This window comes from Lycorma delicatula, chromosome 7 (assembly GCF_047948215.1).
Source record: "Lycorma delicatula isolate Av1 chromosome 7, ASM4794821v1, whole genome shotgun sequence".
In the NCBI taxonomy this organism is placed as follows: Eukaryota; Metazoa; Arthropoda; class Insecta; order Hemiptera; family Fulgoridae; genus Lycorma; species Lycorma delicatula.
The window spans coordinates 140112417-140170074 of record NC_134461.1 but is presented as its reverse complement, the minus strand read 5'-3'; the positions used below and the strand labels follow the sequence as shown (position 1 = coordinate 140170074).

Here is a 57658-nt window from a genome sequence, read left to right as displayed (position 1 = left end):
TGGTGTCGAATCCCTAATCCCAGACAGGCTCAACAATATTCTTACACCCTAAAAATTCATTTCATAATTAAAGAGAAAAAATAACCGGATATTAATTTGTTGGCAGTTTAGATTAATAAATTGTTAAATATAAAATAGATTATGAATATTTGTTTTAATAATGCGTATTAAGATCACAAGTTCGTTCCCGCTCTGTCTGGCCAGCGCCCGTTGTTGAACACAGTTATGTAATATTACTCATTCCAGCCGACAACAAAGGTTCAAGTTTAACAGTCTGACGCGCTTTAATAAATAAATCCCTTACGCGATAGAGCTGAACTGTAGGAAGAATAAATCAATTCCGTATCTAATATTTATATGAATATAAGCGATCTGAGACAGAAGCATTACGCAAGTAATTCTGTGCGGCAACTAACAATCAACTACAGTGTCTTAACGTTATGAATAATTTTTTTTTTTTTTTTTTTAATTATAAGCATATTACGCTGCTGCAAACCCTCTCCAAGCTGAGAAAAAACCTTAGATCTTCAGACTACGAGTAACGTTCTTTTAACTGGGAATACCCAGATAGGCATTAAACATGTGAGCTTAAATCCAAGCCAAGAATCTAACCCAAAACCCTCAGTATATCATTCGGTTGTTCTATTACGGAGGTGACAAAATAGATTACAAAAATCCGACATCCGACAAAATTTAATTCCATGTCACTCAAAGAACTTTCAATATAATTTTTGGATTAAACTGTTTCGTTCATTGAGAGCCAGGTATTAGTTAAAAACGATGAAATATATTTAAAAGATCTAAATAAAATAAAATTAGGCTTTATACGTATAATAAAGTGAACTAATAAATAGATCTACGGGTGTATGTACGCTCTTACACACCCATTCGATTTGGATATTGTAGACAGGCCGAACCGTGAAATTTAGAGATAATACTAATCATTCATTACCTCCTTGCGTACTCGTGGTTTCTATAATCTACATCGTAAAAGATGCGGTTCTGTTATTTTTCTTTTTGAGAAGATGACTGTTCGTCTTCTCAAAAAGAAGCAAATCTTTTGTTCATCTTCTCAAAAAAAAACTGCAGTTCCAGATATCGATCGAATCTGGAACTTTTAGTCTAGCAGGTAAGGTAGCTAGCGCTACCTAAAATGTTACATGTAAAATGTTACATCTAAAAAAGAAAAGATTAATAATACAATTTTTTTTTTAATTCCTGATTGATTTATAAAAAAATATTTAATTTAATATTAGACGACATGTAATGGATGGTCTGATGTTAAAAACAATTGATGTTGAATGACAGTTTGCGAACCAAATTTTAGATATAATATTTTTTCATTATAATGTTGTTGTTAAACTAGCGGATGTCTTTCGATGACGTCGATTCCGTAGTGGGGGGAAGATGAGTCTAACTAAAGAAATTCATCGCTTTGTTTTGTGGTTAGTTATTGGCGGGAATTATCGGTAGATAGCCGACTGAATACGTAATGCTTCCAGTTAACATTGACGTCATCCAATTTACATCTTTTTACTGAGATATATCTTATTACTGATTAAGGTGAGTTGTATTTATTTTTTTAATATTATTGGCCAATTATTATTGGCAGTTGTTTTATTCTGTGTATGTGTTATTCAAATTATTTATTAGATTAAAAATGTTAGAACCCAATTTACTCTCGTCTATTTTTACAAAATAAATTTAATAATAATAAATTTGTTTATTTATCTCTTAATAGCGGCTAAACAGTATCGAAAAAATAAACAAGTTATATGTTTGTAAGAGTATTTCGTGAGTGATATATTAGATGTATTTCGTGTTAAATATATTATGTTTTAAGTCGGGTAACGAGAATGAAGCTAAGAAAATAATTCGCATCTGTATCGTTATAAAGAATATACCGAATAATATATAATAAATATATAATATATAAGAATAATATATAATAATATATTTAAGAATATATTTACTGGAGTCCTGGGTTCGACACCTAAATAGCTTACCGTTTATTCACCGATCTCAATTAATGTCGTTAAATATTCATAAATGAATGTCTCGGGAATAACACAAAAATTTGAAAAAAAAATATTTTTTGATAGGAAAGAAAGTAACAAATAATCGTTTTAATAAATTTGTAAAAATATTTTTAGAAATTTATCGGCGTAGTTTTTATTTAACATATATATATTTAATAATATAAGTAAGAAAGGGGAAAAAAAACATAGGTAGTGAGTTTGTAGAAGGCAACCAATATTTTATAATATGAGTCGACACCCGGTAAGGACTCTGTATAATCGTGTATCATCTTAATAATTATGCGTACATAATATTTAAAGCAGAAATTATTCGTAAACAGTACAACGAGATATATACAACAAATAGTTCATTACAGATTTTTATATTTAACATTTCCCGTGTTTAATTTATATTTTTTAAGCTAAATTAAAAAAAAAAATCACAAAATTGTTGAAAATGTATAGTCGATCATTCTTTTAGAGGAAAACTATTTTTAAGAAAGTTTTAATGACCCTCAGATCGATCGGTTGGTAAATTAACCGACTGATATACCGAAAATCCTGGGTTTGAATTTCAGCATTCCTTATAGGTTACAATTCATCTAATTCATTACGTACAATAATAAACGACGCGAAATAAATAAATTACAAAAAAACTATGTTTGTTTAGCTGATCAAAGGAGCGCTGAAATTTAAAAACAATTGAAGTAACATAATTTAACGGTGTACTCGCATTTTCGAAATAAAATTCTATACGCGTAATTTTTTATTACTACAAACGACGTTGTAACTTTTCTTCTCGTCGGCAAAAACCTTAACGGTCAATTTTTTTTATTACAAAGTTTTTGTAAAAATGCACTTTGAGTGAGAAAATTGAAAAAATACAAACATGTTTAAGTAGCCCACCGCATACAGCGAGAGAGATTGACGGAGGGGGAGAGTGAGAGAGTGACTGGGAGAGAGAGGTGTCGAGTGAGAGACAGAGCGGGTAGTGTGAGAGAGATTTGGTGGGAGTGGGTGCGAAGGCGATGGAGAGAAATTGAGAGAGGGGTTGGTAGGGGGATCAGTGATGGAGAGGAAGCGAGACAGAGGGTCTCTCTCTCACTCTCTCTTACTTCTCTTCTCTTCTAATACTATTCTTAATACGGAGTGGTATTATATAAACACAGCTCTAACATTGTGACTACAACAGGTGCTGCGATGTTGCCAATTAACCTGACTTTTCCTTCCCCCCCTGGCCCTTTGGCCCCCAAGATCGGCATCAGGTAAATCACTGCGTTTGAGTTATTCAACACTTTTATAGAATACATCTTCCAAGCTAACCAGTAAGGAAGATGAATGAAAAAAAAAATTTTTAATATTTTTCGTAAAATTTTTATTATTTATTTTTTTTTAAATTTAATAATAAATCATATTATTATTTTACTATTATTTATATTTATATATTAAAAAAAAAAAAAAAAATTAAATCGTGTTAAATTCTTTGTTTGACAACAAGCTCAATGAACTTATAAGGTCAATGAACTTTGATATTTATCGTTTATGTATTAGTGTTAAAAACTTAAAAATCATACTTGATAACTTTTTTGTTTATTTTAATTTTTTTTTATGTTGTTATAATACAATTAGTAAAATAATCACTGATTTTATACATCCGACTCTTGGTTAACCGGACTTACATATTTTATTTATCCGTAAAATTTACATAAACTATTGCTTGTTTAAGTACTCGAATTATCAGAGATTTTCTTGTTACAAAATTGTGATTCAAATGAAATATAATCTGAGATTAATGTTTGTTAAAACGTCGATTATTCGGACCTCCATATCTCAAACATTTTTCGACTAATTGCGGGGCCTTTTATCCGGAGGTCCCGGGTTCGAATAAAAGGAAATAACTGAAAACCTTAACATTACAGTTTAACGTTGGTTACGTTCCTTTGTTAACTTTGTATACATAGGTTTAAGCGAAAATTTGGTTTCAGTTATTATTTTGTAAAATTAAAAGTTTTCAACTCTGTAAAACATTAATGGTATACTGTCAGTTGTTATTATGAGAGGAGAAACAGTACAGTGTAGGTAATACATTTTAGTTGGCGCGCCAATTTTCATAATTTATTTTGCAGATTTGTTCGGACGTTGTTTGAAGCGACAGAGAAATAACGTGCGTGGCAGAGAACGAAAGCTTATGGAATCTAGCGACATTACAGATGGGCTGTGATATGCAGTTCAATTTGGATCCTCGTGTCTGCGGTCATTGTTGTATAACTATTTCTTATACGTTGTTTATTTTGTTTTGGTGTTTAATGACCTTCATTATTAATCGAGGTAAGTTTCTTTATATTAATATTATTTTAATATAGCTTAAAATAAGTGTTATTATTTTTGTTTTCTTATCACGTACTGCATTTTCTATTTATAACACCGGCTACATAGTATCCCCCAAAAATAAACAAAAGTTACACGCTTGTTTATAAATTTTAGGTTAATCGGCCGATAAATAATTAACCAAATAAAATAGAAAAAAGAATTATTGCACAATCTAACCGTACCGTACTCGTGGGTTAAGCAAAGTACGGTTAATGTGTAAAAACAATTATTTTATTATTTTCGCCAGTAATCAGTGTCACACTTTCTATATCCAAGCCGAGAATCTATCCTCGGATCTTCGATATTAAAGACAAGTACTGCTTTGCCATGGATGCGGTGATAGATTCATTTCTAGTTTTACCAATTTCAATTACCTAGTAATATTTGCAGTTTATAAAATAATATTAAGTTTTTAACCTAGAAAAATAATATCGATCAAGTTCATGCCACTACAACTTTTTAATTAAATTGTACAATTATAAAGATTATTATTTTTTAAGATATTGTAATTAATTTTCATTTTTTTATTCACAAAGATACTAAAAAATCCACTTTAATCAAATCAGACTGTTTTCATGTAACCCGACACAATACTTCAAAAGTAGATAGACAGCGGTACATTTTTTTTAGTTTACTACTATTGGGGCAAATGTCAAGCCTCTTTTTGCCCTTTTCCATGACTTTTTTCATTCATAAAAACTATAATTTTTTAATTTATAAAGAAAAAATCATTAACAAAAGTATAAAGAAAAGTTTATACTGGATTTACTCGTAAAAATAATACGCATTTTTCATGCATTAAAATGTTTAATTTGTAACTCGCTAGTTCGATTTTTTTACAAAACTGTTGATCATTTTATGAAAAAAAATGATTACCATAACTTTTGTTATTAATTTTGTAAAAATGCTTTTAAGAAACAATAAATTATATCGGTAGAAAACTATCTGATATAGACTTAATTGCTATACATTCCACACAAACTGGAGTCTGTGTATAATACATCGTTTCCTGAAGAAAGAATCCATTAATTTCTCGCATTCTTTCTTGCGATTGTGATAAATATAAACCGTCTCTAGTATAGGAGGTACCAATAAGAATTGCTTTCTCGGATAGTAATGATGCTCGGTATATACAGCCTTCGTTGAGGTGAAAGAAGTGAAGGTGTCATTTGTACGACTGAACATCATTTCCGTTTCAGTAGGTTAGCACCTTGTTACGCGACAACATATGTTAGCTAAGTAAAGTATCTAACGGGAAACGGCTTCTTCGTAATTCTTCTTAAAGAATATGCTAGCCGTAACTCGATTACAAACTGTTTTCGGACATGTTTGTACGAACCCTTCTTCTTAATTTCAAGCTCTAAAATCGGTTCCCAAATTATTTCTCTTTCCTCCTAAATCATCTTGTGTGTGTATACATATATATTTAATTACACAAGTTAAAATATAAAGTAAACTCTTATTTTGATAATCGTATTCTCTAAATAAGTATATAATTTCGTACCAAATTCTTACGGTATTTTGGATTTCACTTTTATTCGTTTCTGGAATATTAAATTTCGTATTTTAAAATGCTTGAAATTTATCTGTGATAAATTATAATTTTAAACTTGTATTTACGAGAATAAATGGTAAAAACAAAAATAATAGTAATGAAAACATTGGCAAAAGACACCAGAATTGTAGGTAGTACAGGTAGACAGAAAGTTCTATGTTCAAATTTCGGTCAGAATTGGCTTTTTTATACGCTTTATTAAAATTTGAAATAAAAGTAAGTGACGAACTGAATGTGGGTCTATTGCCCATACAAATAAATAAATAAATATAAAAAATAAAACTGGAAAAATTTTATCTGTTATTATGTAATATTAGAATCTTTTTTTTTTGTAAATTACTTTACAAAACTGATAAATTTAATCGTAATATTTTTTTAAAAAAATATTAAAATTAAGGGAGATTAATAATTATTTTAAATAAAATGTAATAATAGAGATATAAAATGATCGACAAATCTTGATTTAATTTAATTATATGGAACGTCTATATAAGAAATATATTAGGGATATTAACTTTGTTATTCGACCGCAATACACACACACGTACGCACATTTACGGTTGGATTTGAATTGTTGTACCATCGCGTGACCAGTACTGTCCGAGGGTAGCCAATCAGAGTGAAGTTAGCCACCTGCTGCATTTGTTTCATCTCCCCCCTCTCTCCGCAACAACGTCGCAGTAGTCAGACAGACTAGTTGTTTTTACATATGCGTCATCACAATAAAATTAAACAAAAAAATAATTACCTCTGACAGCGTATGAACGATACAATTTTATAAATTATTGTTTTATTTTTTATCATTGACTATCGAAGTATTGTTTTTCTATTAAACCATTTATTATTATAAAAAATTACTTATTACATTTATTTTATTTATATTTAATTTTTTTTTAAACACTTCGCTTTTATTATAATCTGAATTTTTTAAAATCTAGCACAAATTATGTATTACAGTAAATAAATTTGTACCTTCAAAACTAGATTGTATGTTAGTTCAATCTAGTTTTGAAGGTACAAATTTATTTACAAGGGGTTGTTGATGACGCTTTCTATTATTTAATAAAATCTAATGTTACAGCTGGATAAAACTATATGTGTATATGTCTTTATCAGTAATGCAAGAGTTCGCACGCACGCACATCCGCGCGCGCAAATGAAGTAATCCTTTACTACATAATTAAAATTTTTTTAAAAATATTTGTTTTTCTTTCTTTTCTTACAAGCTTTTTTTCATGATATAGTAAGTTAGCGATGTGAAATTTAATATTATTTCTATATTTGATGTAGTCGGGTGCCTGTGTAGGCTGTATGAGGTGGTAACTCCCGAGTACAAGATAACGCATAAAAGTAATATTAAATTTCATATCGCTGACTATACTAATGTATCTGAAAAAAATGCCGATAAAATAAAGAAAAACTCGCTCGACTATTTTTTGTTGTTTATTCTAGGTAGATGTGTACAATTAGGAGTAGTCTGGTTTTTTTAATAATTTTTATCTTGCAGTTAAAAACCAATTACATATTTTAGGGTAATATTGTTTTAGGAATAACTATGTACAGATTATGATTTTAAATACTCATCAAGAAAGCACCGATAAAACTATAGTAAAAGTAACGGAGAAAGTGATTATGATGGATAATGGAAAATGCTATTAAAGATTTGCACAAACTTAAACTTTATAACTAACAAACTGTTAAAATACATCATCAAATAAAAATATCAATATCAATATTATGTCGAATATTTTTCAGGTTTAACTGTACGTCTAATTATCATGTAACACACGCGCGCGCGCAGAAAGATAGAGACACACGCACACACACACACACACACAGTTATTTCTTAAGGATAAATATTCTTTTAAAAAACAAACATTTTATTATATGTATAAAATAATTATTTCAATATAAATATTCTTCCAGAATTATATTTTATTAGCCAATGTTAAGTGTAAATGCTAACAGTGATTTTTTAATTAAAACTGAATAAAATAACACGTAACAAAGACTTCAACCAGGAATACATACCAGCCCACCGGGTTGGTCTAGTGGTGAACGCGTCTTCCCAAATAAGCTGATTTGGAAGTCGAGAGTTCCAGCGTTCAAGTCCTTGTAAAGCCAGTTATTTTTACACGAATTTGAATACTAGATCGTGGTACCGGTGTTCTTTGGGGGTTGGGCTTCAATTAACCACACATCTCAGGAACGGTCGAACTGAGAATGTACAAGACTCTACACTTCATTTACACTCATACATATCATCCTCATTCATCCTCTGAACAATTATCTAAACGGTAGTTACCGGAGGCTAAACAGGAAAAAAAAGGAATACATACCACTAATAATGCTTACATATGCTACATCCTGAATCCTAACATGTGTGTGTGTGCGCGCGCGCGCGCATGTATGTAAAATTTGTCATAAAAAGATATTAATAACATTTTAAAAATTACTTCTGCAGGAATATAGATAGTTATGCCCCAAAAGGGTTTATATCTTATTTTTTATATATTTACGTAAAAAAAAATGTTTTAATTGTAAAATGGGTTTCTTTTAAAACGTAATTGCTCTAAAAACTAGAAAATATTTGTAAAAATTTGCGCTCATAAAATATTACTTAGTTTTATAATTTTAATTTACGTTCGTTCGCATTTTTTACCTTTATTAATCCTCGCAGAACACCTATTCCAATTCTTCAGTAAAATTTTATGAGCCACAATGGATTTCTTTTTACAAATATTGAAAATTACTTTGATTATATTACAGTTACTGAAAAATTATTTCCTACTATTTAGAGAAATTTCTTTAAAAGAATACCATTTTTTTATTTATTTATTTTTACTTTTTGGTCTCCCGCCTTCGCTTGTTCGTTCAAATGCTATCGATTCATTCACATCGGTTTATCATTTTTTCTCATTCTTTCTTACTCTAGTAGCGGGCGCGTAAAAAAATAAAATAAAAACTCAACTTTCGCCCGCTAAAAATCAACTTGTCAAATCTCGCCCGTTTTACCTTTTCGCTTTCATTCCCTCGCTTTTCATGCTATTTCTCCAACCGTATTTTACGGTGTGTTGCAGTTTTTTTGTTGTTTTGTACTCTAGTTTTATCTTTTTGTTCCCATGAGAATCTACACTACACGAAGAAAAATGATTTTGTTATAATAACAGTAACATTTTGTTATACTTACAACAAATCGGTTTGTCATCGTAACAAAATCAGATAACTTACAGTAAAAAATCAGTAACGACAGTTGATAGTAACAAATCCATTTTGTAATCGTAACAAAATCGTTTCGCTGCCACAACACACCCTTAGTTACCGAAACATATGATTTGTTAGCCGTAAGTAAACAAATAAATATGTTTTTACAAACGTCCGACATGTTTGTTTTAGAACGATATTAAATATGGTATATTATATTATCATTCACGCCAAACGTGTGTGCAAAATTTCATCTTGATTGGATAACGGGAAGTTTGTCAGATTTCAGTTACTAAATGTCATCTAAATAGGATTTCGAGCATAAGAAAGCTATTAAAAAAAATAACTGTAATTGAGCGTTATTTTTACGCTCTTTCGTACGGGTAAAAATGTACTTTGCACGATTCATAGCGTTATCCGACAAACACCACAAGAAAATGACCAATTTTCTTTCTTTTTCTTTGCGAAAAAGTTTTCGATACATTATGTTGAAATATCATAATCTAAAAGCTGAAATTGCATACAGAATTACAGCTCTTCTCTCTGGAATATGCATATATACGTTGTTTCTACATGAGCATAAAGCAACCGACTTTATTTGAAAACTGAAGGTGTTTGAATGTAAAGACCTCCGGATCTACTGTTAGGCATTCTTCAGAGGATGAGATGAATGATTTGTAGCGTGTGTGAAAATGCCATGCCTGATCGGGATTCGAAAGGGCAAGTCTAAAGGAATGTACATCGAACACGAACACCATCGCTCCTTTAAGGTATATTTACCGATAATCCAAATAGTATCGCAAAAGATAGAGAGAGACCTTTTTTTGTAGAAAATTTAATTTCAAAAACTGTAAATGCTGTCAGAATTCGATTGATCAACGGTTTGGCCGTGGTAAATTTAAGTATAGGAAAGGAACATAATCCGGTGGTTACCGCAAGCAATTTAAACGACTACCGTCATGAAACAGTGGAATATTTCGTTACGGTAATAGTCGTAAATTCTTTTCGGTTATAAAACCTATTTTAGTACAAAATTTCACCTCGATCGGACGAGTAGATTTTGCGTGAAAGAATAACAGCCTCATAAAAATTACTATATATTTACACAGATTGTATCACAAAGTTCTCCCGGGCCCTTTCATAACGTTTTCTACTCGTGAAAATAATCTACTCGTTTAAATTTCATTTAAACATTCGTCCTAAAATACTTCGTTTGGGATTTACGGCTAATGAAAGAGACGTGAAAAAGTTTTCTTTGTTTGATTCAACTTGCTCTATACCGTTTTGTTTAGAATTAAATCCTCTACAAGTTTTGTTTAAAAGTTATTTAACAAAGTTATTGTACATCTAACATTAAAAACAGGGGTTTTACCCCGATTTATTGAATTTCGCACTAGATTTCTACTACTACTGCAGATACGGTTCTGGGATATATTTTATTCGATTTTTCCGGTCAAAAACAAAACGATTCACTAATTTTGTCCCTTAATTAACGCTTTAAAAATTTCAGTGACATTATTTCACCGGGATAGCTGAAATCCGACGTAACTCGCAAACGAAGCATTTTAGGACAAATTTTTATTATGAATTTTTTCCATTATCTTCGCGGGTAGAATAGGTTGTGAAAGTCCCGGAAGAAATTCGTGATACACTCTGTATATATAATAAATAATTGTATATGTAATAGATAATACATTACCGGGAAGATAAAATTTTAATTGAAATTCAATGAGATTCGATTGAATCAGTTCTTTTTTCTACAACTGATGAATGATTCACCGTACAAGTTTACAAAGGAATGTAAAAATGGAAATTTGTAGCATAAGCAAAATGTTACACCTCACCGGTATTCGAATCCGGGACCTCCAGATGAAACGCCGAGACGCTACCACACTGCCACGGTAATCGGAAGAGTGGTATGCTTAATATAATTTATTAAATCAGTATATTTTTTTAAAACTGAGTTCGATTTCTAAACAGTTTTTTAATTAAATTTTTTTAATATTAATCTATTTTCTTTTTTAAATAAACCCTTATTTAGTTTCTTAACTTTTGATAATAAATAAAAATATTTATGTATAAAATTAAATTTTAACCGGTTATTTTAACATTTATTTTATTATTTTAGTTGTTTTAAATAGATGTTTAATGTATATGTGAGGGTGCGCGTACGTGTTACGTAATTGATAATATAAACTGTAAACAGTAACATTAATCTATATTGTACAAGTTAAGATGTGGATACACCGAAGATCACCGATTGTACGCGGAGATGGACGAACATGTATACCTCCTAACTCACTCGATCCAGTCGCTTAGTGTTACGGGCGATAAACGAAATTAAAATTTACGTTTCATTAATGTGTGTTGTTTTATTTAAACAAAATTAACGTCTTTATTTTAACATCATGGTATGTGCTTTTTAATATAGACTCAATAATGTACATATACTTAATATAGAATGTAGTGTATTACCATTTGTATTATATTTTAAAAAATAGTATTGAATAACCTGTTTCAACCCTGCTTGTAGTGTGTGTGTGTGTGTGTGTGTGTGTCCTAATCCTTTATTGCTTTTATATTAATTCTTCATAATCATCAAATTATTATTGATTTTTGTTTGATTGTTTGCATTTTTGTGCGAGTTTGCGTGCGCACATCTATGTATGTGTATGTATTTCATTTATTCTTCTAACTGATTGTTAAAATAATGGATTTTGACTTTTTTTGTCATAAATCAAGCCTATCTTAACACACTAGTTATGATATATTTTTCAGTCTACCGGATGTGAATTATAAAACATAAAAATGATTTTTTTCTTATCTCACTTTGGAGGTACTGAACCGACTTAAAAAAAACTTCATTGTTTAAAATTTCGGGTTTTCTATATAACGTAGACGTACGTAAATAAATGATTTACCATAATTAAATAATAAAATAAAAATGAAAAAGTTTTCCTGAACATTACCAATATAACTATGAATATAATTTAACCAAACTTAACCTACGCTCGCTTCGCTCGCTAACTTTGACTAGCGAGCGAAGGTTAAGTTTGGTTATACTTTTAAATTTATTTATTATATATATATATATTTATTTGTTTATCTCATAACCGAACACGAATATTGCCCTTTTTGTTATCTTCAACTGCTCATTCACGTTATCTACGAACGTTCGGGCAAATCGTGTCTCTTCTTTCGTCTTCGTGTTGACCTCCAATATAACGTATTGCAATCTGGAAAAAATTGAGGTTGAGGGAATAATTGCTCAGAATTACCAAATGATATATAATATAACTAATGTAATTTCACAACTTACATAGAAAAAATTTCCCCGTTAGACCGAGTTACTTTTTACACTTTAAATATTATTCATTTATTTAATTCTACCCCCACCTGTGACGTCACAACATAGCAGTAAATTAGAGCAATTTTTGTGGTGGGCATGCGATTTTAAAAAAGTTTTTTTGCAAATATTATTATTTTTTAATCGTTAACAAATGCGCCTAAGTAAAATATGTCCTTAATTAGGCGAAATCTCGAGACTGAGGTTGACCTTGCTTCACAGCCTCATCCCTTTGAACTTTTAAGTTGAAAATTTAATGGCATGTGCCTCATAAGAAGTAATCAGACCAAGTTTGGTCTAAATCGGTCCAGTAGTTCTGGAGATATAAGGTGATTTATATGCCAACACCGAACACATGTTTATACGAACATTAACAACAGGACAATTTCCATTCGGTTTTTTGGGTTCCTTAGGCGTCAAAACGTCAAGATCCGGTGAAAACCGCATATGCCGAAATCGGACCGATTTCAATACTTTCTAGAGCTGTAGCGCTATCTAGACGGGAAAGTTAAAGGTAATTTAGTAACTCTTCTTTGCGTTTGTACTGTTAGACATTGTGTGACGTATAATAAATCAACTATTCTCATTAAAAAGGTGCGCTTATAAAATTATTTATAGGAAAATTGCTCTATTTATGAAAAAGATGCAAAATTTAAATTTAACTGTCTCTGGTTCCTGTATATTTTATGTCCACATTTAATAATAAATTTGGCAATTATATAAGTTACGGTCTCGCCTCTGATTTTGATGAAATTTGAAATATAACTTGTGTAAAAGAAAGTTATTCGTTACTATTAAAATTATTCGTGGGAAACGCCTTCCATCGAGTTACGTTACGTCCCTTGCAAGTTACGCAGCATCCTTACCGAAATTTCGAAATATTACAAGCGTAAATAAACTTTATTTTGGGACTAAATAAATTAGTTTCAATGAAATTAAATTCACTTAAAGTTAAATTAATTTAGGTTTAGTTTACGATGTGGGTTTTGGTAAATGTACAATATACATTATTTGCGGAGTAAAACGCTTGGTTTAAATGAAATTTAATCGAGTATAGTTAGGTTTAGAACAAGGTTAATGTTAGGTTTAGAGTAAGTCGATTGAAATTTTCCGTAATTTATTTGATTAATTCACACTTCAAGATTTCTGTTCGACTCAACTTTAAGCAAATCTAACCTTATTCTTAACTAAATTTATATGAAACAAAATTTTAGTTTACAATTAATTTATGTTACCGTGAAAGCTCGATATCTGACAAATATGGATTTTCTCCGGTATATATCGGCACACACCAAATACATCGGTGAAATATCAAAATATTTACTTATTCAGACCTTCCCCAGAATATGTGACAACACAGATAAGTTCTGGGGTAGAGGATCAAAACGATAACTAAAAATTAAAAAAAAAAATCACTCAATACCAATGTTTACGGTAAATAGATTACAAGAAATGGTCGTAAAAAAGGAAGTTACATTTTCGACATATGTAACCTACTATGCTACTATACACTGTTTGCTAATCTCGTCTAATTAACATTATATTTACAAATTAAATATGTTATTCTCCCACACTGGAAGCTATTAATCAAATTCACCGCATTTATAAACAATCTAATCAAATTTTCAGAATTTTATAAATTGAAAGGTCCAGTCACTATCAGTGTACCCTGAAGGCGGTGAGTCAAATTCCTCCAGTGTTGGAAAATAACATGTATAATTTGTATATTCAATTTCAAATTCAAATTTATTCCAATAATACTTTTACAAATATATACACGAAGTTCCATTCTCTGGAATACCTAAAGCGATAAAAAAGCTACATTTTTTTTTTATTCTCCGGGACCACCTTTAGGTATTGCTTCAGAGAATGAGATGAATGACAATTTATGTATAGCGTGTGGAAAATACCATGTCTGACCGGGATTCGAACCCGGATCCTCCAGATGAAAGGTCGAGACGCTACCACTCACGCCACAGAGGACCGCATAAAAGCTCCATTGCCGCAGGTAATTCTATCCTACTAAACGGCATTTGTATGTGTGTATGTTTGTATCCTCTTAGCTTAGCACGGGAATGTACTGTTCACTAGCTGAAACTCCTGATTCGTTAGTACATGGATAGTGGTGATTAGATGTTTTTTTTTGTCTTCAGTCATTTGACTGGTTTGATGCAGCTCTCCAAGATTCCCTATCTAGTGCTAGTCGTTTCATTTCAGTATACCCTCTACATCCTACATCCCTAACAACTTGTTTTACATATTCCAAACGTGGCCTGCCTACACAATTTTTCCCTTCTACCTGTCCTTCCAATATTAAAGCGACTATTCCAGGATGCCTTAGTATGTGGCCTATAAGTCTGTCTCTTCTTTTAACTATATTTTTCCACATGCTTCTTTCTTCATCTATTTGCCGCAATACCTCTTCATTTGTCACTTTATCCACCCGTCTGATTTTTAACATTCTCCTATAGCACCACATTTCAAAAGCTTCTAATCTTTTCTTCTGAGATACTCCGATCGTCCAAGTTTCACTTCCATATAAAGCGACACTCCAAACATACACTTTCAAAAATCTTTTCCTGACATTTAAATTAATTTTTGATGTAAACAAATTATATTTCTTACTGAAGGCTCGTTTAGCTTGTGCTATTCGGCATTTTATATCGCTCCTGCTTCGTCTATGTTAGTAATTGTACTTCCCAAATAACAAAATTCTTCTACCTCCATAATATTTTTTCCTCCTATTTTCACATTCAGTGGTCCACCTTTGTTATTTCTACTACATTTCATTACTTTTGTTTTGTTCTTGTTTAATTTCATGCGATAGTTCTTGCGTAGGACTTCATCTATGCCGTTCATTGTTTCTTCTAAATCCTTTTTACTCTCGGCTAGAATTACTATATCATCAGCAAATCGTAGCATCTTTATCTTTTCACCTTGTACTGTTACTCCAAATCTAAACTGTTCTTTAACATCATTAACTGCTAGTTCCATGCAAAGATTAAAAAGTAACGGAGATAGGGAACATCCTTGTCGGACTCCCTTTCTTATTACGGCTTCTTTCTTATGTTCTTCAATTGTTATTGTTGCTGTTTGGTTCCTGTACATGTTAGCAATTGTTCTTCTATCTCTGTATTTGAACCCTAATTTTTTTAAATGCTGAACATTTTATTCCAGTCTACGATATCGAATGCTTTTTCTAGGTCTATAAACGCCAAGTATGTCGGTTTGTTTTTCTTTAATCTTCCTTCTACTATTAATCTGAGGCCTAAAATTGCTTCCCTTGTCCCTATACTTTTCCTGAAACCAAATTGGTCTTCTCCTAACACTTCTTCCACTCTCCTCTCAATTCTTCTGTATAAAATTCTAGTTAAGATTTTTGATGCATGACTAGTTAAACTAATTGTTCTGTATTCTTCACATTTATCTGCCCCTGCTTTCTTTGGTATCATGACTATAACACTTTTTTTGAAGTCTGACGGAAATTCCCCTTTTTCATAAATATTACACACCAGTTTGTATAATCTATCAATCGCTTCCTCACGTGCACTGCGCAGTAATTCTACGGGTATTCCGTCTATTCCAGGAGCCTTTCTGCCATTACATTACGAATTATTAATTTATTATTTCGGCTTCTTGTTTTAACATAAAAGTACAACATATTTATATATATATCTAGTATCCCCATATGGTTTCGTTCCCACTATATGGTTACTTGCGTTTCCCGACGCAGTCAATTTTTCTAATTTTATGTATGTTTTTTAATCAGTTTATCGGAAGGGGTGTACTAATATTTGCATCGAACATACAATAATAGTAACAAGGGCTGTATTGGTTCAGCCGCCATGTTGTACAACGTCGCATTCCTTACAAGATCAGAATAAAAAAATGCCGATAACAGTTGTTAGATATTTATCTGAAGGGTATTTGCAAGCCCAGAAATTTCTACTGAATATCTGTTTTTTTGTTATATATATTATAGCACTGTTTAAAATTCGTTATTGTATGCATTATCAATGTAAAATACAATAAGATTATTCATGAAGCGCGATTTACCTCGTTTTATTGTTAACACGATTTTTCCTTCATCGCAAATTTGATTGCTTATAACTCGACAACGAAGGAATTAACAGAAAACGGGTTTCACCATTGTTTTTGTTATAAAATTTTAAATCGAAATCATCCGTCATATGCGTCCACCTTCCTGTTTAAAAAAAATAAGTTTGATTCAACATAGCGGATAAAATTTAAAAACCAGCAATAATGCTGATTTTTTTTAAAATGTGGAACTCCATTTCTTCCCGTTTCCAATTACTTCTCAGATACGCGGCAAAAAGCTGTTCCCGTACTTAAATATTACCCGGTGTGTATAAAAGAACATGTCCTGAATGACTGACTGATTCATCAACGTCCAGCAATGTCAGTAACAAATGAAGATATCAACTTGATTTTTGATGTATGTAAATTTCATTTAAATATTTAAATTTTTTTTGAAAGTCAGCCTTGAAAGTTATAAGAAAAGTAAAAAAAAAATTTTGATCAATTCTTGCAAATTTTCCCCATTTCCGACTATATTAAATGAAATACCTAATCACAAGATTGGGGCTTGCAAATACTCCATTTATATATCGCAAATTTTTAAGGGGTGCGACGGCTTACAGTATATTCGAGAATATTAATAAAATTGTTTGGGTTATTATTACGATTATGTTCCAAAATATGTCTGGTAAAATTTGATCGTTGTTAGTTGGTGTATTCTTTATGACTGCTATGATACAATAGAAGTAAACAATTTTTTTAATTATAATCCTTGATTAGATTTTAACCTTAAATATGAACTAAATATAATTCATACGAACATAAGAAGCATAAGAAAAAATTTTGATGAATTTGTTTTTTTACTTAAGTAATAGTAAAGTTAAGTTTCAGATTATTATATTGATCGAACTTGGATCGGTGATGACATTGAATTTAATTTCAGTTTAGGTTATAACGTATATTATTCAAAATAATAAACTCACAAAGAGTGACTGGTATATGTTTATTTGTAGATAAAAATATTAAACACGAAATAGTGTAAGTAGAGTTAGAAAATGCAACACATCGGGTCGGTCTAGTAGTGAAAGCGTCTTCCCAAATCAGCTGATTTGGAAGCTGAGAGTTCCAGGTTCAAGTCCTAGTAAAGTGACTTATTTTCATACGGATTTGAATTCGAGATCGTGGATACCGGTGTTCTTTGGCGGTCGGGTTTCAATTAACCGCACATCTCAGGAACGGTCGAACTGAGACTGTACAAGACTACACTTCATTTACACTCGTACATATCATCCTCTGAATCCCTGAACGGTAATTCCCGGAGGATAAACAGGAAAAAGAAAGAAAGAAAAGAGTTAGAAAATGCGAATTCAGTTGGTATTGATTTTAGAATTAATAACGGGAACCATAAAGACGGATGATAACGTAGTTTTAATAGGGGGATACGAATTTGAATATTCTTGATAATAATAAGCTGATAAATGAATTTCTTAGTATTATGCAACTATATGGATTTAAATCATGTGTAAACAAATTTATTTTTTATTTTTTTTGTCTTCAGTCATTTGACTGGTTTGATGCAGCTCTCCAAGATTCCCTATCTAGTGCTAGTCGTTTCATTTCAGTATACCCTCTACATCCTACATCCCCAACAATTTGTTTTACATACTCCAAACGTGGCCTGCCTACACAATTTTTCTCTTCTACCTGTCCATCCAATATTAAAGCGACTATTCCAGGATGCCTTAGTATGTGGCCTATAAGTCTGTCTCTTCTTTTAGCTATATTTTTCCAAATGCTACTTTCTTCACCTATTTGCCGCAATACCTCTTCATTTGTCACTTTATCTACCCATCTGATTTTTAACATTCTCCTATAGCACCACATTTCAAAAGCTTCTAATCTTTTTTTCTCAGATACTCCGATTGTCCAAGTTTCACTTCCATATAAAGCGACACTCCAAACATACACTTTCAAAAATCTTTTCCTAACATTTAAATTCATTTTTGATGTAAACAAATTATATTTCTTACTGAAGGCTCGTTTAGCTTGTGCTATTCGGCATTTTATATCGCTCCTGCTTCGTCCATCTTTAGTAATTTTACTTCCCAAATAACAAAATTCTTCTACCTCCATAATCTTTTCTCCTCCTATTTTTACATTCAGTGGTCCATCTTTGTTATTTCTACTACATTTCATTACTTTTGTTTTGTTCTTGTTTATTTTCATGCGATAGTTTTTGCGTAGGACTTCATCTATACCGTTCATTGTTTCTTCTAAATCCTTTTTACTCTCGGCTAGAATTACTATATCATCAGCAAATCGTAGCATCTTTATCTTTTCACCTTGTACTGTTACTCCAAATCTAAATTGTTCTTTAACATCATTAACTGCTAGTTCCATGTAAAGATTAAAAAGTAACGGCGATAGGGAACATCCTTGTCGGACTCCCTTTCTTATTAGGGCTTCTTTCTTATGTTCTTCAATTGTTATTGTTGCTGTTTGGTTCCTGTACATGTTAGCAATTGTTCTTCTATCTCTGTATTTGAACCCTAATTTTTTTTAAATGCTTAACATTTTATTCCAGTCTACGTTATCGAATGCCTTTTCTAGGTCTATAAACGCCAAGTATGTTGGTTTGTTTTTCTTTAATCTTCCTTGTACTATTAATCTGAGGCCTAAAATTGCTTCCCTTGTCCCTATACTTTTCCTGAAACCAAATTGGTCTTCTCCTAACACTTCTTCCACTCTCCTCTCAATTCTTCTGTATAAAATTCTAGTTAAGATTTTTGATGCATGACTAGTTAAACTAATTGTTCTGTATTCTTCACATTTATCGGCCCCTGCTTTCTTTGGTATCATAACTATAACACTTTTTTTGAAGTCTGATGGAAATTCCCCATTTTCATAAATATTACACACCAGTTTGTATAATCTATCAATCGCTTCCTCACCTGCACTACGCAGTAATTCTACAGGTATTCCGTCTATTCCAGGAGCTTTTCTGCCATTTAAATCTTTTAATGCTCTCTTAAATTCAGATCTCAGTATTGTTTCTCCCATTTCATCCTCCTCAACTTCCTCTTCTTCCTCTATAACACCATTTTCTAATTCATTTCCTCCGTATAATTCTTCAATATATTCCACCCATCTATCGACTTTACCTTTCGTATTATATATTGGTGTACCATCTTTGTTTAACACATTATTAGATTTTTATTTATGTACCCTAAAATTTTCCTTAACTTTCCTGTATGCTCCGTCTATTTTACCAATGTTCATTTCTCTTTCCACTTCTGAACACTTTTCTTTAATCCACTCTTCTTTCGCCAGTTTGCACTTCCTGTTTATAGCATTTCTTAATTGCCGATAGTTCCTTTTACTTTCTTCATCACTAGCATTCTTATATTTTCTACGTTCATCCATCAGCTGCAATATATCGTCTGAAACCCAAGGTTTTCTACCAGTTCTCTTTATTCTGCCTAAGTTTGCTTCTGCTGATTTAAGAATTTCCTTTTTAACATTCTCCCATTCTTCTTCTACATTTTCTACCTTATCTTTTTTACTCAGACCTCTTACGATGTCCTCCTCAAAAATCTTCTTTACCTCCTCTTCCTCAAGCTTCTCTAAATTCCACCGATTCATCTGACATCTTTTCTTCAGGTTTTTAAACCCCAATCTACATTTCATTATCACCAAATTATGGTCGCTATCAATGTCTGCTCCAGGGTAAGTTTTGCAGTCAACGAGTTGATTTCTAAATCTTTGCTTAACCATGATATAATCTATCTGATACCTTGCAGTATCGCCTGGCTTTTTCCAAGTGTATATTCTTCTATTATGATTTTTAAATTGGGTGTTGGCAACAAATCGATACGATTACAAAACAGTTTCGATGACGTAATGCAGTCGACCAGCTGCATAGACCATATTTGCTTTAAGAGCGGTTCCGTTGGAAGAGTGACGTGATCGGGGCGATCGTGAAGACTCTCTCTTTTTTCCTGTTTAGCCTCCGGTAAACTACCGTTTAGATAATTCTTCAGAGGATGAATGAGGATGATATGTATGAGTGTAAATGAAGTGTAGTCTTGTACATTCTCAGTTCGACCGTTCCTGAGATGTGTGGTTAATTGAAACCCGTCCAACAAAGAACACCGGTATCCACGATCTAGAATTCAAATCCGTGGAAAAATAACTGGCTTTTACTAGGACTTGAACGCTGTAACTCTCGATTTCTAAATCAGCTGATTTAGGAAGACGAGTTCACCACTAGACCAACCCGGTGGGTTTGATGAACTTAATCTAGCTTGGATAAAAAAAACTGGAACGAGATATGCAAAAATAACACCGGTAGTAACGTATTTTATTAATAAACTTACCGACTACTTAAATAAACATAAACTGATTATTAAAATATCACATAACAATAAACCACTAAAACAACGGGTCATTCCGAGCACGGTAGCTGCTATGGAAGAGATATAATGCGCCGTAAATTATTAAAACAACCTTTTAATACAAAACTAAAAGATTATTATGAGAAATATAGGAACACATTAAACAATATAATAAAGAAAGCAAAAATTATTTTAAAATCAAATAAAAACAATATTAAGAAAAAAATTGGAATCTATTAATGTAATATTAGATATGAAAAAAGAAATTACACGACCGAAAATTGAACCCAAAAATTAAATACTTTACAAATGTAGGAGAAAATTATGCAAATGCGATACTAAAAAATACAAATAACTTAAAATCTCTCTCTTTCGTTAATCCTACCCTCTATTAGTAGCCTGTTTCTTAACCCGACTAATATTACAGAAATATTAAACGTAATAAAAAATTTAAAAAGAAAAACTCGTCACCTGAAATCGATAGCTTTAATGCTTCTTGCTTAAAAAAAATAAGTAAGTACATAGCAAAACCACTTGAACAAATAAATGGATATTTTATTGAAGAATATTTCCCTACTAAATTTAAAAAAAGCTAAAATAAAAGCAATATATAAATCGGGAGATAAAAACAAGCCGGCAAATTACAGACCTATAAGTTTGTTATGTAACTTTTCCAAAATAATTGAAAAACTGTTAAAAAAACGAATAATAAAGTTTCTTGATAAAAGCAATTTTATTCGTAAAAATCAGTACGGTTTTTAAACTGGAAAATCAACAAAAGATGCGGTTTTACATTTAACTGGAATAATTAACCGTAATTTTTTAGCAACATTCCTCGATTTAACTAAGACATTTGACATAATTCCTTACAGAGATGCTCGCTTATTTGAATTTTTTAAAGTACCTACTTTGAGACAAATATATGTCAAGAAAGTAATATTACACGTAAACAAATATATAAATGAATTCAAATTTAAAAATGCACCGTACAATACTCGTTCATCAGGAAAATATACTTATACCGCATTCTTTTCAAAATTAACAGTTTGCAAACGTCAATTTTCGTATTACGCTAGTATATTTTCTAATAAAGTCCGCAATCATTTTAACGTCCAAATAATAAATAGTAATCTAATCAAAGAAATAGATGAACGGGTGAAACACAATATATATTTTTAATTACCAAATTGAAAGACGCAAATAATCCACAATAATAACAATAAATTTAACATACAATTGTAACGAATAACATACAAAATACGTTAATATACTACTTAACACTAAAAACTCTACATATATAAAACCGTGAATGCTAAGGCAGTATATTTCATAATAGTGTTAAGTTGTCTTATCTTATGAATATTTCTTGTGGTCGTGTCATACGTTATCTTAAAATATATATTTGTTTTATTTCTCCAAAATGTATTTTATTTTATATAAATTCAATGTAAACTTAAATAATTTTACATTCTGGTTCTATGTGCTTAACTTAATTTTTCAATTTTTTTCTTTTTGAATAGCCCATTTAGAGGGCACGCTTAATCAATTTTTTAGCCCGTGCTTCTTTGATTTTTCTAGAATGGTGTTCTTTGTCGTCTTGAACAAAGTTCACCCTCTTCTACTAGTGAGGTTTTTACTCTGCTGAAAATTCCTGTATTGTTTTTCTGAATATCGCTCTGTCTATTAAAATGTCTGAGTCTATTGAATCGTTTACTAGGTCATTGTCTATTTCTTTAAGCCAGGTTATCTTGTTCTTGTGAGTGCTTAGTAGGGTGAAGATGTTTTGTTAGTCTGGTGTTCTCCATTCTGTATATGTGTCCGTAGAATTGCAGTCTTCTTTTCCTGATTACATCTGTTATTTTTTCTATTTTGGAATATAGCTCTTGGCTTAATCTTTGTTTATAATCTAGTCCTGTGTTGTTTTTCGGGCGTAATATTTTCCGTAAGATTCTTTTCTCTATTTTCTCTATTCTCTCTCCGTCCTGTACTTTATGTAGTTTCAGCGTTTCTGCCGCAACCCATCGGGTTGCTCTAGTGGTTAACGCGTCTTCCTAAATCAGCTGATTTGGAAGTTGAGAGTTACAGCGTTCAAGTCCTAGTAAAGCCAGTTATTTTTACACGGATTTGAATACTAGAACGTGGATACCGGTGTTCTTTGGTGGTCGGGTTTAAAACCCAACCAACCCGATTGCAATCAAACAAATCAAAAAGGGAGGTGTACAAGAGCCCTAAATCCAACATTTAATCATGCTACGGCTAGTCGTTCTTGAGATACATACATACATATATGCTCTATATTATGAGAGATACATACATGCGTACGTACGTACAGACGTCACGTCGAAACTAGTCAAAATGGATTCAGGGATGGTCAAAACGGATATTTCCGTTGAAATCTGAAAACCGACATTTTTCGCGGTCATATACTTCCTTAAATATGTTGTAAATTAATATTATCTTTTAAAAATGGGATATAAGTGTAAAAATAAAAATATATTACTGTAACGAAGATTTCGGTTTATAGATTTCAACGGAAATATCCATTTTGACCATCCGTAAACCCATTTTGACTAGTTTCGGCGTGACGTATGTGTGTGTATATTAAGGCGTGTGTCTGTGAGTGTGCGCGCGCGCGTGTGTGAGAGAGTGAGAGTGTGTGTGTGTGTGTGTGTGTATGTGTATGTGTGTATGTATGTGAGTGCATTTGTGTGTGTATGTGTCGGAGTGAGTAAATGTGTATGTCTATATATGTATGTGTTAGTGCGCGCGCGCGCATATGTAATGCTGTGTGTGTATGCGCGTGCGCGTATTGGTGTGTTTTGAGCGCGCGCGTGTGTGTATCTATCAGTAAAAAATGACACCGTCCCGTATTTTTTTTCTCCTGTTTCTCAACTCTAAAGTTTGAGTTAAAAGTACTAAATTTACTTTTTATTCTTTAATGAAGGTATTTTCACGAAAGTTTCTGGTTCGTCTGAATATTTTATAAATAATACTTTTTCCTTAAAAAATTCTTTTTTTTTTGTCTTCAGTCATTTGACTGGTTTGATGCAGCTCTCCAAGATTCCCTATCTAGTGCTAGTCGTTTCATTTCAGTATACCCTCTACATCCTACATCCCCAACAATTTGTTTTACATACTCCAAACGTGGCCTGCCTACACAATTTTTCCCTTCTACCTGTCCTTCCAATATTAAAGCGACTATTCCAGGATGCCTTAGTATGTGGCCTATAAGTCTGTCTCTTCTTTTAACTATATTTTTCCAAATGCTTCTTTCTTCATCTATTTGCCGCAATACCTCTTCATTTGTCACTTTATCCACCCATCTGATTTTTAACATTCTCCTATAGCACCACATTTCAAAAGCTTCTAATCTTTTCTTCTCAGATACTCCGATCGTCCAAGTTTCACTTCCATATAAAGCGACACTCCAAACATACACTTTCAAAAATCTTTTCCTGACATTTAAATTCATTTTTGATGTAAACAAATTATATTTCTTACTGAAGGCTCGTTTAGCTTGTGCTATTCGGCATTTTATATCGCTCCTGCTTCGTCCATCTTTAGTAATTCTACTTCCCAAATAACAAAATTCTTCTACCTCCATAATCTTTTCTCCTCCTATTTTCACATTCAGTGGTCCGTCTTTGTTATTTCTACTACATTTCATTACTTTTGTTTTGTTCTTGTTTATTTTCATGCGATAGTTCTTGCGTAGGACTTCTAGTTAAACTAATTGTTCTGTATAGTCTTGTTCTGTAAAACATTCATCATGTTCAAATTTTATTTGATTACTAGCATTCCTCGTCGCGGGTTCGCCCGTACTATATGCATAGAGAACTTCAAAAATTTGGAATAGATTTTTAGTAATTACGTATGGACTGTTGATCTCAAGATTTATCGCTATTCACAATTACCTGTTAAAAGTAAAATGTTAAGATAAAATTCAAATTCAAAATTCTCAGATTCAAATTTTTAATAATCATATCAACATAAGTCCTGCTCAGCTTTGTTTTCCTTCGGACGCCAGTTTGTGATATTCAACAAAAAAAAATATTTCTCATTTCTCAGGAGCGGGTAAACCTACATTAATTAAATTTCGAAAATCTAATTTTTTATTTTAAAAATAAAAATTTTGAAAACTTCACCTTCAAAATGGCGGTCATCATAATTTTTATTCGTCAATATCTTTGTAATTGTTTGATAACATTTTTACTAATTACAAAATTTATTAAGCATTTTATTTTGAAGAAAATGACACCTCACTTTTAAAATTTCGTTGACAAACAATCAAGTTGTAGCAGACAACCCGGGGCAGTACGCTTTTGGACCATAATGGAAGCTGATAATTATTTTTTTCTGTTTCTATTTTCCTCCTTTAAATGTAATAAAAATTAATGATAGTAAATTAATAAAAATTATCAACTTTTAATATTTTAAAAGCCCTCGTATCCCTTCTAAGTTATATGCTTGGAAATGTAAAAAATTTAAAAACATTTAATCAAAGAACAAAATTATATTCGTATAGATAATGTAGTTTTAAATAGTTCTTTCCTTTAGTTGTGCAGTCTAAACATTTTATTTGCTTTGCTTATGCGCGTGCGTGTGTATGTATTGAGATATATGGACGCACGAGTAGAACGCACAGACAAAAGACCAAGAGAATAAAAGAAACGTAATAGATTTGTTAGTTGTTCATAATAATTCGTTCATATTGCACAGCTGTGCACTTACTAGCTCACTCATTATCATCTCTCTCTTTCTAAACACATACATTTGTCATACAACGAGTTACAAAACTGTTTTTTAATATACTGGACGCTGTCGTTATTTGTCTATTAATAATGATTTATGTCTTTGCGGTGTCACTTTGTTTTTTAACGGTAATGTATTATACTACTGTAGTCTGCAGTTGCTTCATATCTTTCTTTTCTAATGTACTTAAATCAGCTATTCTTTCTATAAATACAATAACATTTCTTCAAAGATATCTTCACTTATTTGAATTATTAAAAAATCAACAATCATTTCTTTTTTTCTTAAAAATATTTTTTTTTAATTTGAATATTTTTTATATTTGAATTTATTAAATAAATCCCTTGTACCAGTTTAGTTTAGTTACACTTTCTTTTTCATTCCTTTCTTTCCAAAAATAATATGATTCTAAATTATAATTTTCAATTATTATTAAATAATCAGATGTTTCACCATCTCTATTACGTACACACACGTGTAATAATGCCTGTGAAATTACATATAGTCTACTCATTTTTATAAGTACATAAAATTTTATTTCACTAATAACTTTTGATTTTTTTTTCATATTTTTTTATTATTATTGAAAATAATTATTTATTGTAAAATTCTTTTTACAATCACGGGTTAATAATTATTAATAAATCAATATATTTAATTAAATAAAAAAAAAAAAAATGTTAAACTGGAAAAGGAGATGTCTGATTCGAACCGATATGCCTTCCCCTTATAGATCCAGATATTTCATAAATTAAATTTTCATTTAGGTTCAACTCTAGAACCGATGGAAAAAGTCTCACTCGTGATATATCATTGAAAAGCTCTCGATGAACGCTTATTACTGCAGTTAAGAAAAAGTCCAAAATCAAATTTGTTTTGGATTTTGGTTTTTTGGATTCCTTAGATGTCAAAACCTGAAGATCGGCTGAAAACCACATATGCCCGAATCGGACCGATTACAATACTTTCCCTTGTAGAGCTACAGCTCTGCTATAGCACTACGTAGATGGGAAAGTGAAAACGCTAATATTATGCAATATGTGAGCGCATGAATATTTCCTACCGAGTTAAAGCAGTGTGTATAATCAATTGTTTCAAAGTAGAAAGGAAAAAATTAACATGTAACGTTGCACTGTTTGTCCCCGTCTCTTTATACAAATGTAATGCATGTAAAGATAACAAAGCACAAGAGATACCAGTTAGAGCAGCCTTCTCTGAGAGCAGTGATGTTTATTAAAAAGCCAGTCCGTGTGTCGAGCGTAGTAAAAAGTCCATTGTCAGCTAAATATTAGTTGATTTTTTCTACGTACTCGGCATGCTGATATGTTTGACTCGATGAAGAAGGCCATAGGAAATATATCATTTCTCGCATTTTTTGGTAAATCTGGCACGGGATTTTTATTGTTCTTGAGGATGGCTCTACTATTTTTAGAAGTAACTGGGATTCATTTCAGGTCATCTACAACTTTATGCCCTTATGAAATTTAATCATACATAAGAACGCATTGTCGTATTTGCTGTACAATATTAAATCAAATATTATGGATGTAATAATACATATATGTACTGTCAGAAAAATAAAATAATGTAAAAATATTAATATTGGAAATTTCAATAATTGATATCTTATGAAATAACATGGCATTTACAATCAGTGTTAGTAATATTCATTAAGTTTTTTAGAAAAAATTGAAAACGCACATTTTGAATATTGACTTGGTTGAATCTAAAGATTTTTTCAAAAATGTAGTTATCGGTCATTCAGTAAAGTTTAAAAGTCAAATTTTGTATATATACTGAGCATCAGGAATGCTGAATATAATAATCGATGTGATGTAACATTTTTACATGAAATTTCAGGCAGTACATGCAAGCAACATAGAAACCTGGCTAAAATGTGTTATTAAGCGTGTAAATAATACATCTTAATAGTATGAAACAATTCTGAGGGGGGTATCTTAGACCAGGTGAACAAAAATTCAGTTTCACTATTTACTAATTAGAAAAAAGTTAATAAAGAAAGGTTTTATTATGTCCAATTCACATCGGAAGAAGTGTTAAGAGTGTTGTCCTTTTGTTCTTACGAGTTCATACAGCGTTTAACCGATGAAGTACATATCTTTTATTTTTAATAAAGTTTCATTCTGATTTATAAAGTCAGAACAAATATTTAAAAGCTTGAAATTGTTCAGGTCATTTGTATTTAAAGGAAATACCGTGTTTTTTTTTTGTTTAAAAAAAAATTATAAATTGCAGGCGTCAAATTACACGAATGCGGTTGCTATTCAGTTTTTCCTTTGGTGGCTTAAACATTCATAAAACTTTTGATCGAGTTATTGTCTAGTTTAACCCTATCTTGTTCAAAAATCAGGATAACACAGATAAAGGCACCGGGGACTGATCAACTTGACCCGGATATTTTCTATCATCTGTTGCTATTTTCTATCAGAGTCGTTTGGCAGGCTGTTCTCGGGGTGCCTAAGCTGGGGTTGCTTTTCGAATTTTTGGAAGGTGGCTTTGGTGAGAGTGCTCTTAAAATCAGGAAAGGATCCGAGTGAGATCAGCAGTTATCGACCCGTCAGCCAAGTTGCTTGAAAGGCTGGTTGTGGAACGGCTCGGGAAAGCATTGATATGAACTCGCTTCTTAATCGAGGCCAGTACGGCTTCGTTAAAAGGGTTGAAACCAAGGATTGCATCTTAAATGCTCTTGCCGAAGCGCCGATTGTAAATATGTTTTGGCAATTTTTATTGACATAGAGGGAGCATTTCCATCCTTATGTTGGAGTTCTCTTTCTTTTTCCTGTCTAGGTAGTTACCGGTAGTTACGGTAGTTACCGGAGGGGTAACTACCGTTTTTAGATAATACTTCAGAGGATGAATGAGAATGATATGTATGAGTGTAAATGAAGTGTAGTCTTGTACATTCTCAGTTCGACCATACCCGAGATGTGTGGTTAATTGAAACCCAACCGCCAAAGAACACCGGCATGTGTTGGAGTTCTGTCCTCTATGAGTTGGAACGCCGCAATGTTGCAGTAGCCCTGCAGGCCGTATTGCGTGACTATTTGTATAAGCGTACGGCTCTGTTTAGAGATACGTACCTGGCTGTGGAAACGTCTGTCACCAGGGGAAGCCCGCAGGGTTCTGTTCTCGGTCACCTGCAGTGCAACCTGGTATTTGACGGATTTCTGAGACTGACATTCGCAGAAAGGGTCACGGCCCAGGCGACCCTCACATTAAGTATAAAGGCTGTGTGATCAGCCGAGTTAGAGTTCATAAGTACGTAAGTGTCTCTGATGCACAAGCATAGGAGGATTGCTGGGAAGGATTACGGGCTATCGGGCCGTCATTTGTACACGGTGTACTGAGGTGTCGTCGAAAGTATGGTCTTTTATGCTGCGTCCGTTTGGGCCCATAGCTTGGACAGAAACAGAGCACTTATTCAGAATTTAATTAATAATAATTGTTTATTTAATCGGATCGGTTCCAATTCGACTTCATCTCTTTTTTTTTAATTTAAATACATTGATTTATTAACAATTATTAACCTCTGATTGTAAAACAATTTTTACAATAAATAATAATTAAATAAAATAAAGAATATGAAAAAATATCCGAATTTATTAATGAAATAAAATTTTATTTACCTTTCATTCTAAAAAAATGTGTATATGTAATTTAATAGGCGTACAATTAACTCATGCGGTGTCCACAGTATTTTTTTTTTCTTTTTGTCTTCGTAACTTTGGAGACAATATTGGTGATGGGAGAATCGATCAAAGTTTAAAAATATCAAATTCTGGAATTTTTAAAAAAGTTTCTAGTTTATTTAAATCTTTATTAATAATATTACAATAAAAAATCATCATGATTCACCCCCACCCATAAAAAAGAAACCTTAGATAACTTTTTGTTGTACATTTTTCAGTGAAATTTTGTTATTTCTTCCATTTAATATGCTAAATGAAAATAAACCTAAACATTTTCTTGGGATGTGATTTTGGGGGTAGGAAAGCAGAAAAAGTAATAAAATAACGAATTTTTTAAACTTTTTTCTTGAATCGGTTTTACTTAACGTGTATAATTATTTGTAACATGATTTTTTTTTACAATAGAAAATTTAATAAATAAAATTACAAATATAAATAACAAACAACATTAAACAAAAATATTTTCAAAATATACATCTTTAGAAGAAATCCCGTAATCAGTTTAGTCTGATAACCTCATATGTTTCGTGATAACCAAATCATATGTTTCGTGATAACCAAATCATATGTTTCGCGATTTCTAATTTACTTAAACCGTTTTGTCTACCTAACGTACACAAGATAGGTAAACTTACTTATATGAAAAACTATGTTCATAAAGGTATTAAATTCTTATTGTGTTATTTTTAAATTGATTAGTTATAGTTAAGCTTATATCAAAAATTAATTAGATTACAAATAATCTTTTTAGTTTTAATGTAGTGAGGTTATATTACTTTATTCTTCACTTGTGTGTAACTACTCGTGACAATGTTAAAAAAACGGCTGAAAAATTAATTTTATCGTGCAGTTGATACACACAACCAAAAAATTACGGAATCAGAGATTTATAGGGGGGTAAAAATTAATCCACTTTCATGGAATGAATACAGTATGTGGTTTCCAATATGACAGAATTTTAGAAACGTCTTTCATTGAAACTGTTCGGAAATCGACGATTTTTTTAAATCGATTATCGTAGATTTTTATATAAAAAAATATCGTTACATCGTGTCCTCTTAACCTTCATTATATATGTTACCGCCCTTAATTTTTTGAATTTATTCGTAAAGTTATTTTGTAATTTTGATCTGCAATACAAGATGTTTCTGTATTTTAGGTTAATATTATGCAACCTAATCTATTTGTCGGCCTCCGTGGCGCGAGTGGTAGCGTCTCGGCCTTTCATCCGGAGGTCCCAGGTTAGAACCCGGTCAGGCATGGCATTTTCACACGCGCTACAAATTGTTCATCTCATCCTTTGAAGCGATAACTTAACTGTGGACCCGAAGGTAAAAAAAAAATTAATCTATTTACACGTTTCATTAGTATGTAACCTCTGATGTCATTTTTATAATACATTTAGCTTCAATTATTGTAATATACGTATAAAATAAAACAGATTGTTAAATTACGGGTTAATATTAATTTTATTATAGTAAACAGTATGAAAATAATAATTGCGAGAAGATAGTACTGTCGGATAAAACGTTTTGGGTTCGATTTCGGGTTACGATTGACATTATTATCAGAATTCATAACGTGAAAAAAAGCAATTTAAAAAAAATGCGCGTGATAGTGAGCGGTTAACTCGCGTGGTGCGAGTGATAGCGTCTCGGCCTTTCATCCAGAGGTCGCGAGTTCGAATCCCGGTCAGGCGTGATATTTTCACACGCTATAAAATTGCTATTTCATCTCATTCTGTGAAGCGATACATAACGGTTGGCCCGGAGGAAAAGAAAAAAAAATGCGGATATTCTGGATGTTGTCATTGCGAGTAAAATAAATTTAAAAAAACCGATTATAAATGTTCGTTTAATTCATGTCGGATAACTTTATAAATCATTGTACATCGACGGAACTGCTTGCCGACGCGCTGTCTACAATTTACTTTGCTATGTGAGTCACCCTCTCCAATCGCCGCCAGACCAGTCCTTGATCAAGGTTAAACTACTAGTGCTGTGCGGAACACCCGTTTGTGTAAAGTACATTTTAACAAAAATAATAATTAACGAATAAATACGCGTACTTACAAGATAAATACGTAAAATATACTTTTTTATGCGATATAATTTATTTCAATGTATTGAAATAAGAGATTAAATTTAAAAATTTATAAATATAATTAACAAACTTAATCTACGCTCGCTTTGCTCGCTAGTCAAGTTAGCGAGTGTAGGTTAAGTTTGGTTAAATTACATTTATAATTATTACAAATTTATAATTTTATTACAAACATAATTATCAACAGACAAATGCCTCATTAACCTTGACCTTTATCATATTACCATATTTCTTCTGCTTAATAATTATTTTTGATGGCAGGCATTTTACGAAAAATTACCCAAATTGATTCTAAACGGATTATTTTATAAATATTACAAATAAAATCATGTTTTGAAATCCGATTATGTTATGAGATCGAACCCAGGATCTTCAACTTAAGCTTTTTTTTTTATTACCGATACTCGGATATACATTACGAATTGAGGTACTTATAATCCAAGCTCAAGTTATGTCATTTGAATGCTTCCAAAAATTCTACTTATCTTTTGATCTCAATGCGTTTAATAAATACTAAAGTAAAAGTAAAGTAAGTAAAGTAAAAGTAAAGTTTAATAAATTATAAAGTAAAATGGTAATGGCCGAATGATGAATGGCTTAACAAACCTCAGTCAAACCACGGGCCAGCCTAATTATACAATGAGAATATTCACGATTCTTCTTTTATATGTAATAACGTTCTTTTAAATCTTTGATTCTCAAAACTTTTTTGCCCACTGCTCACATTAGAATCAAAACTTTTCTAGCGCCCCAAAATTTTTAAACTTAACCAATCCTAAAAAATAATTGCAATTACCTGTTTTTAAGATACTCTTAAAAACAGTAACTTTTAAAAACAATTAATGTTTTTGAGCGTTGCATATCCTATTTCTGAGTTGAAACTTAGATTTTAAATGAGAGCAATTATAATGCACATTTAATCATATTTAGAAGTATTTTTATTAAAATTGCTTTCAAAAAAATTACAATTGTATCTATACAGTTATATAACAACAATAATGATAGCGCATTCAATATAACAATACAATAATTAAAACAAAGCTTTCAATTGAAAATTTTTTTGTATGTAGTAGGTATTTAATTTTAGTTTGAAAGATCAGGAAAACATAATTTTTCCTTTTTTTTTAATCAGTCATTGCCTTCATTCACCGTCTGAACAACCCCAATCTTCTTGGGCCCCATGAATGCCTCCAGCGCTCACAAGGGAGCATTATCACCAGCTTTGAGAATGAATGTTAAACTAATTGTTTTTTAATCGGGTACAAAATCTTGAATGTTAATTTGTAACATTGTAATTCAATTTGTAAACTTGTGGTTGTTTTTCTTTATGGATTGCATATCTTATTTTACTGCCAAAAAGTGTTAGTTACGTGCTGTATTTACATATTTTATATTTACAACTTTATTATTTTTTCCTAAGAAATTCCATAGGGCTTTCGAACAGTATAAGATTTCAGGCAAAACTAATGTACTTTAGCGTGTTAATTTCACTTTTTTGAGCGAATATGATATTTATAAATAACACTTCATGATGCTTGTATCATAGAATTATATAATCCAGCAGAAGTAAACGGAACATGAATGGGTGAGATCATAGGTGGTTCTTTTACTTAATTTGTGTTAATGTGTAGCATTAAGTATCTTCAAAATAACTATATTAAAAATGACTATGTAAAGGCAATAATTATTTTTAAAAAAAATACTTTTCAATGTAAACTTGCATTTCATTGTAATGAAATGTTTTTAAATGAAATTATTTTCATGAAGACGCTTTTTCAGATAAAACATTGTCCCAGTAAGATACAACTCTGAATGAATTCTTAAATGTAGTATATTGTTTGTTTTGAAGAAGCCACTTTTGTTGTAGTTTAAAAAAAAGTTATAATTAAGAAAAGTTTTATAGTTTTTAAAAAGTTAAAGTCTTAGGAATTCTTGAGAAAAATTGTTGATTTTTTGATCAAGTTATTTTATTTGGCTTCTTAAGCAGGATGAAATTATAAAGTAAATCTGCCAAAGACCTTTTTTTTGCCATTCCTGATACATTTGGTAATTACAGTCGTTCAGTTAGGGAAGTTCAGTGTATAAATGTGTGAATCCGATTGTCAATGCAAAAAGATGTGAACTAATAAATAAAATAATTTGCAGAATCAATAGCCAAGAGTGTTATAACAGATTGATTCAGTTTTGTTTTGATAAGCTAGACTACATTTCAAATGTTATAACATATCCTTTTATTTTTTGTTTGCGATTAGACCTTCAAAGGATCACCCGTGCATAGTCCAGAGTTCTTTCTTTTCCAAATTGTTTCATCTTTCCCTAAACTTTTCTCTCCTTTCTTTGGTCCAGTCATCGTGTTTCATTTTCTGTTTCTTTGGAAATTCCCTCCACTAGTTTCCTCAAAGAATTCATCAAAAATTATTTCTTTGGAAATATTTAATAATTTGAGAACTTCAATCGATCTTAAATGAGAAATTGCTTATTTGGTTTCCCCTTTTTCAAAAAAAGTTACATATTTGTTTTATTAATTTAGTTTCATCCATTTCGTTCAAGTGACCATAAAATTTGAGTTTTTTTTCTACCATGACTTTTCTTCTAATTCCATGACTTTTCAAAATTTGTATATTTTATAAATATTTGAGTTTTCGCAGTAGAGTTTTCTTAAAATAATTTTTTAGACAATTACTAGATTTTCCTAAGAAGTTCTGTATGCCTTCCCCGTACTAGGTAAAACGATGGTTTTACAGTGTTTGTGTTTTTAATAAGAATTTTTTATTTTATGTTTCTTTAAGATGAAAACCACTTTTCATTTTTTGTGTTCTGCAGTTTATTTCTTTTTTTTTCTAAAACATTCAGAGTAATGACTTTACCTAAGTATTTCAACTTTTTGAATCTTTTGATTGATTCTTCTGAAATTTTCATGGTTTGCATCTACTTTTATTATTCGAACCCATTATATTAAATTTATAGCTTGATTTTGTTTGCACGTTTTTCTGATTCTTGAAATTTCATTCTCCTATCTAAAGTTTTTTCCAAAGTTACCATATCAATCATCGACTAATGGTAAAATGTAAACATTTAGATTTTGTGCCCTCATCTTTATATTTTCATTTTTATTCAGTATTTGTATTTTCATATTCTTCAATTAATTTTTCCAGAGCAAAATTGAACGATGTGATAGAGACCATCACCTTGTCTTACTGTCATTTTTGTTTGAATGGGTTTGAAAATTTAACCTTAAATTTTAACTTATGAGTATGTTTATTTTATAATGCTTTAGTGTTGACATAAATTCTTTCAGTATTTTAACTCGAGCTTCTATTGAATCACATGCCTTTAATAATCTTAGAAATATAAATATTAATTCCGGATCTCTAATTTTTTGGTATGATTGTTATCATTTTATAATTATTTTTTTTGTTTGCAAAAACAAGTGTTTTAAATTTTTACATTATTTATTATCAAACTAGCTGATATTTTTAATTTTTCAAATTTTTTATCTTTAGTAAATAACTGTTTTCTATTGGCTTTTAAAATTACCTCAGGTAATACTTTTTATCTAAAGGAAATAAATCAGATTTTTAGAATTTCTCATTTTTTACAACCAGACACAAAGTATGAATCACTTCTGAAAACAGTAGCAATTCTAAAAAATACTTCTTTTTTTTAAAGCAAAAATATTCCATGCAAGTATATTCCAACTAGTAGTATTTCAATTACAATAAATAGACTTCAATTGAGAATTATTTAGACTAATTCAAGTGAAACTTATGAAAGATGTATACTATAGTTTTCCTTTTGAAAAACTCATATTTTATTTTTGGTTAATTGAAACCCAACCGCTAAAGAACATTGGTATCCACGATCTAGTATTCAAATCCAAATAAAAATAACTGACTTTACTAGGACTTGACCGCTGGAACTCTCGAATTTCAAATCAACTGATTTGGGAAGATGCGTTCACCACCAAACAACAAAATAATTAGTATGTTATACTTTCATTAGTTTTATTCATACTGTACAATCTACAGTAATAGAAGCGTTATATTATGAACTTTGTAGACTAAACAAAGTAAATTGTTATACTGGGCGAGACATAAAATAAAAACACAAATATCAGAATTGATAATTATTAATTTTATTATAATAATCAAACAAAATGTTAATATTTAATCAATTACGATCATAATACATTACATTACAGAAAAAAACAGTTCAAAGGAATAACATAAACAGTAGTAAATATAATAAAATATTAAAATGGAAATAATAACAATAAAAAGTTGAAACTAAATGTAAACTAGACTAAATGTACTTATGGTAGATTTCAAAACAAGGAGTTAAATTAAGAGCTGGTTGCAAAGCACACAATGAACAATAATATTAGGATTCTCTTTTGATTACACTATTTTTTGCACGCACACTCGAGATTCATCGGTTTCCATTTGCTGTGAAATATTAATTTGGGTCTTGCCAATGCCTCTATAAATTGCTAGTTCCAGCCTTATTTTCTATCGGTTAACACAGATTAAGTTTTAATAAAAAGTCAGTAATGATGTTCTTACACTTAAATTTCACCTCATCTATCGCACAGCTTATAAAATTAATTAAAAAAAATAATTAACACAATTGAACGTAGAATAATGCTGTAAGAGTCCATTGAACATTAAAAACATTAATTGTAGCGGTTATAATATTTGTAATCCATTGTGCATTGAATAAGTATGAAAGATTGATTAACCGGTCAAGCAGACAAAGGTAACTTTTACTAGGAAACATACCCGAGTCCAGATTAAATATGGGTAGGGAGAAATTATACATATATTACAACAGCTATAACTTCAATAAAGAAATGGAAATTTGATTGGCTGATAAAGGTAATTGCATCCAGGAAGGATGAAAAAGACAGTTATTCCCTTAATACCAATGTCGGTGATAGAAGGGATGAAGATTTAATTTGAAAAACCCGTCATTCATTTCCTCTAAATTTACAGTTATTAGTAGTTTGTCTAAAAACTTTAATTCTTTAATGAAATTTTTTTTGTTGAAACTATTTCAGAATTTCGAATGTAATCTCAGAGTCATTTCAAGTAGGTTATTTAGTGAAAAAATGTTGTTCTACATAATTCCTGTATCTTTTCATAAGTTTTATAGACAGTGACAAATTGTATCGAAAAAAGTAATTTATCGGTGGAAAGTATAGTTTACAAATCTCAAAGCTAACCTACTTGTAAAAAATCTTAACTGTAAAACTGCTTATGGTAAAAGAAAGGTGAAGATAAATCTAAATAAGAAACGATATCCTTGCTTCCATTAAACCTAAGGTATTTAAGATGTAACAGATGCAATTAGTCCTGATATATTAGATGGAATGGAAAGAGATAAATAAAAGAACTCAAAGGTAGCCTATTTGTCAAAAATCTGAAATGTAACCTTATCTGCAAAAATGAAGGTGAAAATAAACCTAAATAAAAAACGTTATCCTTGCTTCAGAAGAACCTAAGTTATTGAGAATGAAACAGTTCTAATCGGTCCTGTTCTTAGACAGAATGAAAAGAGAGATAAATAAAAGAATAATGTCAGAAACAAGTTTTCTGAATAAGAGAATTCTATGTTCAAAGAAGAATCGATTAATTTGAGATCCACATGTATTTCAATGGTGTTTTTCTAAAGTGAAACCTTGACCTATAGTTCAACAGATTGTAAGCTCAAGAGATGTAACAGCAGAATAATTAGTTAAGAATAGGGAGGACCACATACAGAATCTTAATACAGTGTTAACAGTAATTACCGCATTCAAAAATTGAAAGAATCATAACGACTAAAATGACTCGAACATCTTTTATAAATGATTAAGCAAAGATACTTCAACCGATAACATGATTGATTAGTAATCCTAGACATTTTGTTTGTAAAAATTATATTAAAATTAATGTTAACTTGAAATACAGACTGAGTTAGTCTACTGTTTTTTTCTCAGCCTTTTGAAAAAATTTCATTCTTACTAATCTCTGTTAAAAATGACAGACTATAATAAAGCTCAGGAGACCAATAAGAGTTTAACATAACATTTGATATTGATGACTGAATATGAAATGACATTCCAATCGATAAGGTGTTGCGCTTGAAGTCAGTGAATCTAAATTATCATTTCTGTACTTTATTTTTAAAAACATAAAATTTTGCTGAATTCAATAATTTCATAAGGTAACTAATAAAATTCATTGAAGAAATGCCTTAATTTACATAACCTTGAAAATAAATGATTTCATGTACGGAAAGCAATAAAATTTAATGAAGAAAAAACAATCATTTTTTTCTGAAATGTTCTCTTATTCCTGTTTAGCCTCCAGGAATTTCAATTTAGGTATTACTTCAGAGAGTGATATGTGTGAGTTTAAGTGAAGTGTAATTTTGTACAGTCTCAGTTCGACCATTCCTGAGATGTGCGGTTTGAATTCCAACCACCAAAGAACACCGGTATCCATGATCTAGTTAGTATTCCAATACATTCAAAAATAACTGCCTTTACTAGGATTTGAACGCTGGAACTCTTGACTTCTAAATTAACTTTGAGAAGATGTGTTCACCACTAGACCAACCTGGTGTGTTTTCTGTAATGTTAGTTTAATTTGAAATTATGTAGTATTACATATGAGGTTGTAATTGACCAATTGCATGCATCATTGTGTTTATCTCAGTTTAAGAAAAAGTTTAATTTTATTTAAGAAATATATATACATAAAAAATAGATACTTTTGAGTTGATCACATTTAATATGAATACAAGCATTTTTTGGAGATTGTTTAAAAAAAATATTACATGCTTATATTATTGTTGGTAAAAAAACTGTGCAGTGCCTAAACCTGAAAATTTCATGATTTTTGACTAGAAATTGATAAATTTTAGTAAAATCTGTAAAATTAAGTTTTTTTAGAACTGTCAGTACACAGATCACTATCAGATTGAACCTTCCTAAAATCCTGATCAATCTTAATTGTGTTTGAAATTTACCACCCATTTTATGTATTATTACAAACATCAGAAACAATGATAAACGTGCAGTGTTCTTGCTTATCTATATACTATACCATAGGCCAATAAATACAATATTGTAATATAAATAAAATAAAGCTTCCTTTTCATTCTGAACAAACTATGATTTCACAGCCAACTCAATACAATAACAATTGTTTGTTTGTTATATTACTTAACAAACATGATTAAATGTTCTATAAAAATAAGAGCATAAACAGTTGTTAAGTTGAAAGTAATTATTTTTGTTTACCATCTGAATATTAATTGCGTTGTTATGTTTGCCTTTAAACAATAACAAATATAACCTCTCTCAAGTGGACTGTCCTGACACCCAAACATGTGATCAGTACAAACATCATTTTGATACTGATGAAATTTCATCAGTTCATCTTTCTCGCTCAAAATGAGATTGACAAAAAATCAGCTGTTGGTCTTTTAGCATAAACTGAACCTGATGAAAAACTGTCAAGTGGTCTTTAAAGAATTAAGGAGAGTTCCACTAGTTGATCTTGAAGTCACTTTGTCACTAACATAGTTTACATTACTGTTTGCCTCAATTTTCTACTGTTTGTTTTACTGTATCTTCAGAAATAATTTCAAATATCTGAAAATTCCTTTTTACCAAATTAAAATGGTCCTTTATTGCCTGACTGTGCTCTAGATGGAATAATTAAGGCAAATCTTAAGTCTGGTGTGTGTGCCTGAAGCTAAATAATTTAAGTTTCCAACCATTTCCCTGTAATGTCCACCGGGAGATTAGAGGAGAGTTTCCAGGTTTACAACCAAATTTAAGTGGTAAAAGTAATGGTTTACAGTTCTCAAAACTATATTTTTGTAAAATTATCTTTGCATGGTCATATCTATTGCATAACTTGTCTATCTGTATAAATTTTTCCGTTAAAGTAATCTTTATCCGAAGATAATTGTCCACTTCATGTGATTATAATTCAAATTCAGAATTTAACTTTGTTATTATGCTCATGATCTTTGAAGAAGGACTTATAATAAGACTTATCAACATGAAAAACACCACAATTTCTTAATGTGATGCATGCAAGGATCATTCTTGCTTTCTTCTAGAACACACTGTTATAAGAAGTATGTTAAGTATTTATACAAACACTTTGAAGCTTGTTTAAGGTCGTAACAATGTTTTCATAGTTTGCATACATTTTTTTCAATCTCATATCCTTGAGGTTATCGCTTGAGTACATTCTTGTTTAGTTGTCCATTGAGGAACGATGTCTTTACATGAAACAGCGTTATGTTCCATCCTTTTTCCAAGGAGTAAATGAAAAGTTCGCTGGATGTTGGCTATAGCCCTTAGCAATGAGTCTTGCTTTATAATTAATTATGTCATCCAAATCAGTTTTGACAGTAAACACCTATCCACCCTTGGCAATCTGGACATTTCTTCGGTAGCTGCCATGTTTGATTCTGATGAAAAGAATTTATTTCTTTACTTATCGCTTCATTTCATTCAGATGCTTTGACATTCTATATGGCCTCTTTATAATTTGAAAGTGTTTCTTGAAAAAGAGAAAACAGTATCCTTTTTGATAACTGGAAGGTTTTGGTAGCTGTCCTCGTTATTATCTGTTGCTACTGGATGTGAAATCAAATTTTCATCTGTTGTTTCTTCTTTAGAAATCAAGTTATTTCCTAGTCATTTTGGGTTTTTCAGTAAGGTCTGTACTCTGTATAAGAATCAGATAGCCACAAGCCGTGTCACATGGCCTCACAGACAGATGTAAGGTTAGCTGCACGTGGTAATCATTATGTTAATATTATTTTGCTGTTCTTATTCTTTTCATTAAGAATGCTTGCATCAATATTAAACATAACTTCATTTAAGCCTCCATAAAACAAGAACAGTCATTAAGTAATTACAAGAAATGTGTTTATAACAGTATTTATATATGTATATTTTTATTATGGATATATTTTTAATTTTTATTCGTTTTCTTTTTTTTTACAGATAATGACTGCACCTGCAAACAATACTTTTATTAATGAAGTTCTGCCTCTTAATAAAGATATTAAATTAGGGACTGAACAGGAGAATGTAGCAGAAATGACATGCTTTTTTTTACCATCCCATGTGACTGAAACCGATAAATCATCTGAGCATGTAAGCTTTTTTTTATGTTTGACCATCTAACAACTATGAAGCAATATTTTGCATTAATTTCTCATTCTTTGTGTCTTTCTGGTATTTTGTTTATCCTTCTGTTTGAAATCTTTAACAGTTTTCTATAATGTACTATCGCCTTCAAATATTTTCATTTCATTTCATTTAAAACCTCTGAAATCTATTGTTGACTTCCATTCTTTTTGTTGTAAATGTGGTAGAAGATTGGTTTTGTGAGGGTTAAAAATGATTTGGCTCTTCTTTTTCAGGTGGATATTGGCATTTTCTTGGTTTCATTGTATTCGTAATCTCCATTTATATTCTTGTATTCTTATTGGTCATAGGACTTTTCTTAAGTTTTTTCTTTGCTGTTTGCATGATCCTTTTTGTAATTCTGCTGCAATCAAGCCTTCACCTGTTACCTTGTTTATTTTCTTGATGAGTTTGTCTATTTTTATTTCCTTATGTGCTTTTGATTTGTCAGTTCATATTGCTTAATTTTGGAATTGAAATTCCAAAATTCAGCATTTACCTTAGGTTCCTCGTAGTTTAATAGTTCTTCAAAGTACTTGCTAGAATTTTGTTACTTTCTTTAGCATTTTTAACATTTAAATTTAGATGTTAATATTTAACAAAAGAAAGGTTTTTGTGATTTTCCCACGCAAAACCTTGTCATTAAAGTCGCCTAATAATAATAATATAACAGTCGCTGAACTGTTAATGTGTGTTGTAAGTGAATTAGTTGCAATTTATTTTAATTTTATAAATTATACAAATAATCATAAATATATTTATAGCATTCATATTTTGTTTTGTATTTCAGGAAGTAGATTTAGTCCAACTGAAAGAGGAACTGTTGGATGTTATTAATGGTGATATTGAAAAAGATCCTTTAGCAATTGAAGATACCGACTTGGTTAAATTAGAAAATTTTAAAATTGAAAATGAAAGGGTCACCTTAAAAGAGGTAAAAACTAATTCAGTTTTTAAAAGAAAAGTATAATATTGTGAATAAACTAATTTACTTCTCAGATGGCTCAGCAGCACAATATAAAAATCGTAAAAATTTTGTGAATTTAATGTATGATGAGGATGACTTTGGTGCAGAGGCGGAACGGCATTCGTTTGCCACATCACATAAAAATGTGCATTTGTTGGTTTTGGTGATAGTCTTAAAAGAAAAGATTAACATCAAAAGCAAGTTTACAACGCTCATAGCAAGGTCAAGTAACAACAGTCACTCAGCTTTATTATTAGGCTTGGTCAAATGTTAAAAATATGAATTTCATATTTGTTTCGAATGAAAAGTATCTGGAAGAAGAAAAGTATTTAGAAAATGGTGGCAGTCTCAGATACTCAGAAGTTGCATGCTTTCTGTAAACTGTAAACTGTTTCTGGACATAGATAAACATTATCTGAAAAGGAAATTACTCGGGCAAATGAAAAACCGACAGAGAAATAATAATGGTTTCAAATAACCAAATAAACACTCTTTTTAAATTTAACTTGATACTAATGTTCTTGGTATAATTTTTAAGTAGCAATAATTAAAAGCCAATGAAAATATCAGATTACATTTATTAAAAATTAAATTATTTAGAAGCATTACTTTGAAAAAGTAATTAGTACATTACCATTCTCTATTTTTCTGATTAGGTTCTGGAATCCTACAGACATCTAATCAGAAGATTTTTTATTAGCCCTACAATATTTATGTATATTCTAAAAATAAAACAGGATAAATTTCAGCACCTGAGAGGTAAGTGATGGTAATTCCATTGGATTACGATTATTTACCTGTTGGGTCCTGATTTGTATTCAAATAATTAGCTTAATAAGTAATCTTTTTTTAACATGTCTCTTAGATTAAGCCTAGCACCTTTATTTTATTTCAGTGCCCTCTTCAGTGGTCATCTTCCCTTGAAGCCATCACAGTACAGCCAATATTTTTTTCTCAACATCACAATACAGACTATTGTGTTTGTTGAATTGTGATTATTAATGTATTTCTTGTTCATCAGATAATTTTTTGAATAAATTAAGTGTCTGCAACCCATGTATTTTTATTACTTCTCTTTTTATAACGAATCACATACAATAAATTGGTTGGTAAAATGTAATAAACCATCACCTTACTTTTGGGGAAATTTCTGATCTAAAAAACTGTGTTTGGGGGAAATTTCTGGGGTCTGAACACTTTCTTCTCCCCTGTACAATACCAGGTGATTCAGAAAGAACTTCACATCATTAAAAGCATATAAAAATTTATTTAGTTAAATTACGTTGGTTTGAGAACTCATTTCTTAGAAAAAAACATCAAAACACATGAAAGTAGTTCATTAGTACTGAATTCAGCCACCAGGATTGCTAAAAATTGATACATTTATTGGTGAGGAATGTGCTCGCTGTGTGTTTTGGTTTCATGATTTGCAGCCAACAGCTGCAGTTCAATGTAATTTTCATGGAGAGTATGGTAGGGAGCCTCCTAGTAGGCATACAATTTACTCTTGGCACCAAACCTTTGTTAAGACAAGTTGTTCTGTTAACAAACAAAATCACCAGGCTATCCACACATCCCTGAAGCAGCCGTAGAACAAATTAGAGAATGCTTTAGACGTAAGCTGAAGAAATCAATTTGATGTGGGTCATGTATGACTGGCATTTTATAAACGACTGTTTGGAGTGTATTATGTAAACAATTGCACTAGAAGCCATACCAACTAGCTATGGTTCAATACATTACAGATGAAAACAAAGTTGTGTGGCTGTAGTTTTGTGTGGAATTATGGATAGAATTACAGACAATGATACTTTTTTAGTGACGTGTCAGTGTTTCATATTACTGGCAAAGTAAACATCCACAACTGCTGAATGGTAGTTAAAAATCCTCATGAAACCTAGCAGCACATTCGTGATAGTCTTAAGGTCAATTTTTTTTGTGTCCTAAGCAAACAAAAACTGTACAGCCCATTCTTCCAGGAGGCAACTGTAAATGGTATCATTTATTTGGATATTCTTCAAAATTTTCTAATTCCTCAGATGATAATGATTATGATGACCAAGATGAACACCGTTATTGTCAGCAAGATTGGACATTTTCACTACCATCTAAAAATGCAAGATTTTCTTGATACATGATTCCCAGGTCAGTGGACTGGTTATGAAGGATTGTTGCATGGCTACCTTGGTCCCCAGATTTGATTCCACTAGATTTTTTCTTTTGGAGTTTCATTAAAGATTGCGTTTATCTAGTACTCCTTTGCCTACAGTTCTTATTGAGCTAAGACTTCAAATTAATGCTGCAGCTGCTGTAAAGTAGAGGTAACGCCTGACTTGCTGGCTACAGTCTGGAATGAAATTGACTTCAGGTGGGATGTATGTGCATTACAAATGGAAGTCATATCAAACTAAAGTGAATGTTGGAGTGACAAACTTGATGTGTTTTTCTCTGAAATGAGAACTCAACCGAATCAGTAAGTAATCTGAATAAATTTTTATACACTTTTAAAATTGTGAAGTTGTTTTTGAATCACAAGGTATTGTTAGTATGGAACGGCATAAACCATTATACTCATCTTTTATTTTTTGGCCACAAAGAGCCAGATGAGCCCTTCTTTATTTAAAAGTTAAAATAAACTTAGTTTATATAAAATTGTTTTATCTGAGTAAATATTTTATTCTATTTTCCTAATGTGTATGTTGTAATCTGTTCAACTAGTGGCCAATAAGCAACCTTCCCTTGGCCCAGTGAGATAAGGATGACATGTAAATTTTACCCCAATTTATTGGTTTTCACCTCAGATTTCTAAAAAACTACATCAGATATGGTTCTGGGACTTAATATCAATTTTTTAGGTCAAAAACCATATCACCAATTCTGCCCCTCAATTAACATCCTAAAAATTTTAGTAAGATCTCATTTCACCAGAGTAGCTGAAATTTGAGCAACACCTTTTTTCACTGGCTGTAACTTGCAAATGAAGCAATTTAGGATATATATTTATATGAGCTTTTTCCTTTATTTTCAGGAGTTAAAGTCCTGGGAGAACTTTGTGATACACCTGTATATTTATTTACTTATATCTTTTTCAGTTTACATTATGTTCATTCTTGCTGATAGTTCATCCTTTATTGGTGCTTAAAAGAGTGATATTAATTTATTACTTTTAATAAATACTTTAATAAATACTAAATGTAAATGTCTAAAATATTATTGGTGTTTTAATCTTCTAACATTTTCACTGATGTCACAAATTACAAACTAAATGATTTTTGCAATCTAGTCATAGTTTAGTCTAGGGTATTTGGAGTGGGTGAATACTATTAGAAAAATTATTGGAAGGGTCCAGACATAAAATGTAAAGCCAGAAAAATTGAGAACAAATAATTAAAGAAAGAAGGTGAAAACATGAATTTTTTCTGAAATATCTTGAAAAATATTTTTTTTTATCAGCATTCTTCAGAGAACAAAATCTATTTGTTTTGAAGTTTGCTACAAGATAGAATTAGAAAATCCACTTATAGGTACTGGTTGGTTATGGGGAAAATAATTAAAAAAGAAATGGATGAAAATTAATGTTAATTGAGGTATCAAATATAATTTACATTCAGTATCAGTAAAATTTATTTTTAAAATATGCCAAATACAAACACTTGAGAAAGGGGGTAATGTTGCTTTATCACCCAATGCCCAAATGTATAACAAAAACTGTCGGTTTCTTAAAAAAACTTTCCTAAATGAACCAGTTAATTTTCAAACATTAACATACGAGGGTTTTTTTTTCAAGGTCTGATCGGTCGCGAAATAAAAACCAGCGCAAAAATCGGATGAACCTTTGCACATACGTGTTGCGCAGCGCCTCTAGTATGGCCTTCAATCACGCCGCGTCACTTCGTTTAGTTCTGAATACGCAGCTAGCATGTAAAAGGTCTACAACAATAGCATCTCCCGCCAAGTGTGAAGTGCGTGCGGTAATTTCGATTTCTTCAGGTTGAGGGGTGTAATGCAGCTGACATTCATCGATGAATAATACGGTGAAAATTCAATTAGTGACAGCAAACTGCGACAATGGTGCAGGAACTTTAAACCAGGACATACAGATGTTCATGATACAGGCGGTCAGGGAAGGAAGCGAGTGTCAACCGATGATCTCGTTGAGCGAGTGGATGAGGCAATTCGAGAAAATCGTCAGTTCACAATTTCTGTATTGAGTGATTCGTTTCCTGAATTTCAAGGTCAGCTCTCTACACCGTTGTGAGTGAGAGACGTCGGTACCGCAAACTGTGTGCGTAATGGGTTCCCAAGATGCTGTCCGACCATCACAAAACAATGAGAATGGACGCCTCCCTAACGTTTCTCCAGCGCTACCACAGTGAAGGAAAGATTTTTTGAACAAAATTGTCACAGGGGACGAGACATGGGTCCATTTCGAAACTGAAGAAACAAAAGAACAATTCAAACAGTGGATGCATTCTCATCCTCCCAGTAAACCAAAGAAGTTCAAGCGAATCTTCTCCAACAGAAAGTGTATGGCTACTGTGTTCGGGGACCGGAATGGAATTCTCTTGGTGGAATTCATGGAACATGGCACGACCATCACTGCAGCCTTATACTGCGTGACTCTTCAACATCTACGAAGGGCAATTCAGAATAAGCGGAGAGGAATGTTGTCATCAGGCATTGTGTTTTTCCATGACAATGCTCGGCCGCACACTGCAGCTGTAACAAAGAAGCTACTGCAGCGTTTTTGTTGCGAAGTGTTTGATCACCCACCATACAGCCCGGACTTGGCTCCAGTCGATTTTCACCTCTTTGCTTATATGAAACGCTGGCTAGGAGGACAACATTTTGGCACAGACATCGAGCTGCAGACCAGTGTAGAAACATGGCTGAAAACACAGGCGGCTCTGTTCTATGACGAGGGTATTGGAAAGTTGGTACCATGCTAGGAAAATTGTCTAAATCGGAGTGGCGACTATGTAGAGAAATAGCATAATGTAAGTACTTGTTACAAATAAAAAATTTGTTATTTTCACTGTGGTTTTAATTTCGTGACAGATCGGACCTTGAAAAAAAAAATAACCCTCGTACCATACAATCAACAAATGGTTGAGTACATGGAGAATATGTATTAACCAAGCAAAATTGAACCAAGTGACATTCACGATAAGGATAGGTCCATGGATCCATCAAGATGGTGTTGTAATTCTGCAAACTGATAGTGTGATGTACATAGGTCATACATATCTTGATCTTCGACTAACAAAGAAAGTTCATATAAGAAAGAAGAGAAGGCAACTTGATATAAGTTAAAGGAAATGTTCTGGTAATTAAGCAGATGTTCTTGTTTTTCCTTGTCTAATAAGCTGCTGATATACTCAAAAAGTCTATATGGACCTATGGGATTGAATTATGGGGTACCATGAGCAGAAGCAATGTCGACACCTTACAGCAGTGTCAGAATAAGCTAGTGAGGTCTATATCTTAGTTTACAAGGAACAATGAGTACCAGGATTATTTAGGATTACAGTTCATGAAGGAGTAGGTATAACATTTCAATTCAAAGTATGAACTTTGGCTTGACTACCACACATTTCACCTGGCAATAAACCTACTAGACAATGGCAATGACACAAGAAAGTTGAACTGACTGTATGTTCCAGAACTAACTGTCTCAATGTGTGTATAGTAAACTTGGATGTGAATATTCTGCATTATCTATTTGACTCTTAATTTCAAATTTGTTAATTTTCTTCTTTTTTTATATTGGTTCATCATTTTTTTAGTTTTATGTATTATATCTTAATTTATTTTCTCTTGTTTTAGTGGTGTTGAGTGTCATTCATTATTTCTAATTGTATGTGCTTGGTATAAAAGTTTTTATTATATACTAGTGTGTAATTTTTTAATAATTTCACTGCGAACTCCTTAACATGTGATTTGGTATATGATGCAGTTAACTAAAGATTTATGTAAACGTAACCAATTCTAAATCAAAGTGGCAAGGTGACTAGACTGCTACGGTAGATAATAAACTTCAACACATCAAGGATATCGTGTTGCCATGGGACTCATCAAATAAAAAAATTCGCTGAGAGGAAGTGGTCCTCTGACGATTGCGATTAGGACTTACCAACTCACGGATATCTGATATCTTCAGAAAACCTACCACCATGTGTAAGATATGACTGCTGTTTGACTATCCTTGTAGATTGTATTTGTTTTGCGGCCCTGCATCGTAAATCTAAAATGGTGAGAAACATTCACCTTATCCTAGGCAATAAAAAAGGTTTAGACCGGTTATTGTTATTTCTAAGAAGTATCAATATACTTAATAAAATTTAATATTATTTGCCATGTGACACCAACCATCGATTTTTAATTCAATTCTTGAATTCGTGTTCTGTTTTCTAGTACTAACCATTCTTATTATTTTAATTTTAATCTTATTATTTTAGTTTAATCTTACTTCTGTATAATCTTATTGTTATCTGAGTAGGGGCAATTTAAACCCCTCTTATACTTCGTTAAATTTTATTTATGTTTATTTAAATTTTATATATTTTATGTTTGCTATTATTTTTTAAATAAAATATATTTTATTTTTAAGATTCTGACTGTGATATTTGTTTTAAGAAAGTTTTTGGTGTTTTGCTGTAAACTATATATTTTTTTTTAAGATCATTTATGACATGTTATTCTGGGCGGTCATATCACTCTTGCTTGAATTTTTTAAACTTCATTTTTAATTGGCATCTGCATTACATAATAAAGCTTCTTGTGTCATTTATGACTCTGATTACAAAAGGGATTATATATATATTTCATCATGAGTGAGGACTTCCAACAAATAAACAGTAGACAGACATGGAATAAAAAAATTTAAAAAAGAAAAAACCATCATTTTCGTATATGATGGATTTATTCATTTAACAATTTTGGTAAGTTGAATAATTTCTATTGTTCTTGAGTTCACAAGCTTGTGGGAATGATAATGAAACTAAAATGAACAATGCACTGTTATATCTTAAATAAAATAACATTAATTCTACGTAATGGTTTTATAATATTTAACCTTTAATTTTAAAGAATTTTTCAATAATCCTGGCAAATTTTGTTCTCTGTAAGATATTAATAAAAGAATTGATATATTATATCACTTATTTCCATGAATAAAGTTTCCTGTAATAAATAGTAATTACAGAGGTTATTGTACTCAAGATATTATGCATACAACCCATCATATGTTTGCAATGAGTAAGATGCATGCAAGCATTCATTATGTACTCTATTTGGGAACTAACTTCTAATAGAATTATTATTTTTTCAGATAATGATGGAGCATGCTGTACCTATTTTTTTAGTGGTGATAATAATTGCTACAGCTTCTGGACAAGTAAGTGTAATACAATTTTTCAAAAGATTTGTTAACTGTTATTAGTTGCTATTTTGAAATATATAGAGGATTTTATTAAAAAGTTGTTTTTAATTTCTAATTAGTATATGAGATTTTTTCATATTAATTCAGATATAAAAATTTTATATTATCATCAGATATCTTTCTTTTTATTATTGCCTCACTATAACTGGAATAATAGCATGGAGCATTCTGCCTCTCTTGTTATTGTTTCTAGGGAAAATGAGAATTAAAGTGGTGCAATATAAACTAAAAATTTATAAAGAAGAATTATAGTAGAAATTTATATGATAAGGTATCAGGGTTCCACCTGTATTTTTCTCTATGAAGGTTAAAAAAACAGCCACCCACCCATGCACACTCACACAAATCTTTTTAGCAGTTTTCTGTAATATTTATATATTAAAGTAATATTTCATTTCAAGAAAAAACAAACTACAACTAATTATTCAACTACTCCGTGATTCATAATTTATGATGAACTCAAATCTTATATAATATTAATTATAATTGTCAAAAAAAGGACATTATACAATACGATTTTAGGAAAAATTCATATACAGTTGACCTGTGAATGAAGTTGATGAATTTGGCAAAAAAATGTCAGGTTGTTAAAATGTTAAGTTATCTGCTGTTAATTAACAGCAGCAGTGAGTGAGAGCACAGGAATACTGCCTTACTTTCTCTATTTATCAGTTCTTTGTGTTGACCTATCTGGTGGACTGTTAAATTATATTTTTTACCTTTAATTTTTTTTTTTAGTCAGCTCATACACTTTTTATGTGTCTAAATAACGTTATTATTTTTTTTGCTCTAATAAATGAGCTCGTGACCAAACTTAAACCAGTGTTTTAGAGAACTCTTTTGAAGTCACAAACAAGAAGAAAGGATGTGCTAAAATAAAGAGAAGGCAAAATTGATTTTAAACATTACATTAGTATCTTTCAGAACAAAAACTTTTTATCTTCGATAAGTGTTAAGAAAATTATGTTTTGTATTTGTCGTTTTAAGTTTTAATTTTATTATTAAATATTTCACATTTATTATTATTTAATTTTTTTTATATTCACAGGCCACATATATGACAGTACTTATTTACATGCTATTAAACTTTCTTACAGCATTCAGGTTCATCTGTTAACATGACAATTTTTTATGAAACCCTGTGCCCATATTCCATGAAATTTTTTACATCACAGCTGGGACCAGTGTGGAAGGAGTTTAACAATTACATTAATGTTGAATTTATTCCATATGGACATGCTAATGTAAGTATAATGTTTACTTACTTAAGAAATGCAGTAGTAGGTCAATATTCTTGCTAGCTTGATTTTTTATTGTTAAGATTGCAGAGTGTATATGTGCATGGTGTGACAACATGGATATTCAAGGGTAGGATGGTCTTAAACCCATTTTTTAAGGAAAAAGTGAAAAATTCAGTTTTTTCTTTATAATTATAATCTTATTAAATTTAAATTATTATTATTATCTATATCACCTTTTTTTTAATTCAGAAAGTATAACTTTCTGTATGCTACTGAAGTTTTCATTTAAAAGATTCAAGTTTTTTCAACATATTCTTCTCTGAAATATTTTTTTTCGTTGAACATTTAACTTAATTTAAAATACTTGAATCAACAAAAAATAAAACTTTTTGAATTTGAAACCAAAATTCAAGCATAATTTTACGTTGAATCTTTCTTACTTGATTGTGACCAAGGGCCTCCATTGTTGGTCAGATGTCATAACAATATAATAAATCTTTTCCTTCTGTAAAGGAGTTTTTGAATACATCATTGAAACTGCAAAAATGGCACATTCTAGAGTCTCATTCAATAAGATGTTATCTTTTACTCTAGATCCTACATTCAAATTGCTTTCTGGATAAATTCAAATAATTAGCTTGGTCATTAAGAACTACCTGATTTGTAAATGAGGGTCATGTGAAGTTCTAGATTGAAATTAACTAGTAATTCTTTTCTTATGTGATCTTATTGATTAATATCCAAATGAGTATCTCTGTATAAAATTTTTTGATGATTGGGACACAAGTAAATCTTCACTGGAAGAAAAAGGTCTTACTGCTGAAGGCAAGTTTAGATATTTAACAGAATATTTGGATTTAGGTGTAATCTTATTGTATTTATTGAATGAATAACAGTCAGTAAGTAGTGTTTTTATTGTCTCCAAAAAATAGGCCCAGCAAAGGACATACAATGAAAACGATTTATTCATCAGGTAGCAACGTAACACAGTTAAACATGAAATACCCTTGTTTCAATGTTTTAGTCATATTTGGTCTCATATTAGTCATTATTAATTACCAACTTTACAGCTAAAATAAAGTTCACAGGCCTTTTAACAAGAGATGTAAAGTTTCATAACGAAGATCCAAAAGTTAGTTCATTACACATTAGTAGAAACTATTAGGAAGATTTTAAGATACTTCCTTAACGTTTTTGAACAGAGCACTATTTAATTGCACAATTTATTGTTCATTTCATAAAAATAGCATAAAATGATAATGATGCTTTCTCAGTGAAGACTTGCTTTCATTAGCAGATTAATGATGATTTAGTCTTCACACACATTATTTATTAGCATTCATGATAAGTCAGTTAATGAGTCATACAGAAATGTGACTATTTAGCATTCGTTTGATGAGTGCAGTTAAATAAAAAAGAGTTAAATCCTATTAAAATAACATTTTCAAAACAAAATTAGTCTTTTGGTTACAACATTATTAATGAATATAATTAGTTAGCAAGTCTAAAATCTTTTCTGAAATTCCGAATGAATATTTGCATTTAGCATAACAATTTATATGAAGAATATCATCATATGTAATAAAAACTCTGTTTACCAACTAACTGGTAAATAGATCCGATTAACTGATGCAGAAACAAACTTAAAATAAAGTGTTTCATCAATTTGAAAGTGACTTGTTTAATATTTATTTCTTTTCAGTGACATGATAGCCCATCTAAAATAATAAAAAGCAGTTTCATTAAATTTATTTATCCACATTAAGATTAATAATGTGAATCAGTAAGCAAATAAATGCATACATTATTTTTTAATAAGATTAGTTGCTGAATTATTTTAAACCAATCCATAATAGATGTCCACTGCAAGCTGTGTAGTAGGTAGTACTGCTTGTATACATTTTTTATTTACATTAGACATATTACTTAACTGTGGCTTATGTGGAGACTCATTGACTTAGAAGGATTGAAAAATTCTATTGTACTCTTTACTTACACACTAAAATATCAGTTTTTACAACTACTTCAAATGTGTGCCATCTGCATCATTATCTAAACTATGTTACTACCAATAAAGGAGCCAAATAAAACAATAAAAATCTTTTGGCAGTACATTTCACGTTTCAGAACATGAGTTTTATTTTCAATAATATAGACTCTATTATAATTTAACTATTTAAATAATTTATTTGAATATTATTATTAATTTTATTTTGATAAATTTAATGTAAATGACAATTATTATTTTTTTCTAATAAGTACCGGTGGTATTGCTTTTTTATGTTCTGTACAAAATATCAAATAGTGTAAAATATTACACAATGTAAATTAGATTAATTTAGTATTTATATTTTACATATTAAGTAGGAATGTGGACTAGTTATTTTCTTTGAATCTTCCTACTGTATTTACAGTTATTAAATAAGCAATAATCTGTATGCAAACTTCAATGTTAATAATAAGTTGATCATGAAAGGAATTAATCAAATATCATTGTTCTGTAGTAACTTAGAATACTAACTTGCTTGGCATTAATATTATAATAAGATTTAATATTAAATGTAATATACTTGTAAATCACCAAAACACAGTAAATAGATAAGTTAACCATATTAATTCCAAGAATTGATTTTTGGAGAATCCCATATCTCCTGTTGTTATTAAATTCTATATTTACAAAAACATATTTATTTATGGTTTGTTAATTTTTCAAAATTTTTTTTGAAAATTATTGTGGACCAATACAGGATCCCACATTAATTATAATGTTTAGTTTTAAAAACTGAAGATGCAGGATCCTGAGAAAATCGATTCTTATAATTAATATGGTAAGTTTAACTTATTTATTTATTTTTTTATCTAATTTAATATTAAATTTGATTAGCACATTGGTTAATATATTATTATATTGACCAAACATTATACCATGATATTGACCATATTATTATATTATAGAATTATTTGAATTTTCAAAAAGTTATTACAATAAAATTATACATATATTTTTCTTTATCTCATGTTTCTGCTTATAGTTTGAGTATAGAAATATTTATACCTTGTACCATTAATGCTAATAATCTGGATTATATTTTCAGCAAACCTATCAAAATGGAACGTGGAATTTTAAATGTCAACATGGTGATAATGAATGCAAGTATAATATATACCATGCTTGTGTTATAAATAATATTAAAAATGTTGATAAAGTTGTGAGAATATTAACTTGTTTGATGACTGATAAACAGGAATCTCGTTTAATTGACTCGGTGAGATGCATTCAATTTCCATACTCTAGTATTCTGTTCTTTATTTTGCTTATTGTTAAACATTTTTTTTCTGCAAACCCTAGAGATTCACAGAAATATTCTAATCTAATGTGAGATTATAAAACTTACATTTTATTTATTTCTTACAGAAAAACAAAGTTATATTAATTTGTTATTCTATAAGTACAATTTAGAATAGAAAGTTCATCTGTGCCTATCTGTGTTACAACTGTGTCTCATCTTAACGGGTAAAATATTATAAACAATTCTATTTCTGTTTTTAGTAGGTTGGATCATTGCTGTGGTGCAGGTCTTTTAAAACAACTTTGAATTAGAATGAATTTAGTGTGAATTTATTATTTCTATATGAACATGCATGTCAGCAAGAGTGAAAAAGAAGCTTGGGAAGATTATATTGTTACAATTATTTCATCCAAGAAAGAAGCTTTCTTTCTTAACATTATTAGAGGAACTAGTTTTCCACTTTGCCAGTTTAAGTTACTGAATGATGAACTCTGCAAATCTTTTGCTATGTAAAAATCTGACAATCATCAAAATTGTAGACATGGAAGTAGACAATGAAATATAAACAGTAAACGCTTGAAGACCTGTAAACTGTACTGTAATGTAAACGTGTAGCATAACAACTGAATATTTTTCTCTTGATGATATTTAAAGTGAATAAAAACAGATCTTGTGAATGAGAGAATCAGTTAAGTGATTATACCCAAACATGTATGTATATTTGTTGTCCTTTAACTTTTGTAGCTTTTAAAATTGTCTTGAATTTTTCTATTTAATACTTGTTTGAGCTATTGCATAATACTTTGTGTTTAAATAAATAAATAATTTTCTAGAAGAGAATTTATAGTTCAGAAAAGTTAATTTTTAAGTTTAAAAAATAATGTTATGGCCACAACATTCTCATTAATTTGATGGGATGTTTGAAGAGTTACATTTTATAACTGGTCTTAGCAGACAAATTAATATACTACTATTATTATTATGCAATTATCTAATTATTGAACAGATGTTAGCGTAATCAGTATACGCTAAGTTAAATAATATGAATTTCAGACATTTCCTGTTATTACGAATAACATTTTGATACATATTAAGTCTTTAAAAAATATTATTTTATTAATCTATTATTAGAAATGGTTTTAAATTTAACTTGTGCTTTACATTATTTGAACCAGCAATATTTTAGATCACATTAGTAAAATTCCAGTAAATATAATGTTGAAAATTGTGTTTATCATATTAAAATAACTTTTCTTTACAGTGCATGTCAGAGAATACTATAAAAAAAAATACAAAGGATAAAGTTACAGACTGTAGCAACAATAATGAAGGGAGAGAGCTTCTTTCAGCTTATGGAAATGAAACAAACAACTTTCAACCAAAAGTACAATATGTACCATCTCCAGTCTTCAATGGAGTAAGTTGGAAAAAATTTGAACAATTCATAAGGAAGTAGACTGTGTGCATGGCAGTGAATATATCATTTTGTATCTGTCCTGTTAATTTTTAGGTTATAATGGGTGTATTTGAGTTATGTGCTGTCTTTTTCAAGCATGATGTACATTTTAATAAACTCATTTTTTTCTTTGATGTGCTAATGCCAGAATATCAATAAAAAAATTAAAATAAAGTACAAAGAAAAGTGCCATCTTTTTTCTTTAGCAAAACATTTTGGTGAAATGAACTCAAAATTTAATATTCTCAACTTTTGAAAGTTGTAGTTTCTTTGATAAAAAAAAAAAAAAAAAAAAAAAAAAAAAAAAAAAAAAAAAAAAAAAAAAAAAATAGCTCATTGCTGCTGTATTAATGATTATTAAATAATTATTAAAAAAATAGTAATACTTTTATGAAGAAGTAAAATTTAGCTTTATTTTAGGTAATCTTTTTTTTTTCAATAAATTGTGCATAAGGTGTTCACTTTATTTTATTTTTTACTTAAGCTTTATTTTGTGTACTGATAGTTTTTCAGTAAATTACAGGAAAATGTCGTTTTTTCTGATTTTTTGTCTGAATATTATAAAAGTTACTTTGTGAGACAAAAAAGATAATGCATTTTCCCACTCTGTAGTTATTTTAACATTGGTTGAATGATGGTGAGACCCAGAAATAGAAAAGGAATTCAGTAGCATAATTGTAGATACCTCTTTGATGACACTTAAGTTTGCTTTGTATTCTGTCAATAAGTAAATATTTTATTTATTTTAAATAAATAATTATGTTTATACTTATGTAAGATTGCGCTTGTTTATACTTTACATAGATTACATCAGAAATGAGTAGGTGTTTTATTCTATAGATAAAGAAATAAATTGTTCTAATTTACCTGGAATGATAAAGGAAAAAACATTGGAAAGTCCCAAATAAATGTACTCTATATTTCTAGTATACTGTATTATGCTATTTTTTATTACTCAATTACTCTGTTTCAGGCGCTTAAAGAGTCAGATCGTGTTGATGCATATTACAATTTAAAAGAAGTTGTATGCAAGTATCTTAATCCTAAACCACCTCAGTGTTCTAATCATTATTATTACTTATCAGTACCTTATTTTTAAATCTGATCAAAAGTGAAACATTTCTGAAATAATGTTCTACTACACGTGCCAATAAAGTATAAATATACATATTTATACGTAATATTAAATATGTCCAGGGTGTTACATTTAATAATTTGTAACAAAAATCACCATAAAAACACCAAATGAATAGTTAGCTCAATTAATTTAACTTAACTACTTTTATAATAAGTAATTTTCATATCTGTTGATCTATCATCATTATTTAAATATCACCTCATGCAATATGTTACCTTTGTCATGAGTTAAAACTATGTAGTTGTCAAGATAAACTGAATTAAAATTAGTTACAACTAATTCAGCCATCATAACAGGTGTGCTAATATAAAGATTCATAATTTTAAAAATTTACATGTACATTTATAAGAGTATTTACATTTATATTTGAAAATGTTACATTTCTCTAAATATTCAACTTTACTATTATTATTATTATTATTATTTATTTATATTTTATTAAATTATTTTTTTATTATAAATTATTTTTTTGTATTTATTATTGGATTTTTATATGCAATGAGGTGATCAGCCTCATATATATTTTTTTATATATATATATATATATATATATGCTTTCAAATGTTGAAAAGCTCTGTTTAAAGGATTTCTGATGAGTATTTTATAATATACATAACAATTAATTTATAAAGTTTATCTTATTATCTTCTGATTTAAATTTATTAAATTTATCTTGTGATAGAATTTTAGTAAAATATTTTACTGATCTAAAAGATAAAAGGATACTATGATTTTCATAGTTGTAGACATTAACTATTTTATTTGTATTTTTATTAATGTAATTATATACAGTATATATTACAGGTTTATATTTCTTGTTTTTTTTTCAGATTAAATTAATGAACTATTTTTTTCTATTCTTTTTAATGTATTTTTTATTAATGTTCTCAATAAAAATATACTTATAACCATTTTGATTTGCTACAAATTTGATTTATTTTATTTCTTTATCTACTTCTATTTTGTTATTGTGTATTTGTGTATTATTCATAATATGTATTTATTTTGTGTAATCAAGGGAAATTTGTGTGATCAGTTGTATTTTAGTAAGGTGCTTCTAAAAAAAATAGTATGGGTTGATCATCCCAAGAGAATTTGTCGTCTAATAAAACACTAAGAAATTTTGATTTGTAAGCAATCAAAATACTATTGTTATCATTAATGGGAATACTATCCATGCGATTAGCAATGTTATGTTTACCTGAAAAGGATAGTGCAACGATTTTATCCATATTTTATGTTAGATGGTCATGCTTCATCCTGTGAATAATTTTTTGAATGCTAATGTAGAATTTTGAAGACCTTTTACATAATTAACACCAGATATAGATACAATAATGTCATCTGCCCACAGAGTAACAATGAATGATTCAATATTTTGAGACAAATCATTAATAGACAATAAGGTAAGCAAGGAATCAAGGATATTTAAAATA

The 57658-nt window shown here is 30.3% G+C and overlaps 1 protein-coding gene across 6 annotated transcripts; it reads left to right on the top strand.

Moving 5' to 3' along the window:
• The first annotated feature begins 1456 nt into the window (after positions 1–1456).
• Positions 1457–56612, top strand: LOC142328132 (gamma-interferon-inducible lysosomal thiol reductase-like protein). 6 transcript variants are annotated; one of them, XM_075371668.1, is made up of 10 exons: positions 1457–1563; positions 4145–4346; positions 30547–30718; positions 40504–40656; positions 41480–41623; positions 48987–49052; positions 50195–50341; positions 53434–53604; positions 54890–55045; positions 56058–56612. In XM_075371668.1, the coding sequence occupies exons 4-10, from the start codon at positions 40507–40509 to the stop codon at positions 56181–56183; spliced, it is 960 nt and encodes a 319-aa protein (XP_075227783.1). In that variant the 5' UTR covers positions 1457–1563; positions 4145–4346; positions 30547–30718; positions 40504–40506; the 3' UTR covers positions 56184–56612. The 6 variants fall into 6 exon arrangements, with proteins under 6 accessions (XP_075227783.1, XP_075227784.1, XP_075227785.1 ...); XM_075371669.1 differs by lacking the exon at positions 30547–30718; XM_075371670.1 differs by lacking the exons at positions 1457–1563; positions 4145–4346 and adding an exon at positions 11408–11558.
• The last annotated feature ends 1046 nt before the right edge of the window (positions 56613–57658 follow it).

What these genes read in the sequence shown, in the direction of transcription:
- LOC142328132 (XM_075371667.1), top strand. An exon ending in CCGATAAATCATCTGAGCAT is followed by an intron (nt 40,657 to 41,479) that starts GTAAGCTTTTTT and finishes TTTGTATTTCAG; the next exon opens with GAAGTAGATTTAGTCCAACT. An exon ending in AAAGGGTCACCTTAAAAGAG is followed by an intron (nt 41,624 to 48,986) that starts GTAAAAACTAAT and finishes TTATTTTTTCAG; the next exon opens with ATAATGATGGAGCATGCTGT.